At 39.9% G+C, this 72,089-nt stretch overlaps 1 protein-coding gene across 4 annotated transcripts; it reads left to right on the top strand.

Annotated features, from left to right (window-relative positions):
- Window positions 1-37,409: 37,409 nt before the first annotated feature.
- On the top strand, window positions 37,410-68,011 carry PI4K2B (phosphatidylinositol 4-kinase type 2 beta). 4 transcript variants are annotated; one of them, XR_004628924.1, is made up of 11 exons: window positions 37,410-37,893; window positions 47,078-47,214; window positions 48,854-49,054; window positions 49,698-49,829; window positions 51,452-51,605; window positions 53,179-53,240; window positions 54,834-54,933; window positions 58,567-58,700; window positions 59,266-59,325; window positions 64,831-65,114; window positions 67,369-68,011. XR_004628924.1 is itself a non-coding variant. In XM_011216673.3 (10 exons), the coding sequence occupies exons 1-10, from the start codon at window positions 37,599-37,601 to the stop codon at window positions 65,002-65,004; spliced, it is 1,449 nt and encodes a 482-aa protein (XP_011214975.2). In that variant the 5' UTR covers window positions 37,410-37,598; the 3' UTR covers window positions 65,005-67,269. The 4 variants fall into 4 exon arrangements, 2 of the variants coding, with proteins under 2 accessions (XP_011214975.2, XP_034527892.1); XR_004628923.1 differs by lacking the exon at window positions 67,369-68,011 and adding an exon at window positions 66,340-67,269; XM_011216673.3 differs by lacking the exon at window positions 67,369-68,011 and having other exon boundaries at window positions 64,831-67,269.
- Window positions 68,012-72,089: the final 4,078 nt, after the last annotated feature.

Below are 72,089 nucleotides of genomic sequence, written 5' to 3'. Positions count from 1 at the left end.
TGGACTCAACATATCCAATGTGTTTGAAGAGCCATTTTACGTTTTCAAATGTGCTAACAGGTACCATAGAATTAGGTTTATCTATGCAAGCACACGTCACTCTGCATTCAGTGTTCTATCCAAGCTCTGCCAGCTGTGAATCAGAGCAGCCAGTAGGTGGCATTCCCATTTGATATTAATACTGAATGCTCAAAAAACAAAAACAACAACAAAAAACAACCGAATGCTCACTCAGTTGGAGCTCCTTCCAACTTGAGGAAATAAGACCCCCCACAACATGCAAGCATTTCAAAATAGTTATTTATAATCAGGGTAAAATAATCACATTCCCCAAAATTTCATCTGAAATGCTTTTATAAATGTATTTATAATGACTCCTTACAGTCTGTAGTAAGTTGAATTATGACTCCTCCCCCCCCCCAAAAAAGATATGTCTGTGCCCTAATCTCTGGAATTTGTGAATATGACCTTACTTGGGAAAAGAGTCTTTGCAGACTTAATCATGTTAAGTATAACAAGACAAGATCATCACAGATTACCTGGGTACTTACCTAAACCCAATGACAAGTGTCCTTCGAAGACACAGAAAAAGAAAGACATGGGGAGAAGAGGAGACTGAGATGGAGGCAGGATCCACGAGTGCAGCCACAGGCCACAGAACACCAGCAGCCACCAGAGGCTGGAAGAGGCAAGGAAGAATTCTCCCCTAGAGCCTTCGGGGGAGGGGGAGCGCAGCTTGCCAACCCATGGTTTTGGGCCTCTGGCTTCCAGAACTGTGAGAGAAGAAATATCTGTTGTCTCAAGACACCAGGTTTGTAGGAATTTTTTAGGGTAGGCCTAAGAAACCAATATAGAGTCCCACTAAATAAAACCGAATCAAAAGCAAAGCAGATTGTTTAGTAAAATCATGAAGTTTCAAACTCAAATACTTACCCAAAATGTTCAATCTACTGAACTATAGATCTTTCTATGCAGATATCCTTGTGAACATGAATGTTCATATCATTTGTAAGACAGAGTTATATTGGAGACTTGTGTTTTGATTTCCCAAAAGATAACAAACCTGTCTCTTCTAAGATCTTAGCACTCCCATACATCATCCAGGAACCATGAGGCATTCAACTGCCCATGAAAACTTCTCCAAGTGCAGTGTTAGAAATGAGGCAAGGACCACATGCAGAGAAACATGCATTACGGCATTCTTGTCTTAATGTATTATGACCTTGCGTAGACCCTCCTTCAGATACATTCCGCAAGTATTTACGGTGCCCCTGGCAGGGTGCTGAGCACTCAGAGACCGATCAGATATAGTTCCTGTGGTTTAGCTGAGAAAAATCAAAGTCGACTGAGAGAGACGTAAGAAGTCAGATACGGAGCACAAAGAGGGGCACCCCTCAGCCAGGGGGCAGGAGGAGGAGGACATGGAACCTGGGCTGACTCTTCACAGCTTGGTTAGCCGGACTGGGGGCTGGGACACGTGGTGTATAAGGGAGCAAGAGTAAGAGCATAGAATTCTGGGAAACTGCCAGAGGGTGGGCATGTCACAGGGGTGAAGGGCCTGGGTGAGGGGTTCAAATTTCATCCTTAAAACAACTGAGCATCTTTAAAGGGTTTTGCACTGGGTTTGCACCCTTTATGGGGCGTTCTGATCAGATTGCTTTTCCTTTCCAGATTGTCCACCTGCTGGTGTTGTGGATGCTGGGTGACGGGAGGGTAGCCAGGGAAACCAGGTGAAGAGACCACGGCTGCCATCCATCCAGACTTTCAGAAAACCTAGCAACAGGGGCACCTGGGTGGCTCAGTCGTTAAGCGCCTGCCTTCAGCTCAGGGCGTGATCCCAGAGTCCTGGAATTGAGCCCCACATCGGGCTCCCTGCTCCACTGGGAGCCTGCTTCTTCCTCTCCCACTCCCCCTGCTTGTGTTCCCCTCTCTCGCTGGCTGTCTCTCTCTCTCTCTGTCAAATAAATAAATAATCTTAAAAAAAAAAGAAAAAGAAAGAAAGAAGAAAGAAAGAAAGAAAGAAAGAAAGAAAGAAAGAAAGAAAGAAAGAAAGAAAAAGAAAAGAAAACCTAGCAACAGCAGTAGGGGCACAGAGGAGGAGAAAGGCTAGAGAGGGTATGAAGGAGCTCCGTCTTAGGACTAGATAACAGGGTTGGGGGAGGGAAGGCTAGTGCTGAGAGTCACTCTGTGGAGTTTCTGAACTCCTGAGAGATTAAGTACTGTCTTTTTATTCATCTCTGTGCCGGGCCAGCCCCTGGTCCAAAAGAAGTCTTCAATGTGTTCGTGGTTGAATCAGATTTCCTAGGTTCCTGTTAGAACCTGAGGTTCCAGGGACTTTCCACCATGCTCCTGGAATACCCTTCACTTTCAAGTATATAAAGCTGTTATGAGAAATAATTTACAGCTCTCAGAGGGACCTCCTGTTTTTGTTCGTCTGCCCATTTAGCGGCTTCTTCCTGGATTAATGGCCTGGTGCATGAATCACGGTGACTGCCTGCGCAGAATTAAGTGCCAACAGGAGGGTTTGGGAGAACCATCTCTGATGCTGCCCCGGCAAAGGCCAGACACGGCTGGAGCCCCCCACTCCACCCAGGCTCCCCCAACCCTGGGGGGCTCTCACAGGCACCCATAACATGCATATCTTACCCATTCAATAGAAAGGCCCCCTGTTCGTGTCTTTCTAGCTACAGATCCCTAGAGAAATTCCCACGGCACTGCCAGTTGAAGCCTTTTTAAATCATTTTATGATTGAGTGACCGAGCAAGCAAAGCACGGTAGCCCCGAAGTGCTGGGACACAACTGGATGGCAGACTGGCTTCCCGAAGCCAGGGTGCCTCCACTGTGCTTTGACAGGCAGGCTTTTACAGCAAGAAGAGAAATAAATAGAGAAGGACTAAAAGCTATGCGGAAGAACAGAGGTCACAACAGCAGAGAGTCATTCAGGAGGGAGAGGTGACTTGGGACCTGGTTGGGCAGAGCCTTGCGGAAATACCTGGGATTAGGTCTCTAACGACAGGAGTTAGCCCAAGTTCGGGGGCAGCAGTGCTATTGGCAACTTGGGCTGCTTGATTCATTCTTGGGCCATGCCTGGCATATGCTCATCATCCCCAGCTTATGTCCCCTAAGTACCGGTAGGTCCAAAATGCTCCTTGACACACACACACACACGTTTTCAAGTACCCCTTGGAGGGCTGGACTTTCCTGGGTGTGAAGCACTGATGGGTAATGAAGGGATGTGAGAGATTGATTGAAATGAAGGAGATACAGGGGTGCCTGGGTGGCTCAGTCGGCTAAGTGTCTGCCTTTGGCTCAGGTCATGATTGGGGGGTCCTGGGATGGAGCCCTGCATCGGGCTCTCTATTCAGAGGGGAGTCTGCTTCTCCCTCTCCCTCTTTCTCTGTGCTCTCTCTGATAAATAAATAAATCTTTAAAAAAAATGAAATGGGATGTCTGAGGGGCTCATTTGTTTAGGCATCTGCCTTTGGCTCAGGTTATGATCCCAGGGTCCTGGGATCAAGTCCCACATCGGGCTCCTTGCTAAGCAGGGAACCTGCTTCTCCCTCTGCCTACTGCTCCTCCTGCTATGCTCTCTCTCTCTCTGACAAATGAATAAATAATCTTAAAAAAAGCAAAAACAAAAAGAACTGAAGGAGATCCAGAAGTGAAGGAGGGACACCTGAGCCTCATTCTGGGACCGCTGGTAGAGCACCGTGCTGTAGTAGAGAATGTGATAGGAAAACAACATTTAAAACGGGCTAAAAATGAAGTTTTTCATTAAATACTATTCACAGCATGTTCAAGGGGCCCCAAAAGATCATGTTAAACACTAATGTCAGGTCCAATTAAGAAGTCAAAGGCATGTGGTAGATGGAAGTGGGCTCTGAACTCAGACCTAACTGAATCCCAGTCTCACCACTTAGTAGCTATTTCCTTGGGCAAGTTACTCATGTTAACGCACTCCGTTTTATCATCTTCAAAATGAAGACCATGCTTTCTCAAAGGGTTGGTGGAATGTCTTCCTGCTGGAGGAGGTCATCAAGGGGACATGACCTGGTTGACCCAGGCGTGGGTGAACACGGACCATTGAGGGCTCCTCGCTCCTTCCCCTGTGCTTGGAATATATGTTCCGCCCATTGTTCTTACAGTAGGAGCCACTTCAAGAACGTAGCCTTGAGAGAGTAAGGTGTTGTTGAGACCATCGGGAATCTACATATGACTGAACCCCATTAAGGTGTCTATATAAACTCCTGAGATTCTGGTGAGCAGTGCAGATATCTCCTCATCTTACTGTTGCCCAAGACAAGTTTTATCTGTTATGTTGCTTTGCTTATTAAAACTGTCACCTACCAATCTGGAGTGGCATGCCTCTTCTTCAGCTTCTGCTTGCCCTTTGCAAATGGAGGCCAGTTTTGAATTTCACCCAGGGAACGCTTGAAGCTGCAAACCCACAACCAAGTGATCTCATACGAAATCTGATATAAAATCTGCTTGCCCTGATACCAGTGTATCAAACATTTTTTTGTAAACAAGTCCTCTAAATTTGGATTGTATGTTGTTCAAAACTAATTGGAAATCTTTTCCTCTTTTTTTGTTAATCAGGGTAATGTTTATGGTAATTGTAAGTGTCCGGTTTGATGAATGATTGTAATTTTGCACAATCATTTAACCGCTACCACAATCAAGAAAGTAGAACAATTCTCCCACCCTAAAAATTTTCCTCAGGGGCTCCTGGTGGCTCAGTTGGTTAAGTGTCTGCCTTCGGCTCGGGCCATGATCCCAGGGTCCTGGGATGGAGCCCTGCATCGGGGTCCCTGCTCAGTGAAGAGCCTGCCCCTCCCTCTCCCTCTGCCCCTCTCCCTGCTTGTGTGCTCTTTCCCTCTCTCTCTGTCAAATAAAATAAACAAAATCTTTGGGGGTGAGGGGAAGTTTCCTCAGACACTTTTGTATTCATCTATCTACCCTTACCCTGGCCCCAGGTAACCATTGATGTCCCTATCATTATAGTTTTGCATATTATAGAATTTCATAGAAACAGATTCATATAGTTTGGAATCTTTGTGTTTGACTTTACTTGGTGTAATATTTTGAGATGTATCCATGTTATTGTCTGTATTAATATTTCCTTCCGGGGTGCCCAAGTGGCTCAGTCAGTTGAGCGTCCCACTCGATTTTGTCTCAGGTCATGATCTCGGGGTCATGAGATTGAGCCCCACAATTTGGCTCCGAGCTCAGTGGGGAGTCTGCTTGAGAATCTCTCTCTCCTCTCCCTCCAGCCCCTCCCTCTGCTCTCCATCTTGCTCTCTCTCTCTCAAAAAAAAAAAAATTTCCGGGGCGCCTGGGTGGCACAGCGGTTAAGCGTCTGCCTTCGGCTCAGGGCGTGATCCCGGCGTTATGGGATCGAGCCCCACATCAGGCTCCTCCGCTGTGAGCCTGCTTCTTCCTCTCCCACTCCCCCTGCTTGTGTTCCCTCTCTGGCTGGCTGTCTCTATCTCTGTCAAATAAATAAATAAAATCTTTAAAAAAAAAATTTCCTTCCTCTTTATTGCTGTATACTTTTCCATGCTATAGATACACCACACTTCGTTTATCCATTCACCAGTGATGGACCATTGGCTTTTTTCCAGTTTGGGGCTATCATGAATAATGTTCCTACAAACATTCATGTACATGTTTTGTTAGGATGTATGTTTTCATCTCTTTTGGGCAAATAGCCGGGAGTAGAATTTCTGCTTGTATGCTTGTATAGTAATGATTCTTTAACTTTGTAAGGTAATTCCACACTGTTTGCCAAAGTGACTGTAGTCCCACCGACAATGCATAAGAGTTCCAACTGCACCATATCTTTGACAACACTTGGTAGTGTCCATCTTTTTTATTTTATTCATCCTAGGATATAGTGGTATCTCATTGTGATTTTAATGGACTTTTCTCTGATGACCAATGAAATTGCACATCTTATCATGTGCTTATGAACATTTCTGGTCAAAATATTTATCAAATCAAGTTCCAAAACTGTTATTGGAAGCATGATTTGCAAACAGGGAGCCTGGAAATTTATCCTTTCCTAAGCACAGGAGGTTGTGAACAAATGAAAACAATGAGCCTTCAACTACTGTACAATATTAATATTGAAATTCTATAATCGCATTATGAAATATCTCAACTTGTAAGATAAATCATTTGCTAAAGCACCTATTTTTAATTGGACCAATTTATGTTCTGAACTGGAATGAAATGAAATGTAGGAGACCTATAATTATGCAGCATCATAAATAGAGACAACTTCTCTGATGAGGTTTTTCTTATGAAATATTTGTTGAAGAAAGGTACTCTCAGTGAAGGCAAAAAAGGCAGCATTTGTGAAAATATTTGGGCTGAAAAATGTACACATTGCAACATGCAAAAACTTAAAATCGTGAATATCATTGCTTTCACTTCCTAGGGCTACCGTAACAAAACAGCAGCTGGGGTGGCTTAAGCAGATATTTCCTCACACTTCTGGAAGCTCTGGAAGATCAATGTGTCAACAAGTTTATTTTCTTCTGAGGCCTCTCTCCTTGGCCGCTTTCTGGCTGTGTCCTTACATGGTCTGTTCTCTGTGCTTACACACCCCTGGTGTCTCTCCGTGTGTCTAATTTCCTCTTTTTATAAGAATGCCAGTCAGAGGGGCGCCTGGGTGGCTCAGTTGGTTAAGCATCTGCCTTGGGCTCAGGTCGTGATCCCGGGATCCTGGGATCAAGTCCCGTATCAAGCTCCCTGCACCATGGGGAGCCTGCTTCTCCCTCTGCTTCTCTCTCTCTCTTCTTGTCTTTGTCTCTGTTTCTCATAAATAAATAATTACGATCTTAAGAAAAAAAAAAAAGAATGCCAATCAGATTGGATTAAAGCCCATCCTAATGACCTCGTTTTCACCTAATCACCTCTTTAAAGACCTATCTCATACAATCGCATTCGGAGGTGTTAGGACTTAGGCTTTCACAGATGAATTTTAGGGTGAAACAGGTCAGCCCATAACACTCTTCCTTTAGCAGAATCAGTTTCTGACATCCCTTTTACTTCCATGTGACACACGAGGAAACATGGCCGCTAGCATCTAGAGACGGTACTAAGTGGACCAGAAAGTAAACGCCCTCTGCCCTGCAATCTGCAGTCAGATTGTGTTATGTGCTTTTCCACGTGTCATCCTTGACCTACTAGGCTCCAAAGTCCACCTATTTGGACCAGTAATATCTACCTAACCCTTTCACATTGGCATACTTAAAAAAATTGTTTTTTTATTCTTTCTATAAAGTAATATATGATCACAGGGGAAAAAAAAGATCAAACACTGATGAAGTATAATAAGAAAAGAAAGTGTACAATAAGAAGATAAGGATCACCTGTGAAAACACACCACCCAGGGGTAGCCAGTTACCATATTAGTTGTATGTTCATCAAAATATTGTGTCTTAGCAGCACCTGAGTGGCTCAGTCGATTAAGTGTCTGACCCTTGACTTTGGCTCAGGTCATGATCTCAGGGTAATGGGATTGAGCCCCACATTGGCCTCCCCACTCATCAAGGAGTCTGCTCAAGATTCTCTCTCCCTCTCCCTCTGCCCTCCCCCCGGCTCTAAAATAAATAAATCTTTAAGAAAATATTTTATCTATGCAAATACTTGTATGCTTTTTAATATAAAAAACAGAAATCACAACAAATATAATTTTTCAGCTTTGTTTTTCCTACTTAATATTTTATGGACATGTTTCCCTTTCAGTAAATAGATATTACAGGACCTGTTAAAATTTAGGCTGGCCAACCCTGCCTCCACCCAGAGCTAAGTTTTACTTAGACTCATTGCAGTGAAGTGCAAGTTTCAGGGTCAGAAGGGACAAAGCCGTCAATGTGAAGCAGGGTCTAGGCAATAGCCATATGGTTCCAACCATCTCCCTAAGATGCAGAGATTGCCAAGGGATGTTGGGCTCCAAATCAGGGAGGCTGTCTTGTGATTTGGCACCAGACAGCAAGCAGCCTCTAGCATCCTGCAGGCTTGTGGGGACTGCCTCTCCCAGGCGGGAGTGGCCTTCGCCTCTTTTATTGACTTTCCTCCAGGCTGAAATTGTGAACCTTGTCCACTCCTGATTCCAGTTCTCTTCTCTCATTTAGGACACCAAGGGGCATCTTTCTTCCCCTAATTCTCAAACAGGCACACAAAAAGCCACTCAGCATCACCCCCCAACCTGGAGGAACTGTCAAAAAAGAATTTGCAAACATCATATATTCGCCTAGTGTTCTTTGAAGCACAAAAGTTTAAATCCTAATGGAACCCAATTAATCTGTTTCCTTTGGTTGCTATGGTACAGAAACCACTATGCTACGAAACCACTGCCCAATCCAAGGACAAGAGCATTGACCCCTACGAGTCATACATCTCAAATTCTTACATTTAGGTCTTTGGTTCATTTTGAGTTGTTTTTTGTATGTAGTAGGAGGTAGGGATCCACATGCAAAAGAACGTGGATATCCGGTCATTTCAGCACGATTTGTTGAACACTAATCTTTTCCCCACTGAATTGTTCTTGGCACCTTTGTCAAAAATTAATTGACCATAAATTGATTTATTTCTGAATTTTCAATTCTATTCTATTGATTTATATTTTATCCTATGCCAGTTCCACATAGTCTTAATTATAATAGTTTTGTAGCAATTTTTAAAATTGGAAAGAGTATGTCCTTCAAATTTGTTCTTTTTGTTTCTTAGGATTGTTTCGTATATTCTGGGTCCCTTGCATTTCTATACATATTTTCTTTTCTCTATATATTTTATTTATTTGAGAGAGAGAGAGAGTGCATGAACAGGTGAGGGGCAGAGAGAGAAGCAGACTCTCTGCTAAGCAGGGAGCCCCTTGCTCGATGTGGGGCTTGATCCTGGGAGTCCGGGATCATGACCTGAGCCGAAGGCAGATGCCCAATGGACTGAGCCACCCAAGCACCCCTCCATATGTATTTTCTACCATTAATCTGCAAAGTTCTATGTCAATAGTAACCCTTTATTAAACATATTATTTTTTCTTGTATATTTTTTTTTCTCTTAAGTAATTTTAATACTTAATCAGTTTATTAATCTTTCACTCACTGTTTTGGGATTTGGCTGTAGCTAACTTTTTGGAACATCAGTCTTTGCTCTGCTAAACCTAAGCTAGCTCTCTAATCCTCCCATCCTTGATCACTATGAAACTCAGACTCTACCTGAGTCATGGTCTTGTTAGCTTCTTGTTATGTAAATAGTGCAAAAGATAAAAATGGCCGAAAATTATTTGTCACCCCTCCCATCAAGAGATAAGGTCTACATGCCCTTCCTTTCAATTTAGGCGGGCTCTGTAACTGTTTTCATCAATAAAATGCGGCAAAGGCTCATTCTGTACCTGGGTGCAGGCATTAAAAGACTGGAAGCATTCACTTCTTGGTCCTGGAACATTCTCTGAGAGCCCTAAGCTGCCATGTTAGAGGTCTGACTGCCCTGAGACCACCATGCTCTGTGTGGGAGCACCCAACAGCAGGGGGTCCCAGCCTGGCAGTCATCTTCCAAGAAACCACACAAGTGAGTGAAGCCTTTCAAAGCAGTCGTCCACAAGCTAAAGCCACCAACGGACCCCAGTCGGCAATCATGATGTAGAGGAATCATTCAACTAAGCTCGCCTGAACTCCTAACCCACTAATCCATGACATATTATTGACTGGTCGTTGTTTTGAGTCTGGCAATAATTTGTTACACGGCGATAAATAACCAGCAGTTAGCCTGGGGAGTTAGCCACCCACGTACTTGCAAGATACATGGAGGGGAAAAAAAAGAAGCGTGTAATCCTTTAAAGAAAACATTTTCCCTTTGGAAAGAGGAGAAAAAGTAATGGTTGCAAATCAAATATGGAAGCTCTTTCAAGCTCTTGTCCTCTTTGCAGATTCTGGATGACAGATTAAGACTATCAGGAGGTGGAGAGGTATAAAAAAGATGAGGCTTTGAGGAAGTCCAATTAAGGTGGTGGCTTCCTCCCTTCCTTTGGTTAATCTCCCTGAATACTCCTCCCCCCTATATAATCTAGGAAGAAGATTCTTTTTAGTCCCCATATTTCTCGGATGGAAGAGATCCTAGGAGGAGTAGACTTGGGCTAAATTCTAAAGTGCACCTTGTTTGCTTTCAATGCAGAATCTACTCTAAAACTGCTTTGACTGTTGGTGGAAATATAAAGATGCAACTGCTGTGCAAGGCAGTATGGCAGGTCCTCAAGAAATCAAGCATGGAAGTATCGTATGATGCAGCAATTCTACTTCTGAGGGTATATACCAAAGAACCGAAGGCAGGGTCTCAAAGAGCTGTTTGTATGCCCATGCTCATAGCCATATTCTTCACAACAGTCAAAAGGTGGGACCCAGGTGTCCACTGATGGATGAATGGATACACAAAACGTGTTTTATACACACGATGGGAAATTACTCCACCTTAAAAGGGAAGGAGATTCTAACACATGCTACCACATGGACGAGCCTTAAGGCATTGAAGCTAAGTGAAATGAGCCAGCCACAGAAAGACAAATGCCACTTAATTCCACTTATACGAGGTAGGTAGAGTATCAAATTAATAAACATGGAGAGTTAAGTGGTGGTTGCCAGGGCATTGTTTAATGGGTACAAAGATTCAGTTTTGCATGAAGGAAAAGTTCTGGAGATGGGTTACACAACAATGTGAATGTGTTTAACACTACTGAACTGAACACTTAAAAGTGGTTAAAATGGCAAATTTTATGGGGCACCTGGGTGGCTCAGTCTGTTAAGCGTCCGGCTCTGGATTTCAGCTCAGTTCATGATCTCAGGGTCATGAAATGGAGCCCCACATCGGGCTCTGCACTGAGCATGGAGCCTGCTTGGGATTCTATCTCCCTCCCCCCAACACACATGTTCTCTAAGAAAAAAAAAAAAAGCAAGGTTTGTGATATGTGTATTTGCCCACAATTAAAAAAAAAACAACTGTTCCAGATGTTTTTCTGGGTGGAGGTTGGGGGCTCTGGATTTTGGAAAAACAGCTGCTCTGCTGGGAATGCTAAATCGTCAGTAATTCCAAAGATCAACTGTCTTCATTGTGCAAAGAACTTAAAAGGGATTTGTTATTTATAGAACTATGTTCCAAAATTGTATATTTTCAGTTTCCAAGATTTAAAGAACGGACATTAGTAGGAAGCTTTCTTGTAATTTAAATCTGATCTATGTATATGCTTATGTTTCAAGAAAGTGTTTATGTTACACTACTAATTTGCAGGAGCTAATATTGAGTGTGGCCTTGTGCCACACTACGTCTGTTAGGATGGGTTAGGTTACACTGTGACTACAACCAATCCCCAAATAAGTGCAATTTTATTTAAAATTAACTGGAGTTTATTTCTCTCTCATGCTACACAGGTTGGCTAGGGACTCTGTTCCAGCATATCATCATCTTTATCCTAAGAGCCAGGCTGATAGAGCTGCCAATATCCAGAACACTGCCGGTGCCCTCTAAAGAAAAAACAAAATTGTACACCCAGAGTTAACCAAACTGAAAAACTGGAGGGCACAATCGCAAGATCGCCCTCACTTCTGACACCAACTGCAAGTTCAGAGGTTCCCCCAAATATCTTCAGGTTCACTAATTCACTACAAGGATTCAGAGAACTCACTGAAAGCTTTTATGCTCACAGTTACAGTTTGTTATGGAGGAGAGGACACTGATCAAAATCGGCTAAAGGAAGAGACACATAGGACAGAATCTGGGAAGTGTCCAGACACAAAACTATGCAGTCCTCAGGATGCATTACCCTCCCAGCATTGATGTGTGATGATACACACAGAATACTACCGATCAAGGCAGCTCACCTGAACTGCCATGTCCAGAGTTGTTACCGAGGTTAGAGAAGCATGGTTAATTGAATGATTTAACGATTGATTGAATCATTGACCCTGAATCACATGGTTGGTCTTTCTGGTCCGGCCAACCTCTGCCCTCACCGAAGACACTCCTATCAGGTAGGACATTCAGCACCTCCTCGAAGCTGAGGGCAAAGGCCAGTCCTGTCTTTGGGCAAGGCCGAATTCTGTGCTACATGGCATATGTCAAAACACACACTGGCCTTTAAAGCTTCCACTTAGGAGGAACACGTGGAACTTCCTCTCACATTTTTTTTTCTTGCTAAATCAAGTCCCAAGGTCAAGCCCCACAACTTCAAAGGGGGTGGGGAGATACAGTCTTCCCCCAGATGACTAGATATAGGTGATTGGAGGTCTAGTCTATCATGTAAGTATTTTTATGTGTATTATTCACTTAATTATCTCAACAATTCCTATTATTATCTCCATTTTTTCAAATAAAGAAACTGAGCCATGGTGAGGTTAAGTGACATGCCCCAAGTCACACAGCCAGTAAGGCCAGGGCTAGAAATGCCTGGTTTTAAGCCCAGGCACTCCAGTTCCATAGATCATGCTCTTTAAGACAACTAAGAAAAAAGTCATATTGCCTCTCCATATTCTTCTCTGCATTCAAATAATACTTGACAAATATTTCTGCCATGCCAGGCACTGGACTATGGTGTGCTGGAAATACAATGGTGAAGGAGACATAAGGCACTTGCCCCAATACAGCTGAAGTTTCTCTCACTTTCTTCTTGGACAAAGGGATTTGTGATGAAAAGCAGGAGCTGGAATAACCGGGTCCCTTTCCCCACACCCACAATCACCATTATGACAACTGCATCCCACTCATTATCCCCAAGTAGGACTGAATCTTGCCCACCCACTTCTTGAGACTTTGGAGGACCAAAGAGAGAGGTAAGGGGAAAATTAAGATGAAGAGGAATGAAATGAAATAAAAGTAAAAAAACACAATAGGATAAGTCTTTGCCACTTCTCCTCGCTTCAAAATAGTTAACAGGCACTGCCCAATTTGTTTTCCCACCTGCTCTGGTGCTCTCTGGCTCAGCACCAGCCCTATTCTTTTTTTTTTTTTTTTAAGATTTTATTTATTTATTTATTTGACAGAGATAGAGACAGCCAGCGAGAGAGGAAACACAAGCAGGGGGAGTAGGAGAGGAAGAAGCAGGCTCCCAGCAGAGGAGCCTGATGCAGGGCTCGATCCCAGGACCCTGGGATCACGCCCTGAGCCGAAGGCAGACGCTTAACGACTGAGCCACCCAGGCGCCCCAGCACCAGCCCTATTCTTACCCCTCATCCTCGAGAGCGGATACCTTTTCCCGGAACTATTGTGGGAAGAATATGTTTTAGTTTTTGTTTTTTTTCTTCTGGATTTGTTGAGAAGACAAAATATTGGCAGCTGTCCTGCCACCACTAGAGATCAGCCTTTCTGAGAATGGACATAGCAGGGGAAAGCAGACGAGAGGTAAGAAAGGCAAACCCATCATTTGACGACATTCGAGCCCCTGGATCCAGCCACATCTGGAAGTTTAGTTTGGCCTAAACTTTCAGTTATGTCAGCCAATCAATTTTCTTTAGGGCTAAGAAGTTGAGTTGAATTTCTGATATTGAACTCAAAGAGTCTTAATACACCCATCTATTTCCCCACTTTTAAAGTTCCAACGCCAAAAAAAAGTCATCATACATCCTACAGAGGGAAGGAGAAAAGTTCGTAGAAATCAGAATAAGCCAGGACACCTGGGTGGCTCAGTCGGTTAAGCGTCTGCCCTCAGCTCAGGTCATGATCTCGGGGTCCTGGGATCGAGTCCCACACAGGGCTCCCTGCTCAGTGGAGAGGCTGCTCCTCCCTCCCCTTCCCAGCTCGGCTCTCTTGCTATCTCTGTTGCTACCTCTGTCTCTCTCAAATAACTAAATGAAATCTTTAAAAAAAATTTAAGAAATGAGAATAAACCTGAGGAAGGCAAATGAGGCTCATGGAGGATGATACCAATTTCCTAGGCACCAACTGCTGCCGAAATTATCATCCCATCTACCCATACTCACAGCCTGCAATTTTTAGAAAAGCATGAATAGTGACAGGAGGAGGAATTGGCCACCAGGAGCATGGACAGATACCAGCATACTGAGTATCTTATCTCTCTACTAAAAAGATTTAGTACTAGAAAGCTGAAGTGAAGTCTCATATCCTTAAAATTCATTACAGCCATAAAAAGCACCACCATATTTTCATGAGCTATTAAAACAAACAGTTAAAAATAAAGCCTAAAAAGAAAAAAAAATAAAGCCCATTTGGTATCCAATAGCCTTCACACGATCATATTTTTTCATGTATTTGTGAAGCAAAAAAAATTGGCTAACTGCAATACATCTCCTTGTAACTGATTCAGCTTTCCACATTCTCTTTTGCATCCTAAAATAATAAGCTACAATTTCCCTAGCCATATAATTTCTAAATTACATAGACTTATATCACCACATGAAATACATTCTCTTCCTTTCTGCTCTTCACCTCTCACAACTGATCTTTCATTTTAACAATTCTTGATGAAATCCCCATAAACATAGAGTGACATGGGCATGGGCATGGGCATAAGAACAGTATAAAGGGAGAGTATTAACATTTATTTGGCGCCTATTATTTGCCCATCACATCACATGTTCTTTTATTTCACTTAATACTGGCCCTGACCTTTAAAGCAGGTGCTATTGCCCCACATTTTTCTGATGGGCAAGCCTCAAAGTGGGGAAGTCACTGACCCAAGTCTGAACAGCTGTACCGTAGCTACAGAAGACATTGTGGATTGCTCACCAACAACTATTTCCCTTTTTTTTTTTTTGCATGTTGAACATGCTTCTTCCTCATTTAAAAGTTGAAAATTCTGAATATACTTTATTTCAGACTTTTTTGCTCTAGGGCATGGGTATATGACAATCGAGCCAACAGGACCTGAAGGAGAGTCTGCTGGGGGTTTGGAGGAAAGTTTTCTCCCTGATTAAAAAATATAATTCACAGGGGTACCTAGGTTGTTCAGTTGGTTAAGCACCTGCCTTTGGCTTAGGTCACAATATTGGGGTCCTGGGATCAAGCCCTGTGTTGGGCTCCCTGCTCAGTGGGGAGGCTCTTTCTCTCTCTCCCTCTGCCCCTACCCCCCACTTGTGCGTGCACTCTCTCTCTCTTTCAAATAAATAAATAAAATATTTTTAAAAAATGAAATAAAATTCACAAAAATAAAAAATAATAAATGAATAAAATGAAATAAAATTCATATGCACAAAAAGGACCTTTCTTCTCCCTACTTGTTTGTCCATGAGATCTTGTAATGATGTGATACCTGGAGCTGCAGCAGCCTTCTTGAGACTGAGGGTATAAACCTGAAGTTGAATATTCTAAAACCCTCTAAAGATGATGAAAGAGAAGGCTGGTTTTTAATGACACCTTCGAAGCTCTTATTTAACTAGCCCTGGCCCCCCTCTACCTTAGGACTTGGAACAGTGCCTGATGCCTATTAGGCACTTAACAAACATCTATTGAATGAATAAATGAACGGTTTTAACTTTTCAGAATTTGTCTTCAAAGAAGATAAAAGAAATATCTACCCAAACTAAATCTCACCTACCATGTGACTCAGCAACTCTAGGTATATATCCAAAAGGAATGAGTGTTATGTGTCTATAATAGACATGTGGAAAAATGTTTATAACACCTTCAAACTGGAAACAATTCAAATGTCATCCATAGGAGAATGGATAAATAAATGTTGGAATATTCATGCTTTGGGATACTATGCAACGATATAAAAGAACAAACTATTAATACTCACAATAGCATGGATGAATTTCACAGACATAATATTGAGCAAAAGCCACTGTACACATGAGAGTATATACTACATGATTCCATTAAATAAAGTTCAAGGACAGAAAAAATGAATCCACGGTGCTAGAAGTCAGTGGTTACCTGTGGGAGGTGGGGGTGGTTATTGAGGGGTACAGGGCATGAAAGAATCTCCTATGGTGATGGAAATGTTCTACATCTTGATCTGAATTGTGATTACATAGGTTTATGCACACGTAAAACATCGTCAAGCTGTCCATTTCACAGGTGTGCACCTTACTGTGTATGTTATGCCTCAATTTTCCTAGGGCCAAAGAAAGTTTTGCTTTTCTTTTATTTATTTTTTAAAAGATTTTATTTATTTATTTGACAGAGAGGCAGACAGCGAGAGAGGCAACGCAAGCAGGGGGAGTGGGAGAGGAAGAAGCAGGCTCCCAGCGGAGGAGTCTGATGTGGGACTCGATCCCAGGACTCGGGGATCACGCCCTGGGCTGAAGGCAGACGCATAATGACTGAGCCACCCAGGCACCCCTGCTTTTCTTTTAAAGGAGGTATAGGAAACATTTTTTTAAAAGATTTTATTTATTTATTTCAGACAGAGAGAGAGAGCCCACAAGAGGGGGAGAGGGGCAGAGAGAGAAGCAGGCTCCTGGCTGAGCAGGGAGCCCAATGCGGGGGCTCTATCCCAGGACCCTGGGGTCATGACCTGAGCTGAACGCAGATGCTTAACTGACTGAGCCACCCAGGTGCCCCTAGGAAACATTTTTTGACTCAGTATTTATTTAGGGAAGGAATTACTTTAAGTGCCTTACAAAATAACCTTCATAGTAACACTACCAGGTAGGCATTGCTATTTGTATACTACAGATGCAGATATGAGACTCAGAGAGATTAAATTACTTTCCAAGGTCACACAGCTAATCAATGTCAAAGCTGGTATTTGAATACGAGTTTATCTGATCCCAAAGCCCATGATCCTTTCTCTGTGTTACTATAAAATGTGCAGGCACCTGCATAGCCAACTTTCCAAGGTCATGGAAAGAATCATCACTGTGACCCAGGAATACTCTTCCAGAATGTGGATTTTCCTGTAGAAATTGCCTAAATAGAAGAGAAGAGGCTTTATGTACAAAGATAGTCATTGTAGAATTTATAATAGTGAAAAACTGGAAACAACCTACTTATTCAACAACATATAATTAAGCAAATGATAATACATATATTCAGTAGAATATTATGTTACCGTTAGAAATTAAGCTCAAGAAGGCTTATGATGTAATTTTCAATGGGGTGAAATGGAATAGAAATTGAATTTGCTTTAAGAATACAACCATGAAAAGCAAAATTTTTTTAACTTATGCCTATAGAAAGAAAAAGCCCAAAAGTGTTTGCATTTAAAGAACATTAACCATGTCTGCCTCTGAAGAATGTGCTTTGGCAAGGGGGTTGTAGGAGTTGGGGTGGGTGGGGGTTTAGGGAGAGTACGGGGACTTTTTTTTTTTTTTTGCTTTATAAATTCTGCATTTGATTTTTCACAATGAATATACATAATTTTATGATAAAATTGTAGCTCATTAAAAACAGGTGGAAGGAAATTTGTAAAACATTAACAATGGTTGTCTTTGGATAATGGGATTTGAGAGATTTTTTAATGCCTTTTTTCCCTTTTTATACTTTGTAAAACTCCTATGACGAGCGTATGTTTCCTTGTATCTGAAAAAGAATAAATTTATTTCAATGAGATGAGTGCAGTTGAGAGCACTCTGTAATCTGTGGAGCAATTAAATTAGAGGTGACGTTATAACTACTATAAAGCATATTAAATGCTGGCAATGCCATTTGTAAGAGCAGAGGGCAGGTCCTCTCTCCTACTGCCTGAGCCCTCAAGCTTTGCCACAGGGGCCACCTTCATTCGGAAGGTGGAGGGAGGCTGAGCAAACCACCACCCGCCCACTCAGGAGTCATTCTGGCAAAACTGCCAGCGTTAGCTTAGAAGAACATTCCCTGGGGCTGTGCTTCCCTGACCAGGCTGCACATTAGAATCACCTAAAGGTGATTTTTAGTTGTTTTAAATGTCCTATCCCCAGGGGCTGCAATTCAATTGCTTGGGGTGAGAGACCCAGGTACGGGTATTTTTAAAAATTATTTTTATTATTATTTTTTAAGATTTTATTTATTTGAGGGAGAGCGAGAGAGGGAGAGCACAAGAGGGGGGGTCAGAGGGAGAAGCAGACTCCCTGCTGAGCAGGGAGCCCAATATGGGACTTGATCCTGGGACTCCAGGATCATGACCTGAGCCAAAGGCAGTCGCTTAACCAACTGAGCCACCCAGGCGCCCCAGGTATGGGTATTTTCGAGATGTATTCCAGTTAAAACTAAAAAGCAGAACGTAGTGTGATGCCTTCCAGAAATGCTGCGGATACATTTTCTACCCAAGTGCAGGAAAGAGTTCTAAAACTCCTCTGGGAATGTTTACCTCTCTAACCAAAAAACCAGGAAAACGTTGCTTTCTTCAAACCAACCTGAGTTTGATTTTTTAAAAAGTAAGAATTTTAATCCCCACTATTACATTGACGGTTTAGAAAGGGCACTCAAAGAGTTAAGCTCATTCGATGATCTCGTTGAATTACCATAATGATAAGCTATAAACTGCCACCAGGTGTAAGGGCTGGAGGCCTCGCCTACAATTCTGGGAGGTCAAAGAGGCAGAAGACATTATTCACATTTTGCCCAGAAGGGAATTGAGCAGGAGGTGTTTAGAAATTTCCCAAGCTCTAATAACAGATTTGGACCCAAGTACTCCTTCCTCCAACTACGACATGCTGGTTTTGAGATTTGGCTTATAGCTTTGAACTGCCAATGGTATTACACTGGAACAAAAGATTGGAAGAAGCCTTGCCTGCCTCCTTTCTCACGGCATCCCTGGAACATAGAAAGCAAAGTGAATGTATTGTGTGACCGCATTGTTCATGGCATTGTGACACCCAATAGCACTGCTGAGAACAGGGCCTGGACACAAGAGAAAGTGCATATTGAATGAAAGAATAAATGACTCTATCTTCCAAGATAACACTACGCCCATTTGTTTTAGTCCTTTCAGAATGCTATTGCAAAATTCCGTGGAACGAGTGGTTTGTAAACAGGAAGCATCTATTCCTCACAGTTCTGGAGGCTGGGAAGTCCAAGATCAAGGCTCTGGCAGATTCAGCGTCTGCCGAAGGCTCACTTCCTGGTTCATAGATGGCTGTCTTCTCCATGTATCTTCACATGGCAGAAGGGGTGACAGAGCTCTCTGGGGTCTCATACATGAGGGCACTAATCCCATTTATGAGGGCTCTACCCCCATGACCTAATCACTTCCCAAAGGCCCCACCTCCTAATACCATCACATTGGTAGTCAGGATTTAACATACGTACTTTGGAGGCATGCAGACATTCAGTCTACTGCACCATTTTACAGAGGAGGTAACTTGAGACTCCAAGAGGAAAGGTAGCATGCCTGAGGTAGCAGGACTTGTAAGAAACAGACATAGAAGAAAAGAGAACTAAGGACAGCCAACCTTGTACTCTTTATTTTTTCTTTAAGATTCTATATATTTACTTGTCAGAGAGAGAGAGCACAAGCAGGGGGAGGGGCAGGCAGAGGGAGAAGTAGACTCCCCACTGAGCAGGGAGCCCAACGCAGGACTCCATTCCAGGACCCTGGGATCATGACCTGGGCCGAAAGCAGACCCTTAACTGACTGAGCCACGCAGGTGTCCCCCAACCTTGTACTTTTACCCACTATACTCAATTACCAACTGGTTGTAGTTTTTAAACACCAAGCCCTAAGGATCACAGTGTCAAAGATAATTTAGTGGCAACTCTACTCCAGATATTATACACGATATTATAATAGGAGGAATATTAAATAGGAGTTGGCAGCAGTGATTTGCTATTATAGTGTTTTATTGAAAACAATTCATTTTACTTAAGATTTACTTCCAGAATCCTTAGTCTGACTAATGACAATCTTCTGAAATGATTAAAAAAAAAAAAGATTTTGCTTCCTGAAAAATCCACATAATATAATATGTGACAAATCACCAGAGTCATATATTTATATCCACAATTACTAGATACAAATAAAAGAGAGCTGGAGAAAGGATTTCATATATGCTTTTAATCAGGAAAAGAAAAGACCTCTCTAATCAATGTCTTGCAAAACCATTAGCCAAAATCCTAAACCGAAGCTCAAATAATTGAAAAATGAAATGATCCATCTACTCATGACAAGGAGATTGAAGTCTTATAAAAAAAGTTAAATGCATATATGGATGAAAAGGACTGACACTGCCATTTGGTAACTGGCTAAATAACAGTCATAAACAAATGGAAGAAATAACTAAGTTGAGAGCAGAAGTCAGAATTTTCCCCGTCATTGACAAGGGGCCACAACACATTCATCCAGAATTTTGATTCAGAATAGAATTGACAAAGGCATTATAATTCATCCATCCATCGTCTATCTGTCCATCCATCTAATCATCCATCCAATAGGTTTAACCACATCAAGTTGCCATTATTTGATCATTTTTTTTTACTTAAAAAAGAGACTACTTCATGTGGTCCAATATAAAATATTCAGTTAATATTTGTTGAATATACTACTATATTCAATGCACTATGCAAGGTTGGGGGAGTAACGGTTGAATGAGAAATACACTCCATCTCTGCAAAACCCCAGTGAGAGAAATACACACCAACTACTATTTAAAAGAGAGTTACGAACGTACAAAGTACTATGAGATTATATTGATGTATATGCATAGGAAGAACATATAGCAAAGTGTCAGTAGGGACATGGGTGGTGGGAGTTTATAAAATCATTTTCCCATTTCCTTATTTCTTTTTTTTTAAAAAGATTTTATTTATTTATTCGACAGAGATAGAGACAGCCAGTGAGAGAGGGAACACAAACAGGGGGAGTGGGAGAGGAAGAAGCAGGCTCATAGCAGAGGAGCCTTGTGGGGCTCGATCCCATAACGCTGGGATCACGCCCTGAGCCGAAGGCAGACGCTTAACCTCTGTGCCACCCAGGCGTCCCCCCATTTCCTTATTTCTATTTTAAAACTTTTTATTCAATGAACATACATTATTTTGTAATTAAAAGTTCTTGAAAATGTACCATGACGGTTGCAGAATTGATGGCTATTAGTAAATACGTAAAAACTAAAGGATTTAAAAGTTAAAATAGATGAGGCAACCTAAGTAAAACAAACGAATGAGAGACTGAATATACAAACAGACGATGGCCAGACCATGTATAAAAACAGACTCTGACCCACAACCTGCAGCAACAGCCTGGGAAACCAACTTATTATCCATAGTAACTACCCCAGGAAGCCAACCTCTATCTGCAAGCCAGACCACTATTTCTATCCACTGGCCATTAAGCTAGACAGTAATCTCTGTAGCAATTGACCCAAAATAACCAGGACTTGATTATTAGGTGAACTTCCCTAATTTTTTAACTTTGGACCAGTGAAAGACAGCCCAATACCCATGTCCCTAACCAATCATATAGAATGCCCCCTTCTAGGCAGCCCACCTCTGGCTTCCCCATGCCAACAGCCTCCAACCAGGACATACCTGAAGCCTTCCCTTTGTTTCACTATAAAACTTTCCTGCTCCTCTGCCCGCCTTTCAGTCTCTGCCAAAACGCAAGTGATGGTGGCTGACTCCTTTGCTATGGCAAGCTCTAAATAAAGACAACTTGCCTGTTCTCATTTGGATCATCTTCATTTATTCTGCAGAAGAGAAAGAAAAATAAACTCAGGAACGAGCTTAGCACAGAATGCAGATAACAAAGGTAACAAAGGCACATGCATTTATGAGAAATGAGCATTACAGTAACTCTCCATACCCCACTAACCACAGGGAGTAGCTGGGTTCTGATTAAGCCCCAAGAAGATGGAGTTATTTCACTTTTTTGTATTTCCTTCTTCATACCCTCTTCCAGCATGGTTTACCCCCAACCCCTTAACCTGGAAAGGAAAATCCCAAGCCACAAAATGCCTCTGCTACTGTTTGATCTTTGAAGGCTGATTCAGAATTAGAAAGACCTAGGTACCAAATTTAATCACTGAAATTCGACTCCATGAGGGAAGGGAGCATGTCTGTTCAGCTCAGTTGAATGATTGAAGTAAACACATGGGTGCATCCAGAACATAAGCACCACATGGAACCTGCAAGAAGACAACTCACATGACGAGCTCATCTCAAAAACCTATCTTACTTTCCTGAAGTCCCCAGACCAAGGCATGCTCAGAGAAAACCAATGACCCAACACACCAAATGTGGCCCAAACAGACTAGCCACACGGGAGCCAAAGATTGGGGTCATCACTCCCTAGTCATTTGTCCTATGATGCTCAGTGCTTAGTTGGATACAGCTGCATTTCTAAACTCTATCGTTCTCTCATGCTCACTGGGTAGTAAACATGAATCGCTATTAATAATAATTTTCCACTGCACGTCCAGAATAATCCATCCAGAGAAAATTGGAACTTCTTCTTTGCTGAGGTCCAGTCCCATCAATTTGATGCTCATTTTATAGAAAGGCCATTGAGCAAAATTAATGTACCCAAACAAATAGAGTTTGTCCTTGTAACTGATTCAGAGTATGACAGGAAACAAAAGGGCTGCCTTAATGGCCTCCTCGGGGAAATTTATTTTCAGAACATTGAGTTATTTTCTTCTACTCTACCAGATTACATTAAAATCTTTATAAAAAAAAAGGAAGAAAAATAAAACGTAGTTGTCTGTTTTCATAGAAATCACTTTGAGATCTAGCTTCATTTAAATTCACTTGTTATTGTCCAAGTCAAATAATGTTATAATCTCAGGATTATTTTGCTTCTTTCCATTTTCCATTTTTTTCCCATTTTCTTCACACTGCCCCCAGCGTGTTTTACTCCCAGACTCTTAACCTGAAAAGGAAAATCTAAAGCCACCATGTGCCAGAAATGAGGACACCTGAGCCTATTTAAAATACTACCATACCTTGCCATGAGATAATACTTTGACCATTATCCAAAAACGCTGGTCATCTTTTTTCTGCTATATTGAAAAGGTCAGTGAAGGTACCTGCCTGACTCTCAGTCACTGGAAAAGAAAAAAAGATGCCCCTTGCAGTCTCTGGAATGTTCTATGCCCCATGATCTGCCTGCCTCCAGACCTCCTCCATCACAACTGACTGGACCTACAAGCAGCCCATTCATGGGCTAACCTTTGAAGTGATGAGGCATGAAAAACTCTATCCAAACAGGAAAGATAGTAACAAAAGAAGCCAACCAGAGTGCCCTGTTGGAAATTAGATTAGAAAATATGAAGAGAGAGTCAGATGGGTGGCAGGAAGAGATTCTGAAAATTTGCAAGGAGAAGGCAAGAGTGAGCCCATAGTCTTCACAAGCAGTGACCACAATATCTGGAAAGCATGACCAGATGAGGAGTCAGCAGGTAGCAAGAAAAGGACAGATGAGATGGGGCAGTGCTGAATCAGCAGGATGGCAGGCAATTGGTGACCCCTTGCTGTTGGGGGGAGGGGGGAGCTAGGGCGCAGAGAAAGAAGCTACTTCCTGGCCAGGTTTCCCTCAAGATCGGCTGGACAGTAATTTCTGTGACATGAGCTTCCAATCATCATGTGTACGCTTAAAAAAACCCCCACAAAACCCTATTGCAGAAACCTGAGTGTGCATCACTTTTTTAATACAAAAGAGCCGGACATACACACTCCTCTGAAAACTAACCTTTGTCACATCTGTTCGACCTTAACCTCCCTGCGCAAAGAGGAGGAGCAAAGGGGAGAGGAGCCTGAAGTTATAGCCATGAGGTCTAATCAAGCTCTGCTACTGATTTGTGGGGTAATCATGAGTAAGGTATTTTTCATCTGTAAACCTATTATTTCAGCAATTAAATGGAGTTGGACCAGATGTGTTCCCTTGGTAGCTATTTCCTGAGCGCCAGCTATGTGGCAAGTTCTGTACTAGCTGATGGGGCAAGACAGTGAACTAACCACAGTTTTTGCTCTTTAGGTTTACGTTCTAGTTGGTAAACGGGTAAACAGGTTATTTCAAAATTGGGTGATGTTAGCACTAGGTAGAGAGTTCATTTGGAGCACCTAATCTGGTTGGGGAAGGAGGTCCACAGAGAAGTCTTCCTGGGGAAATTGAGACCTGGAAGAGGGTGTGGGTGTGTTCTGGCTGGACAGAAGAGGAATAGTCTATATGATGGTTAGTTTTATGTGTCAACCTGGTTAGACTGTAGTGTCCAGTTATTTAATCAAACACTAGTCTAGGTGTGGCCATAAAGGTATTTTGGAGATATGGATCACATCTATAATCAGTTCATTTTAAGTGAAAAAGATTACTCTCCATAATGTGGGTGGGTCTCATCCAATCAGTTGAAAGGCCTAAGAGCAAACACTGAAGTCTCCCAGAAAAGAAATTCAAGACTACAGCATCATCAACTGCTATCTGAGTTTCCAGCCTGCCGGTCTGACCTATAAATTTTGAACTTGCCAGCCCCCACAATCACATGAGCCAGTTCTTCAAAATAAATCTTTTTTTTTTAATTTTAATGTTTTTTTTATTATATTATGTTAGTCAGTACATCCCTGGTTTCTGATGTAAAGTTCGATGATTCATTAGTTGTGTATAACACCCACTGCACCATGCAATACGTGCCCTCCTTACTACCCATCACCAGTCTATCCCCATTCCCCCATCCCCCTCCCCTCTGAAGCCCTCAGTTTGTTTCTCATAGTCCATAGTCTCTCATGCTTCATTCCCCCTTCTGATTACCCCCCTTTCTTTATTCCTTTCTTCCCCTACCGATCATCCTAGTTCTTATGTTCCATAGATGAGAGAAATCATATGGTAATTGTCTTTCTCTGCTTGACTTATTTCACTTAGCATTACCTCCTCCAGTGCCGTCCATGTTGCAGCAAATGTTGAGAACTCGTTCTTTCTGATAGCTGAGTAATATTCCATTGTATACATGGACCACATCTTCTTAATCCCGTCATCTGTTGAAGGGCATCTGGGTTCCTTCCACGATTTAGCTATTGTGGACAATGCTTCTATGAACATTGGGGTGCATATGGCCCTTCTCTTCGCTACGTAAGAACTCCCTTCTGACAAGACAGTCCTGGAAGGTGCTCACCGGCCTGCACTTGACCCTTTCGCACGAATTCAGGTAAAGCAGCTCTCCTCTCCCAGACAGGCAGCAGGCCTTTCCCTCACCTGGCAGCGCTAGCTGTTAGGAGGACCTCTCATCCCTTCTGCGTCCCTGAAACATGCACGCTTGAGTCCTAGCTCTGCTCTCTGCAGCCGCTCAAAATGATTCTCACCCTATCTTTTTTCCACAGGGCAGTGCCCACCATAAGGACCGAGGCCCATGGAATGCCCCCAGAGTTATCTTCGGAAGCTCACACGACTGTGTAACCTCACTCCTTTAAAGAGGTTGATGGGAATAAGTTCAGAAACCCATGATGGAGCCTTATCTCCCACAGTCTCCTCCTCAGTCCCTGCCCTTCACGCAGACCCACCCTGGGGGCCCTGCCATTTCCCATCTCAGGGCCTTCTTGCCAAGTGAATTCTTCCAGTAGCAACATAAATGTTATTTCCCACAGGAGGTCTTCCCCAAGCTCCCCTGTCCCTCAACCTCAGAGGGTTCTCCTATTTTCAAAATAAATCTTTTATATCCCATTTGTTCTGTTCTTTGGAGAACCCTGACTGATACAGTCCATGTGCAGGCACAGGCACAACCCCTGAGAGAGGAAGCCAGAAGGATGGGTTACAGAAAGTGGGGAGGGAAGTGTCCAGAGCTTGCAAACCTTTGTAAATCCAAATAAGGTTTTTGGATTTCCGTGGATTACATTCTAAGTATCAGGTGAAACCACTAAAACTTTATGCAGAGGAGGGACATAATTACAATGCAAGTTGAGACGATAACTCTGGCAGCTCTACAGAAGAGAGACATGGGGTAGAAGGCCTGGCTGACAGCTCCTGTGCCTGGTATCTTTTACTCCCTTACCTCCTGCCGGCAGAATTATAATTTAATCTGGTGTCCATCTCTTCAAGGTGATTCAGCAAAGTGGGATTATACTCCCAACTCCAAGGATAAATGATGATTGTCCAAGTCAGTACAATGGTCTCATTCTCCTTGTCAGTGATTGGTTCACTGTAGGCATGTGAACCAGTTCTTGGCAATGAGCTTTGAGGGGAGGGCTATCGTGGGAGAATTATGGGAAAGGTATTTTCAGTTGTAGGGATGCACTAGGGGACAGTCTCTTCCTGCTTCTGGATATGGCCATGTCTGGGTATGAATCTGCTTACAACACTGCATAGCCATGTTCAACCATAGGGTGGCAGGCTGAGAGTAAAGCCAACATACTAAGCATGAGCTAAAATGATAAAGAACCTGGGTCTCTGGTGACAGTGATGAGCCCCTGAGTCCACCTGCTCCCCAGACTTGCCCACTTGCTGGTCTTCCTCCTTTGCAAGATAATGAATTTCTTTTAAACCAGTTTGCTTTGAGATTTCTGTTTCGCTTTCCATGACAACTATTTTGGGGGCTAGAGTAGAAATAAGAGTCTAGTCAAGAGACTATTGGAGTGGTCAAGACAGAGATGATGATGGTTTGGATGGGGCTAAGAGTGATGAAGGGAAAGAGAAGTTGATGACTTAGCTATTTCGGAAGTAGAATCAACAGGGTGAAGGGTGGGTGGATGGAAGGATGGATAGATTAAATCATTAGGAAAGTGCCATCCATGGCACTAAGAAAATGACTGTCTAAGGCCATTTGGGCTGCTATAACAGAAATATCATATGCTGGATGGCTTATAAACAATAGAAATTTATTTCTCGCACTTCAGGAGGCTGGGAAGTCCAATTAGTGGCACCAGAAGATTTGGGGTGTGGTGAAAGCCCACTTCCGGATTCACAGGCAGCCATCTTTTTGCTGTGTCCTCATGTGGTGAAAGGGGACACTGGAGCTCTCAGAGATATTTTTTTTTTATAAGGATACTAAATCCTTTAATGAGAGCTCCACCCTCATGACCTAATTACCTCTCAAATGCCGCACCTCCAAATACCATCACATTAGGAATTAGATACCACCGTATGAATTTTGGCAAAACACATTCAGCCTTTGCTAATTTCTTAATAGCTTAATATGTCGTTAGAAAATTTCTTGTGGGCCACAATGATTGCAGTTGTACTTCTGAGGTTCTTTTGCATCTAATTCATTGGCCAACAACACTAACTCTGTGATCAAAGTTAAAAATAGTATTGGATAGGATGGTGATGGGTGTTGAGGAGGGCACGTATTGCATGGTGCACTGGGTATTATATGCAAGTGATGAATCATGGAACTTTACATCAAAAACTGGGGTTGTACTGTATGGTGACTAACATAATATAATTAAAAAATTATTATAAAAAATTTTATTATAAAAAAATAAAAATAAAAATAGTATCAGCATGTAAGTTTCTTTGTCAATCTATGTCAGCGTCCAGAAGTCTAACTGGGAGCAGAAATGACTGTGCAGCCGCTCTTAAGTGCTTCCTCAGAGCCAGGAGAGACCATTTCCAAACAGCCAGAGCTTTCTCGAACAAATAAACTTATCCTTTATTCTAAGCCCAGCTTAATGAGAAAGCCTAGCAGAGGAGCAGCTTCTAGAAGGGGGTGACTGGAGGTCATTTAGCATAGGTGGGGCATCTTCATGGATGGCTTGGACAGGTGTGGATATGTCTATGAGCATGTACATCTTATCCCCTCCTTAGCCTTTGATTGCACCTGGATCCTGGCAGGTGGGCCTGTCACACACTCAGTGAGGAGGGGACCATGTGAGGAAGCTCAGAGTGCCTTCGAGATGTCCCTCAAAATGAATGGAACCACATTCAGCTTGTGATGTTTCACAGACAGATTTTCTGGCAGGTTTCCTTCGACAAAGAGTTTTCATTGCAAAGTTTAGAACCATGGTCTTTTCATCCAGGGAAAAAAGCATAAATCTGGTCACACGCAGGAAGCAGTTTTGGTTTTGCTCACTCTGTTTGTGGTTACTTTTTAGGTTGGTTAACGTTTTCCTTTTTTGTAAAGCTGTACTAATACACATACCAAGGCTTTGATCGGGGAAGCTTCCATCTGATAATAACAGGTGCAAGTTCTGTGACGGCATTTTATAGTGGATTGTATAGCTCCCCTTTATTCTCCCCCCAAAATTATATCCACTCATAAGGTCACCTTATGTGGAAATAGGGTCTTTGCAGATATGATTAGTTAAGATAAGGTCATACAGGATTAGGCAAGGCCCTAAATCTAATAACTGGTGTTCTTATAAGAAGAGGAGAAGACACACAGAGATAAACTGAGAGAAGGTTGTGTGACTTTGGAGCTTCCTACTGGAAGCTGGAAGAGGCAATGAAGAGCCTTTGGAGGGAGCGTGGCCCTCCCGACACCTTGATTTCCAGGTTCTGGCCCCCACTGTTGGAGAACAAATTTCTGTTGTTTAAACCACCCAGTTTGGGATAATTTATTAGGATAGCCCCATGAAATGAAAACAGGCTTCAAAGGCTCAGCCGCAGACTCTCTGGAGGCCCACACCTGTCACCTGTTTCTTTCTCTCTGTTTGGGACTTAAGGATTTGACCTATTTTCCTTTTCTTTCAGCACCTGCTATCACCCACTCACCTGCTCTCGCCCAAGCCCAGCAGCGGGTGGTACCCAGTTTCCCCAGCTCCCCATTTTCCTGTTGACAAGTTCATGGCCCTCTCCTTGTTTTCAGTGCTTTATTGTTCTTTACTACAGACAAACAGGCAACCACAGAAATAAGAATCCTGGGAAAATGACAACGTTTATAAAACTTGTTAAACCACAGTCTTGCTCTCTAATTCCTGGATTTATCTAGCACCTGCAAATTCAGCTGGCACTTGGGGATCTTAGCTTCCTATCTGTTAAAAAGAAAAACAAAATCTGAGTTGTCTACATCTCTATACAGTTATAAAATATTTTACATTTTTCTTAATATAAGCTGCACAAACTGGAAATATCAGTGCATTTTAATGAAGTATATGCATTTTTAACCACCACCACAGCCCTGCATCCCACGAACCCAACCCCATCCCTATCCCAAACCAGGATTTTGGAAAAGCAAATCTGACACTCTTTTCTTAACTCCCTTCTGAGTTAGGCCCTGAGGAACTAGGCTCGTGTCCTTTTAGTTCAATCTGGAGCATGGGGCTGACCAACCCCCTCCCTCTTTTCTTGCTGAGATGTAACCTTCCCTTCAGGAGCTCCTCTTCTCATTTGGCAGTTGCTGTCATTACTGAAAAGGTCATGATGGCCCTTGGCTGACATTTGAGAAAGTGGATTTTGGAAGAGTTCCCACCATTCCTGGTAAGTGTGAGTCACTGTACCCAAACTACTTGTGGAAACAATAAGGGTTATGCTGAACACTTGCTTTGCTTCTAGGGATCTGGAATTTTGAGAGATGCTAGGCAGAGAGTGCCTATATGACCAGCCCCCATAAAAACCCTGGCTCTGAGCCTCTAATGAGGTTTCCTCATGGACAATATTTCACAAATGTTGTCATGACTTACAGTTTGGAGGAGGTATGAGTGTCCTGTGTGATTCCACTGGGAGAGTGCCTGGTTTCCTCTGCACTTCGTCCCATGTACCTTTTTCCTTTCTTGATTCTGCTTTGTATCCTTTTGTTATAATAAGTCACGATGAGTGTGATTATATACTGAGCCCTGTGAGTCCTCCTAGTGCATCATCAAACGGGGGGTGCCCTTGGGAACCTTCAACATGAATTATCTTGGTGATATTTGGATAGCAGATATCAATGCCACCAAAGAGGAGTTGGGGGTGATGGCTTCTACTACAAAATTCATTTACAGAATCCTTTTAAATATCATTTTACTTATTCATTCATTTGTTCATTAATTTATAAAACTTTTGTCAGGTACACACTATGTTCTAGTCACTTTCCTACTGGGAACTGGAGGAAGACAGAGAGAACTATGGAGAAGAGAACAACATATCTCTCTTTGCAAGGGGCTCCCATCTTCATGGCACCTTCAAATAAGGAAATAATCAAACTTCAATGGGAGAGGGCTCCCCATCAGAGGTCAGAGCAAGGGTTTGGGAAGAATACAAGGCAGAGACATCATGATCTCTGTTTAGGAAACTGGGGACAGTATTCCAAAGGAATTGACAATAAACTAGGATTTAGATGCCAGGTAGCTGTAGATCAAGTGAAGAAGAGGGTAAGGATATCCTGACAGCAAGTATAGACACAGGGACATGAAAAAACTGATTCTAGAAAGAGGGAGAAGTTCAAGATAGCTGTAGTTAGGATGAGGTAAAACATAAGGCTTATGTCAGAGGTTAGAGCCCAGACTTTGGGAGGAATTACATGTCATAGTAAATTGTTAGGTTTGTTTTTGTGTTTGTGTTTTGACGAGCAATGGGATAGCATTAGAAATTACTGACAATGATCAGAATTGTGATTCCGAAAGAACTTTCCACTGGTATCCTGAGTGAAGAGAGGTTGCATAACAGAGTGGCTTAAGAAGATGAAGCCAGACCACCTGTATTTGGTGTTAAGTCTGCCACTTAGGTCTGGGTGATCTGGGACAGATTACCTAACCTTCGTATGCCTTAGTTTTTCCATGGGTAGAGAGGGGATAATAAGAACCTCTGCCTCTCTAAGTTGCTGTGAGGGTGAATATGCTAATAAACTCAAAGTACATGGCACAGCAGCTGACTTTCAGTGAACTCTAGCCTTCGTTAATACTGCATTAAAGCAGCATTTTATTTGTACATAAGTTTTTGAGAACAGATTCTGCTTAAAGCAAGATCCAATATTAGTATAAGATAAATTTTGGAAATGACAGGGAACTGGGAGTTAAGTTTTTCTTAAATATATCTGTATTCAGTTCACAACATACACGTGTAAATATTGAAGTGGAGCAGAATACAGATTGAAGGGCTCATCTAGAAGATCTCTGTGTTTTCTCAACGTAATAATAGATTGAAGCAAAAGTCCACTGCAGCTAGATCAACAAAGCCAAAACCAGATTATCAACCCAGTGGCTATCATCAGATTTACTCAAACAGTAGTGTTCTCTGTTTTCTGTATTTACTGATTGCATAGCAGTTGAACCACAACCTTCAATATCATACCTAATGAAAACTTTCACCTTAGTCAAATACTTCTTGTTTTTTCTCATTGCTATAAAAACTTTGTAATGCGCTAAAATCGTTTTGAATGTAATTTTTTGGTTAAAAAAATTCAAGTAGTATGAAAATGTATACAGAAGTAGAAGCTCCAGAATTTCTTCTTTTTTGTTTTTCTCAGAATTTCGATATAGAAGGAATTTAGTGTATTTGGAACACTCTTTCCGCTAGCCTAATAGCTATCACTCAATTCCATCAAGATTCTGCTGGAGTGTTTGACTATTGTACTTGTTTCTTGCTGCCGTTGGCATTCCTTGGTTCCCCTGGTTTGTGGCCACATCACTCCAATCTGTGCCTCTGTTTCCATGCATCTTTTCTCTCAAGCCTTCCTCTGCCTTTCTTTAATAATACGCTTGTCATTGGATTTAAAGCCAACCAAGATAATCTAGGATGATCTCAACCCAAGATTCTTAACTTAATCACATTTGCAAAAACCTTTTTTCCAAATAAAATAATATTCACAGGTTTCAGGGATTTGACGTGGACATATCTTTTGGGGGAAACCATTCAACCCACTTCAACTACCTTATGTAAGACAGCATCTACCCATTCACACCACCATCATTCTATATTCCCCATACTGCATAGTCCATTTTCATAGCCTATGCTATCATTTTATATGCTAAATCTTCTTCATTACTTGCTATTGTGTATCTCCCCCAGGAGAATGGAAGCTTCTTGAGAATAGGGATGGGTTCATTCTTCTCACTCCAGTGCTAGAATAGCACCTTCACACAGTAGGGGAATACGCTTTTGTTGAATGAATGAAGGAAGGAAGGAAGACACGAGGACATTTTTAATCTGTGTCTGCTTAGTAAGTATGGCTTTCTACTTAGATTGGAGGAAAGAGGGTTGCTGATGGAGCTGGACCAGTACCAACAAGCCACCCATGGTCCTGCCACTTGTTTAGAGAGAAAAGCAGATTTCCTTTCCACCCCAATCTCTAATCTCACATTCCCTTTCCAGAGGCAACCATGGTTATCACTTTTCTGTGTATATTTCCAAAAACATTCAATGCATGTATATGTACCTAAGATTAATCTTCAACAGTATTTTAGAGTTATGTATTCTGTTCACTTATTAGAAGAATCAAACTTTTGTTTAACCCTTTAAGCTATCCTTCACATACCTTTAAGCAAAAGTTGAGAGGGCTATGGATTCACTGAATTTCCAATTCAATCCAAGCTCTATTCAGACCCACAAAGCCCAGCTTCATAAATGCCCTAAATCTCTAATCTCACCCTTTGTTATTCTCCACCCTGGGTTCTAGCCAGAGAGCGGAGCTGTGGTCAGGACCTTCAGCAAAAGGTGAAAATCTTGGCATGAGATTTGTATTGAAAGGCAACACAATGAAGCCCTTGACTACCTTTTGAACCCAGTGTCTTGCTTCTCTCTCTCACGGGCCCCATTGCTCTTTCCCCCATTCTTTTCATAAACAGCTGTTTCTCAGCCCGCAAATCTCCTCCTAAATGTCATCTGCCCTTGGGGCACCTGGGTGCCTCAATCAGTTGGGCATCTGGCTTCAGCTCAGGTCGTGATCCCAGGGTCCTGGGATGGAGCCCCACGTGGAGCCCCGCATCAGGATCTAGTTTCAGTGGAGAGTCTGCTTCTCCCTCTTCCCCTCTCTCTCTTCCCCTCTCCCTCACTCATGCTCTCTCTCTCTCTCAAATAAATAAATAAATAAATAGATAAAATCTTTAAAAAAAATGCAAACCAATACAACTAAATGTCATCTGCCCTGAGGGCCTTCCCTGTCATCTATTTGCCCAGCAAAAGGCAAGAGGTGGATTGCTGAAAGAAATGTCAGAAATTTCAGGTGAGAAACTCCAGCCAAGTCTCTCCCCTCCTCCCGGATTCTCTTTCTTAAACACCTTTCCTGATCTTTGCCCCATGGCACTTAGCATACTGTATTGTAATCACCTCTTTATTTGTCTGTAAGTTCCACGTCCTCATAATCTCCGTGAGGGGAAGAACCTTGAGCCCTTTGCAGAGTTCTGTGTGTTGTTCTACAAATTATAGAATCTGAGGGAGTTGTGGAATCCCCCTGAATTAGTAGACAAGTTGGTCGTAAATGCAAGTGGCCTGGGGGCCCCCCAAAATGTGGCTGGCATCTGAAGTGAGGGCAGTTTTATGGGAGACTGCCCCCATATCCTGTGGAATCTGTGCTAACTCTGGATGGTTAGTGCAAGAATTGAACTGTAGTACACCAGCTGGTGTAGGAATATCTATCCTGAATCATCCAAAGGCTCCTTGCTTCAGGGTGTAAAAAACCTGAGGCTCCCAACAAAGATTAGATTTAAAATACAGGTTTTGGAAAATCTCCTTATACAGAGGCCCCATAAGATAGCAGCAGTGCTTCCTGCATTTTCTTATTAAAGGAGCATTATTGTAAAGGTGATTGTGACATTAGACATGGTGCATTTAGGCCTGTGTTGGGATGTTCTGAACATATAGATATTGTAGAATGAGACTGTGACAAGTTTCATTTAAAGATCTTGCCTCTTCTAGACCCTGACTACTATAAAAAAATGCACTCCCCTAAGGGAATATTCCATGGAAACAAAGTAAGTATCTGTGAGACATACTGAAGGTAGCAGAGCCTTCAAAACTGAGATGTTGACACAGGGATGTATTTTACCATATTCACGTGAATTTTTAAAAGCCTGCTTTGACTGATTGATTTGATAATGCAGCCTGGCTTTACCTATTAACTTTTAAGTTAGATGTTTTACACATATTGAATGAGTCAAACCTTTAGTTCCAAGGTTTTGATAAGATAAAAGCATTTTAGCAAATAATATCATATTGGCAAAAGTTCTATAAAAATGTTAATATTTTTATTTTCCTAATTCTGAGTTAAAAAATAAGGTGCCTTGGGGCGCCTGGGTGGCTCAGTCGTTAAGCATCTGCCTTTGGCTCAGGGCATGATCCCAGCGTTCTGGGATCAAGCCCTGCATCGGGCTCCTTTGCTGGGAGGCTGCTTCTCCCTCTCCCACTCCCCCTGCTTGTGTTCCGTCTCTCGCTGGCTGTCTCTCTGTCAGATAAATAAATAAAATCTTTAAAAAAAAAATAAGGTGCTTTGAAGTGAAAGAGTTACAGTGCAATTATTAATAATTGGATACATCTTTAAAAGCCTTTTTAATATACTTTCCAGAAATTGAGAAAGTGAAAAACTCAGAGGAGAACCTAAATGAGGTACCTGATGATTGATCATAAAAATAATTTTTGGTAATAAGATAAAATACTCTGAGATTTTTAGCACATGTCTTAAAAGGAAGATCAAAGATTTGAGTGACATTGCTATTATAAAATGTTTCCCATATTCACCTATTTATTTGAACAGATTTTCTCAGCATTTATGTCTATAAAACTAAAACTACAAATAGAACTGATGCTGAATCCTGCCTTATCAAGCCATAAATAACAGTCCAGTGTTAACATGTAAACTACCGACAAAAATATAGTACCATTTACCTCATTAAAGGATACATTTCCAATAAAATATGTCAAAAGGAGGTTATATCGGACTAAACTCTTTATGGATAAAAACTAAACTTTAGGGAAAATATAAAAACAATTATTTGAAGATATTGGAAAGCAACCAAAAGCAGGCAGGCAGTAATTGAAAGAATGGCACTCTTCAAAAAATTGAAATACAACAAGTATGATTTATGCTTATACATCTTCTCATGGGGAGCGGATTACTCAGTCTGTACTGTGAAAGGCACCAGGAAGTCAGTCAGAAAGCCACAGCCCTAATGGCTTAAGGATGGAGTCTGGGGATACCAGAACAACTAGAAATTAAGGAGGGAAATCCTGAAAAGGAACGAGTAACAGAGGAGAGAGCTCCAAAATCTGGACGTACACCTTAACCAAATCCTTGGTTGACTTCTGAACTCAGTGCATGAGGGAGACTCCAAGGAGCCCAGCAAAAAGCAACATCAGGATTGCTGAAAGAAATGATGGAAAATTTCAGGTGAAATTTGAGTCTAGACTACTTAACTACACACTAGACTATATCAACACTTGTCAGAGGAAGATAATTGAATCTAGAGGCTCTACAATATATCATCCACAAAATCCAATATACAATTTAAAAAATAACAAATATGTAAAGAAATGAGAAAATCTGACCCATAGTCAAGAAAAAAGTAATCAATAAAAATTGACTCTAAGATAATTCAGATGTAAGAATTAGCAAAGATTTTCAAACACTTTACATATATTCAAGGACTTAAAAATATATATAGTCATAATGAATTAACAGATGGAAAATGTTAACAGATATATAGAAACTCTTTAAAAAGAGCTGAATGGAAATTCTAGAACTGAAAAGTACAAAATTTGAAATACACCCACTGGTGTGGTTTAACAGTCAGTTAGAAGTGGCTGAAGGGTTGGCAAAATTTAAAAGCAGATTAAGAGAAATTATATAATCTGAAAAACAGAGATAAACCTATTTAAAAAAAATTAACAGAGCCCTACTGACCCTTAGGACAATATTAAGGAGTCTAACATATATATATTAGGAATCCCAGAATGGGACAGGCAAAGGTTTGAAAAAATAATGGCTGAACTTTTTCCAAATTTGTTGGAATACATACATTTACAGATCCAAGAAACGCAAGCAAAACTCAAACAGGATATATATAAAGAAATTTATATCAAGAGCATCATGGTCAAGCTATTGAGAGAGCAACGACAAAGAAAAAATCTTAAAGGCAACTAGAGAAAACGACATAGTGCAAACAGGGTGGGTGGGTGGAGGGACATAATTCAGAAATAATTAAGGGTAGAGGACAATGAAATTACATTTTTAGAATTGAACTTGGAGGGGGACAACATAATCCAGAATTCTATACCTAGAGAAATTATATTTTTAAAAATAATGGTGAAATAAAGATAATTTCAGATAGATGAAAACTTAGAATTTATCACCAGCAGATCTATATTACAAGAAATGCTTTAAAAAAATTCTTCAGAAGGAAGGGAAATTATACTAGTTGGAAATGCAGATCTTCAGAAAGGAATGAAGAGCATTGGGGGGAAAAGAGCACTGGAAATGGTAAATATGTGGGTAAATATAAAACACTATACATTGTTTTCTTAATTTCTTTATAAGACATGGAATTGTTCAAGACAAAAATTATTCACTATATTTAAACATATGTGGGTCTAATATATATGACAATAATAACAAAGGATGGGGGATAAATAGAACAACACTTTTGCAAGGTTCTTACATTTCACATCAGGTACTACAATATAAAGTCTATGTACGCTGAGATAACTTAAGGATGTATACAGTAAGTGCTAGAATAAGCACTCAAAATTAATGCAAAGAGGTGTAGCAGAAGGTCAATAGAGGATTTAAGATGAAATATGAAGAAATATTGATTAACCCAAAGGAAAGCGAGAAAGGAGAAACAGAACAAAAAAAGGATGAAACAAATAGAATATGATTGCAAATGACAGTAAATCTAAATCCAACCACATTAATACTACATTAAATGTAAGTAGACTAAAAACTCCAATTGGTAGGCAGAAATTATCTGACTAGGTTATGAAACGTAAATAAATTTTGAAAAAGGCTGAAATCTTGGTGTATCTTCTCTGGCCACAACAGAATTAAATTAGAAATAACTATTAATTTCTAGAAAAGCCCCTACGTATTTGGAAATTACACACACACTTCAAAGAAGTGAGTCTAAGAAGAAATCATAAGGGAAATAAAAATCTATTTTGAAATGATGAGAATGAAAACACAGCATAGCAAAAATTGTGAATGCAGATACAGCAGTGCATAGAGGGAAAGGCATAGCTTTACTTATATTTTTTGAAAATAGAAAGGTCCAGAATCAATAATACACTCTTCTACTCTAAGCAGCTAGCAAAAGAAGAGGAAATCAAATGTAGCAAGAAGGAAATAATAAAGCTCAAAAGTCAATGAACTAGTAAACAGAAAATCAATGGAACCAAAAGACAGCTTTTTGAAAAGATTTTTTTAAATGATAAACTTCTTGCTAAATTAGTGGGGAAAAAGAAGAGACAAAATACAAACAACCAATGTCCAGAATGTCTGGACAAAAGACAAGGTCACTACGCTCACGTGCTTGTAGTGGGGGTAAAAAATGTTAGTCACAGAAATAAATGTGTAGGTATGGATTATGGTACACTCTATGAAAGAATTCTGCAGTGGAGGAGAGGCTGATTTAGGTTGGAGGAGATAAATTAATGCCCACCTCGGCGCTCCTCGACGACATCCACCCCACCTCGCGTCTTCCCGCTCCAGCAGCTGCAGGTGACGGCCCCGCCCCGCGCCCCGCCCACCACCGCCCCCCCCCTTCCGCGCAGGCGCAGGGTTGGCGCGAGGTGGGGCGCGGCTGGCGGCTGCGCGGGGACAACCGCCCGGCTGGCGTGGAGCGGGCGGTACGCCTGTGAGGTGTCCTCGACCCGACCCAGCCGCTGCGGTCCCCCGCGATGCCGAGGTCAGAGCCGGGCAGCTCGCCTCTCTGAGCCGGTCTCAACGCGGAAGGCACGGAGGGAGGCCATGGCAGAGTGCTCTGAGCCCGGGCGGCTGGCGTCGGCGGACGGCGGCGGGAGCCTGGAAGAGGAGGACGACGAGGAGCGGGAGCCGCTGCTGCCTCGGATCGCTTGGGCCCAGCCACCTAAGGGCGCCCCGGGGAGCGCCGTCAGACTCGTGGAGGCTGCGGGCGAGGAGGGCGCGGCTTCCCCTCGCGAGGCTGGAGACAAGGAACTGCTGCTCCCGTCCTGGGACGCACCCAGCCGCCCCTCCCGGAGCGTGAGTTCCCGGAGCTCGCCCTCCGGCCTGACCCGGAATGCAGGTGCGACCCGGCCCTTACCACCACCCCGCAGCCCTCCCCCCGCGCGCGTTGGGGTCGCTGCCCAGCCGCTCCCGGGGTCCCATCTCTGTCCCACACCAGCATTTGCCTGGTAGGAAAAGCAGTTAGCCAGGCAAGCCTGCCATCCGGAGCACGGACCGGGGGGTCAGCCGCAGGTCGAACCTTGGACACCTTGCCTTTCTCTCTGTTCCCCCGTTTCTTCACACCTTTTCCAGGGAGCATAGGCCACCTCACCTAAAGCCTGTGGTTGTCAGGAAACTCTGATCCTTCGGGCCTCCCCTAAGAGTAAGACTAAACTTTTGAAATCAGACACTGAGAAAAACTTAGCACGGTAAAATGACGTAAGTTGTTTGCTCAAGTTTGGACTTGAGGTTTGGAGTAAGAACCCTGAGCAATCAAGAAAGTTCCCCGAGTTGTGAATTTGCAAGGCAGATGGATGACAGCAGAGAAGAGATGCGCAGCAAGAATATCTAGGTGCCACTGGGACACGTTTCAAAACTTTTGCTGGTTGATGTTGTTATTGTGACGTTAGCCAGAGGGGGCAGAGGCAGTTGAATTTCTCTAGCTGCTATCTCTGTTGCAAAGTTTTCTTTTTTTTTTTTTAATTTAATTTTATTATATTATGTTAATCACCATACAGTACTGTATGGTGATTAACAAAGTTTTCTTTCTTGAGTCATTTCTATTCTTATACTTGAAGAGGTGAAGGGCAGCACTTTTTCACTATGAAGTGGACCGGTAGCCTCAGGTGGAAAAGAGGGTAATTGATCTGATGTTGAAAACTAGTAAGAAGTGTAGGCAAACTCTTGCAAGCATGGATAATTGGTTGATAAAGTAAGTTTTTTGGCAAGTTGAGTTGAGTAAGGCTACTTTGATAGTAAAATAGGGTATACTTGTATGAATTGTAACTGGCGATGAGAGGGCCTAGTTTGTAAAATTATGATAACATCTATTTGTTGGTGGTTGGTATGGTTTAAGTGAGATTGTGTGTGCACTGTGCCTGTAGTAGAACTACGTATGTGATGGCTTAAAGAAAAGCTACAGAAAATGTAGTTTTAATTGATACTGCTTAGTTTCCCTGGAGTTTTTAGATTTTACATGTCCTGCTACCAGTACACTAATGGAGCGCCTACGATTTAAGGAATTTGGGATAGAGTAGGTTATTCAAGTTGTAGTTGAACTTATATTCAAACATCCTCTCAGGCAGGTAAATCAGAGAGGCCCAAGAGAACCAAACTTTCCCCTTCAAGTGTTTCATGAATAAAGCTTTAGCAAACTGATCTGACATGCAGCTCTGCTGCCATTATGTTAGCTAACAGGTGCATTGACCATACATTGAACAGAACAAACATGATGATCACAAATGGACCCACATTCACCTAACTACGTAATTTGTTTCTATATTACCTAAAATCCCTTCTGTAAAGTATCTAAGATCTGTGTGGCTAGCTTGCTTTTTTCTACCCTACAGTTACCTGTATAGCTAGATTCTAAAAGAGCCTAAGACCTTGAGTGTGTTTATTCTGTGAAAGTAACGTTTTGGGGAAAAAAAAAAATTAAGGCTAGAAAAAGTAACAGTGGGGGCGCCTGGGTGGCACAGCGGTTAAGCGTCTGCCTTCGGCTCAGGGCGTGATCCCGGCGTTATGGGATCGAGCCCCACGTCAGGCTCCTCCGATATGAGCCTGTTTCTTCCTCTCCCACTCCCTGCTTGTGTTCCCTCTCTCGCTGGCTGTCTCTATCTCTGTCGAATAAATAAATAAATAAAAAAAAAAAGAAAGAAAAAGTAACAGTGGGATAGAATATAGTACTCAGAATACAAATGGGTTACTAAAGAGAATTCCTCCCTTTTTAAATGGTAATAATTTATATCACAGTTTACAGTTTACTAAGATCTCTTTTTGTATAGTTCATTAATTCTCAAACAGCACAAGTTCTTATTCACCCTCACTGTGTTGTGAGAATTGAAAATGAATAAAGCTGTAATGACTAGTAGGTCATAGAACTTCAGTGGTAGGCCAAAGTCAAGTATACAGGAAGTGGTAAAGCTAGAACTGAGCCTAATTCTTCTTTGTATGTCCTGCACTTTTTCCATTTTGCTGTAGATACCAAGTATTATAAAATAGCTGTTACTTGTGGTTATAAATGGAGGTCTTATTTTTAATGGATTTAAAAATAGTTTTGAATTGTAAAAAGTATTTTAAAAACTTCAAACCAGTCTCCTAAAAAGTTTATGATTAGTATAACTAGATTAAGTTATTTTCTAATGTGTCCATTAACTTCCTTTGCCCTTTACCACCCAATTTCCATGAAGCCACCTCTCTAGTTCTAAGAAATCCTACCTTTAGGTTGATATTAACATCATTTATCTTATGCCTAATGCATATGCATTTATGCTTAACTATTTTGTTTATGTAAATAGGAGCTTTACGTACTTTAGCCAGTGGAAGAATGTCTGCAACCTTTACTTGAGCAAGACACTGACAAAGTCTAGAACCAGCATAAGCATGGTGTTGTTGGGTCAGTGTCAAAGTAGAAAGATAGTGGCATCCCTTGTTCTAGTTGTCATTTTAATCAGTGAGTTGGAGAATAATAAAGATGATAATAGTTAATAACTAGGTAACAGTATGTTAGGGCATAGTTCTATGCACTTCACTTACATTAATCCATAACTAACCCCATGAAGTGACTACTATTTGTTATTCTCATTTTAAGGAAGCACAGAGAGATGAAGTGACTTCTCAGGGTCCCAGTTAATACAAACCAGCAGCGCTTAATGGTTTTGTGGAGAGCCTACAATTAGAGAATGGTGTTAGAGCACAAAGAACTACCAAAATAAAAGGAAGTGTGTATTTATAAGCCTTTTAATGATTCATGGTGCCTTATAAATGTATGAACAAAATGACATCATTTAAAAGGAAGAAAGATATGAGTGAGAAATAAGATGATGAAATAAATAAGATAGAGGCTGGAATAAGAGTACACAAAATGCACATGAGACGCTTGGTGCAGGCAGCCCACAAATCTGATCGTTAAAGTTCCTGAGAAGCCAACTTGAGAGGAGCACAATCAATGTGCCCATAAAGTTAAACTAGTTATTTGAATCAAAACAGACAAAGGAAAACCTTTGATGTATCTTTTGGAGAAGAGACTATATGATGAATAGTATCTTTGTAATAAAAGTGATGAGTTTCATAGGAGTAGATCTTATAACTTCCCTGAAGCCCATTTTAATAGAAGGACATTCTAATGGGTGGTGCTATCAGTATTGCTGGATCCGTATTCTAGACACTGATAAGCTGGCTGAATTTAGAGGAAGATGTTAGAAGAGTAGATGCCCTGTGTGTCTTGACAGTCTCCATAACAGAGCTTTTGAAAGGTAGTGAGTGAGCAGCCACTTTGCCCTGTCAAGAGATGATTCTTCAGTCAGTAATGAGAAGACACCATTTTTTGTTTTCCATTTATTGCCAAGATACATCAGTCTCAAATGCTTGAGTGCCTGCTGGATGCCCATGGAAATTGAGGCCTTGGGGACACAATGGTGACCAGATATCAGATGCATGTTCAGTCACTAGCCTTGTCCCCACATAGCTTTATAAAGCCTAATGGTGGAAATGGTCAATTAAAACAGTTCCAACAGCTGGTATATTGGGATGGGGAAAACTGAGGGTTCCCACTGAACTGTGCCCTGGATTTAGGGGCCAGGGAACACTTAGCAGAGGAACTATCTAATTTGAGACCTGAAAAAATGATTGGCCCTAGAACTCGCAAGGGCAGAGTTTAGATCACCAAACTAGTGAGCTAACTACTTTTCTTCTTAGAAAATATTCTGGTCAGTGGGTAAGATAGAATCCCAACCCCTCAAGTGAGGAGGGGCTCATTTTGGTTTATTTCTTGAAATGAGAACTTGATAATTACCACATGGACTTACATAAAAGGTTTATAAAGTGGATTCTCTTCCTCTGTTTTCAATTCTGGTTACTAAAGGACCAGTGATAACCCGTAAGTGTGGTCAAGGGGATAGTCTGTTAATAAATAATTGTGAGATTTATCAAGGGCCTACTATGTACCAGGCACTGTTTTTTAGCACTTGGAATATACCAGGGAGCAAAACAAAGATCTCTGTCCTTCTGGAACTTAGATGGTTGTGTTATAGTGTTATAAGTGATAAGATGGAGTTGAAGGCTTAATAAGAATTAGTGCTGCGGGGGGGCCCCTGGGTAGCGCAGTTGTTGAGCGTCTGCCTTTGGCTCAGGGCGTGATCCTGGCATTCCGGGATCGAGTCCCACATCGGGCTCCTCCGCTGGGAGCCTGCTTCTTCCTCTCCCACTCCCCCTGCTGTGTTCCCTCTCTCACTGGCTGTCTCTCTGTCACATAAATAAATAAAATCTTTAAAAAAAAAAAAAAGAATTAGTGCTGGGAAGGAAGTTTGGAATATACATGGGGAATAGCATAGGCAAATGTTGAGAGGATGTGCTTCATATCTTATGAAAAGTGAGGAGCTCAAATAGGACTGGAACTTGACTAGAAGATCACCACATCTTAGAGGAGACTGAAAGGGAGTACACAGAGGTAGAAGTGAGATTTTCCTCAGAAAATTCTTTGGTACACAAACAAATCAAAACCCTATAGTTTATTCCTTAAGAGAGGTAACAGTAATTTTACCTGAAAAAAATTTTATTTTAATTAAAGAAAATGCAGCTAACCATGCCCTTCTACTATTAAAAATCAGAACAAACAATGACTACAAACCTTCAACCCAAATCTCCATAACACATCCAGCTTGAGGCAGCATAACTTTTGGAGGTATCCTCTAAGTTAAACTAATTGCCGGATGTACATTTAAGTAAAATGAGGAAATCTTTAAGATGTAATTGTGAGTTATGAGTTAAAGAAAAATTATCTCCTAAAAAAATAATTTATTTGATTTTAGAACAGTTGATATGTGGTCATTTTTTTCTGCCTGGTAATTAGATGGTAGGACCAGTTGTCTTTTAAGTGTCATGCTAACTAGTGATGGTAAATCCAGGCTATCTTCAAAGAATGCCCACTTTCATGTGGGGAGATTATCTCATTTATCCAAAAGATGTGCTCAGTAAAGGATAAATTAAAGAGAAAGGGGTTAAGAACATCCTGGCTGATTTTATAGGAATGGTTCTGCCTGATCTGATTTTGGTTGAAGGTGAATTATTAAGTGTTCAATGGATGAGCATGGGCTCCATGAAAGCCACAAAAGTAGGTTCTATGATGAACTCATAAAGTTTAGCCCATAAAACAATTTGATAACATTGAATAGTAATAATGTCCAAGTCTGCACATAGTTTCCACAAGAACTGCTCAGGTATGGCATGGAGAGACCAAGAGTGGTCTGAGAGTTTAGCCAGTTAAATATGAATTAGTAGTTTGACCAAATTCCTAAACAATTAATGTAATGCTAGAATGCTTCTCATTTTGGTATACTGCCAAACACTGACAGATGTCTGTTTTCTGCAATGGATTGCTCAATCCTGGAGACAATATTTTAGTGGGGCACATTGAAAACCTGAGGCATGAAACAAGAGGGCAACTCACATGCTGAAAAGCCTGAAAACACTTCCATATGGAAGGAGGTGGAGAATAGAAGAGACTTAGGGGAACATGCAATGATCTTCAGCTATTTGAAGGACTATCCCTGGGAAGAAAGGAGTAAGTGGATTTTTGTTTTGCTCCAGATAGCAGGTCTAGGACATTGGGTAAAACTACAGGATACTTACTTCAAGAAAAAGAAGTTTATATTTGTTTCCAAACAAAAGGAGCAGGAAAAAAGTAGTGATGTCTCGTTGAAAGTGTTGAAATATTTGCCCAAAGACCCCCTCCTACTGATGTATTATGAAAAGTATACTAGTGCTAGGAGCAGGGTTGATAAAAATAACTTTTCACGTTCTTTCTTATTAAGAGTCTTGGCCTAGAAGAAATATCATTTAACTAATGATAATTACTGGCATATTCTAGCACATAAATAATACTTTGTTTATTCAGTTAAATATGCATTAAGTATCCACTAAATGCTGATCCCTCATCCAGGTGCCAGGAATATACAGTGAATAAAGAAAGATAAAGTAAGTTAAATATGCTCATTTGCCCTTTTTGTAGTATTTTTCTTAGCACATACTTTTAAAAATAAATAACAGTTTTATTTCTGCCAAAATTAAGGCAAATTTTAAATTAAGGTAAATTTATGTTTTGAATTTTCATAATGTTGAATGCATGTAATAGCATTTAAATACCTTCCAAAGTAAAATATGAGTAATTTGTTCCTTGTCTATCACTTTAAATGATTAATTGTTAATTCATTCTGCAAGTGTGTATTGAATGCCTGTTATGTTCCAGGAACTATAAAAGTTCTGGGCATACAGCAATGAAAGAAATCGTCTTCTTATAGCTCACAAAATAAATAAATTATATATTAGGTGATAAGTGCTGACAAGTGTAGTGCTAAACAGGAAAATAAAGTGGAAGTTAGGGAGGATTGTATAGGGCCTTGGGGCCATTATAAGGACTGGACTTTTAGTGAGATGGGAAATCATTGGGCTGTTTTATATAAAAGAGTGACAGGATCTGACATTGGAGGGTTTTTTTTTTTTTAAGATTTTATTTATTTGAGAGAGAGAGCGCGAGCACGAGGCGGGGGGGAGTGGGGGGAACAGAGGGAGAGGAAGAAGGAGACTCCCCACTGAGCAGGGAGCCCAACTGGGGCCTGATCCCAGGACCCTGAGACCATGACCTGAGCCAGAGGCAGGCACTTAACTGAGCCACCCAGGTGCCCCAGATCGGACATGTTTTAGAAAGATTACTGCTATAGCTTCTCTGTCAAGTATAGAGAAGGCATGGGTGAAAGACAGAGAGTGGTTAGGAGACTTATAGTAACCCAGGTGAGAGTTGATAGTCACCTGAATCACGTTGAGGGAATGGAGATGGTTGGATTCTGGGTGTTTATGTAAGGTAGAGCCATACAACCTGATGATGGTGTGGATGTTGGAGGTGAGAGTATAAGCTCATGGATGCTTTCCAGGTTTTTGGCCTGAACAGCTGAAAGATTTGTAATTGCCAGCACCTGAAATAGGGACACCTGGGAGGAAAGCAGTGAGGAGGGGTGGCAAAGATAAGAATTGAGTTTTGGGGAGTGAAGTTTGAGCTGTCCGTTAAACATCCAAGTAGAGATGTTGAGTATAGTAGTTTGGAGTTCAGGGCAGAAGTCGAGGCTTGAAATACAAATTTGGGAGTCATCAGTGTTGATAAAGAAGAGAAGAGAACCATGAACTGAATCTGAGGCATTGCAAAGTCAACCTGTCAGATAAAAATGAGCCAGCAAAGAGACTGATAAAGAGGAGCCAATGAAGTGGGGAAACCTGGAGAAGGGGGATCCTGGAAGCCAAGTGAAGGAGGAGGGGGTGATCAACAGGGTCAAATGTTGGAGTTGGGCAAGGAAGATAAGTTCTGAGGTTAGATTTAGCAATATGGACAACTACGTATCCCAGTAAAATTTTTATCAGTGGGGTGGTTGGGACAGAAGCCTGATTTAAATGGTTTCAAGAGAAAATCAGGGAAGAAAAATTGGAAGTGGTAAATATAAATAACTATAGAGGCCTTCTGCTGTACAGGGGATCAAAGAAATGAGGGAACATCTAGGAGTATTGTGGGAGTTAGATTTAGGATGAGAAAAATTACAGCATGCATGCTTTGTATGGTGATGGGAATAATCCAATAAGGAGGGAAATATTGATGCAGGGAAGAATTGCTGAAGAAATGTCCTAGAATCATCTGGAAGAGATAGGGCCTGGTACACAAAGTGGATGAGCTGATCTTGGAGCTTAGACGGTTCATCTGTAGTAATAGGGGGAAGGCAGAGGATGTCGTGGGCAGATTCAGTGCAGAGTGCTGATTGTTTTTTCTGATTGCATCTCTTTGCTTAAGGCTCATCTGAGAGAGAGGAGGTGTTGGAAGTTTGAGAAGGGGGGAGGGTGTGAGAGTTGCCCAGAAGAACAGGAGAGACTGTGCACCGGGACTTGTACTGGTTCAGGCTGCTAGAACAAAATACCATAGACTGAGTGGTTTAAACAACAGACATGTACTTCTAACAGTTCTGGAGACTGGAAAGTCCAAGATGAGAGTGCTGGCATGATCAGGGTTGTCTTCCTGGCTTGCAGATGGCCACCCTCTCACTTTGTCCTCGTGTGACACAGGGAGAGAGAGCGTGCTCTCGGCACTAATCCTGTCGTGGAGGCCCTACCCTCGTGACCTCATCTAAACATAATTATTTCCCAAAGACTCTGTCTCCCAATACAATTCCTTTGGGAGTTAGGGCTTCAACATATTTTGGGAGGACAGTCAGTCCATAACAGGAATGTAGTATGCTTCCCAGGCATCATGAAGGGCCCACCCGAGGTTTCTGGTGATGAATTTAAATTAAATTGAACTATCAGGCACTGTGTTTGTGTATGTTTTTCTAGTTGAGTTTAGCTGTCCGGGCCTAGGTATATTCAGCAGACAGTCGAGTTTAACCAGGACTGGGATTTTTCCAGGTGACCATGATGAGGGGAGGGAGGAAAGGAAGAGTGATTATGTGACGACTGACCATAATTTAAGCTGGCCAAGGACGGACATAAGGACACAAAGATCACTGACAACATGGTAGATCAGTGCTTTGTAGGCCCTAGGGGAATGGAAGAATTTTTGGACTCAGGGTACCAGAGGAAATGAACTAGGAAGATAGAAGGTACTTGAAATTGAAAGGTATGGAGAGGTTGCAGGTATTGGTAATGACAGATCTGAGGTATGACTGTGTAATTGGAAGTTGAGATAGGCTGGAGAACAAAATCACCGAAAGAAAGGAATTCAGAGTAATGTGAAGTATTAGTGTGGTTATTTCAACAAATAGGGATTTTGTTTTTCATGTGTCATTACTTGAAGTTTAAAGAGAAGTGGAGTTATGGGGAGAAAAAGGAAGGATCCAAGCAGCCCATACAATGCTTGATTACATTTTTTTTCCATACCTTAATGTCCTAATGCTAATAACCTAACCCAATATTATAGGTCCCTGTCATGAGCACTCTCATAGCTGACCTTTCTTTTTTTTCATGTTCTATATTAACATTGATTTTTTTTAATGCAATAATTGTTGGTTCTTCAGCATTGAATACATTCTTGGATGATCCTGAATTTGCTGATATTGTGTTGAAAGCAGAGCAAGCAATAGAATTTGGAGTTTTTCCAGAAAGAATCTCTCAAGGTTCAAGTGGAAGTTACTTTGTGAAGGATCCTAAGAGGGTGAGAATTTCACAGATCTAATGTACATAACAGAAATTTTGGAAAACACTAATTTAAGTGTGAAATCATTGTGAGGTTCTGAAGATATTTTCCTAATAAATTTGATTGCACCCTTTTCAAAAATAGAGGTCAGGGTTTTTTTGTTGTTTTTAACTAAAGCATTCTACTATTTAGAAATAGAGCTCTTCATTTTAAGTCATAGTTTGCTGTCCTACTATTGTAATACTTGGTTTCAAGCATTTATGGAATACTCCTATTCAGCAAAAGATTTGAGTTTATATTCATAAGTCCTTACTTTACAGTAACTGTATTAACCAAGCAAAATAGAAATTTAAACTTTCATAATGTATTTAATGTCATTTCCAGATCTTTTTCAAAGGCTTATTTTGCCCTAGAAGTATTTTTTCCAGGATTATGCCAGAGGAGCCTGGGCAATCTGAAGATTGAAGGCATTGGAATGTGACATAGTGAAATGAACCAAAGTATAATTCTAGGGCAGAAAAGAGAAGTTGATATGGGACTTTGTTCCACTTAGTCTAGAATTTTTCAGAAATCTATATTATTATCTCTAAAAGCTTTCTGAATAATACATAGCCAGCAGTTCTTTTTTCAGGAGTAAAAAAGATTATGATTTCATCCTGATATTTTTTTGCAAGGATAGAAGTTGTATTTTAAAACATAGCCTTTTTTGAGTTTTTAAGTATATATGTAGGTAATGTCAATCTATCAGCCTATATTCCAAGTTTGATTTTGTAATTTGTTCTTGTTGACTTTTTTACTAGTGACTTAGACTTTATTGCATTATAAAGCAATTATATACTTAAAATTATAGTAAGATTTTTATTGCTTGTCTACGGATAATTCACCCTCTAAATTTAATATGAATATATTTTATCAGACCAGTAATAAAGATTACAGCCTTTAGACATCCCTGAGCAATTTTTTTTAAGAGGAGAGAAATTATTTAAAATTGATTCTTAAAAAAAAAAAGAAAAATATTAGCATAGGAGACTCTCACAGCATAGATGTTCACATATAACTATCATTACCTTTGTAGTTTAGAGACTACTTTTTGTCATTGGATTTGTTAGTTCATTTAACAAATGCTTGAATGCCTACTGTGTACCAGGCACTGTTCTGAGTACTTGGGATGCAGCCCCAACAAGCAAAGTCTCTGCCCTTTAGAATGTACATCTAATGAGAAAATAAATGATAAACATATAATTTTAATATTTAAAAGATACTGAATGATAACATCATTTGACCTGGAGCAGTGGTTTTCAAACACTGTAAAATCAGTGGAACCCTTTGGTAACTTGGAAGTCCAGTAATAAAACAGATGAAGTCAGAGTTGATCTAGTTAAGTGACATGGGGTCTTAAGAGCCCTACCCTCATCTCCACTCTCACCTTCCCTAGAGTTTCTCAGAGCACAATTTGAAAGCTACTAGCCCAAAGGATTATTGATTTCAGATTGTCGAATGAGAATGAATATAAAAATATAATTTAAACTGAACCTCTTAATATGTAAGGGTAATGCTCAAATGTGGAGGGAAGAAATACAAAAAGATTTCTCAAAATGCATTTTATGGATTATTGTCTATATTAAAAGTCTAACAAAATTTCTACTTTTTTATCTAGAAAATTATTGGTGTGTTTAAACCCAAATCTGAAGAGCCTTATGGTCAACTGAATCCGAAATGGACCAAATATGTTCATAAGGTCTGCTGCCCTTGCTGCTTTGGTAGAGGATGCCTGCTTCCTAATCAGGGATACCTTTCCGAAGCTGGGGCCTCCCTGGTGGATGAAAAGCTTCATCTGGGCATTGTACCTAAAACAAAGGTAAGGGAGAAATTGCTTTGAATCATGTACTTCTAATTTATAGTGTAGGTCTCTATGAACACTTTAGTAATATTTCTAATGATAGAGCCTAAAGTCGAGCCCTTGTTTTGGTAATCCAGAGTCATGAGTAACTAATAAATTGACTCTAGTGGAGATCCACGAAGTGCCTAAGGGGAATATCCCTTGCTCATACAAGCTTAGATGGTGCTGACAAGAGGAAAAAAGAACTAACATTTAGAAAGCAGAAAAATACCAAGTTCCAGAAATTCTCTTGAAGGTAGAGATAACTAATGCGCTCAAAAGACTGCTATTTTTTTTCTTTTTAGCCTTTATAAATTTTTACTTGAAGACTTCCTCAGAATATNACCAACTTGCATTCCCACCTCGTTCCTAATTCTACATCTCCGGATGATTACTTCTTACTTCCACTGGCCAGTTTTAGGCTGTCCCTCCCAGAAATATATGCCATTTAGCTGACTTTGCAAAATCCCTAAGCCTTTCTTTTTTAGGTTCTCTGAGGCATTTAGTATGGGGTTAAACTCTGCTAATTTACAATTTTAGAGTACATTTCATGTAGTATAGGAGTCGAAATACTATAATGCAAATTCTAATAACCATTTTTCTAAAACTTTTACGTTTCTAGGTGGTTTGGCTTGTCAGTGAGACATTTAACTACAGTGCAATTGACCGTGCAAAATCTAGAGGCAAAAAGTATGCTTTAGAGAAAGTGCCAAAAGTAGGTAGAAAATTCCATCGGATAGGACTCCCTCCAAAGGTAAATTACTGTGCTAAGTTTTATTTGGGGGGCAATTCAGCAGGTATTACCTGGGCACTGTGTGCTGTAGTCTGCGGATATAATAGTAAAGAAAACAGGTTTTTCATCCTCAAAGAGCTTATAGTGAACAAGCCATCTCAGTGCAAAAATGATAAAGCTGTTAGGATAGTTAAAATGCAGGAAGGTTGGAGAAGATCGGGGAGGGGTGTCTAACTCAGTTTGGACGGCCAGGGAGTGTTTCCAAGAGGAGTTTGCACCTACAGCTTTATAAAGTAAAGCCTAAATGCTCAGGTCAAGAACCAGACCTGGGTTTCCTTCCCAAACTGTCCATGGTTAGCTCTGAGACCTTGGGCAAGTCCCCTACTCTCTAAGCCCTGGACTCTATAAAACGGGCGTGAGAAAAACTACTTCCTGGGGCTCTGAGATTAAATAAAGAAATTCATGTCAAGTACTTGGTATGGTGCCCAGCACACAGTGTAGTAAGTGGTAGTAACTATGTGTACTGGCTACATACTAGGTTTTGTTTTTCCTTACCACTTTTAAATAAACCTCAGGAATGATTAGCAGCTACTAGCTAAGCAAGATTGGGGAGGGTTAATGGGAAAGCATTCTAGAAAAATTTAGGCTTTTTTAAAAAAATATATTTGTGGTTTTGTTTTGTGGTTGCAGTGCCTTTGTCTAGATAAAAGAATTTAAATAAAAATTCATAGTTAAATTGTTTTTAAAATTGTACTCCAGGTAAGCAGGAAGTTTGAAAATTTTTGCAAGGCCTGTTATTCCTTGGATATGCTGAAATTACGTGTGACTAAAGAAGGATATTATTTCCATACTTATGACTACTAGGACTTAATTATAAGTGCTTTAAAGAAAACCTTTTAGAAATAGTTAAAATTTCATGCCAACAACAAGAACATAGTGTTAGGATAAGAAATAGATTTTCTTTATGGTAGTTTGTATTTATGAGACCAACTAGGTGACATGTATGTCCTGTGCTGTAAATACATGTAGTAATTTTAGTGACAGAAACGCATCTTAAAATGGGCATATTTTCAAGGAAAGGATTTTCTTAAAAACTACTATAGAGTTTATGATCGATTGATTAGTTCTTTAAAATTTATGACAGGATCTGTAATCTGCAAAGTCAAAGAATGCATTCTTTTTAAAAATAAAGCTATATTCTGTATTTTATGTTGTAAGAAAAATCCTGAAGTATTTTTTCAGTAAGATAAAATTGCACTGTTATTAAATGGCCAGGGTAGGTGTAATATTTGGCTTCTATAATTGAATTCATTTTGATGAATATTTTTAGAAAACAACATTCTGAGTTGAGATTATCACCTTGAGAGGCATTTTATTTTTTAATTATCCTGAAATAGTCTCTGTGCTCCTCAAAAGCCTAGGGTTGAGCATTTTTAATTTGCTATGTATTCTTTATGTGATTATTTAAAATTAGTGTATAAAAATAGTTTTGATAAATGTGGCTTATCTAAATTAGTGTTAACTCTTTTGTTTTTCTTACCATGTTTATGTAACATATTTTATGATGGTACTGCTGAGAAATTGAAAAAGTTATCCTTTTGTTCTTGTACTTTCTTTTCTAACTGTAGTTCTTAAAATTATAGATTGGTTCCTTTCAGTTATTTGTTGAAGGTTACAAGGAGGCTGAATATTGGCTTAGGAAATTTGAAGCTGACCCTTTGCCTGAGAATATTAGAAAAGAATTTCAGTCACAATTTGAAAGATTAGTTATTTTGGATTACATCATCAGAAATACAGGTATTGAAGTTCTCTTATTTGTTCACTCAGATCTCGTTAGCTTGTAAATTGTATTCAACTCTTTTTTTTTTTAAAGATTTTATTTACTTATTTGAGAGAGAGAGAGCATACACAGGGGAAGGGGCAGACGGAGAGGGAGAAGCAGACTCCCTGCTGAGCAGGGAGCCTGATGCAGGGCTGGATCCCAGGACACTTGAGATCATGACCTGAGCCAAAGGCAGCTGCCCAACCGACTGAGCCACCCAGGTGCTCCTGTATTCAACTCCTGATGCAGAGCAGAAGACTTGAGGCCACTTTTTCTCTACCTGCCTTGGAAAACAGAGATGTTACTGCATCTCTGTAGTACTGACTCCTCTGGGAAAGTTAATCCTGTACTGGAGATCCTAACTCCTAGCAGGCTCCTGCCCAGGTGATAGAGGTCAGTTCCTATCCCTACTAGGGAATCTGGGCAGTAGGACAAAGCCAGAAATATTATCTGTGTAATATGAATAATTAAAATTCAATTGTGTAAATTACTTTAGATGCTTATTTTGACATTAGGTAACTGTTAGTATGGTCTACAAGTACATTAAACTCTTAATTTTTTCTGTTCTAGAAGGGAGTGATGATGTAGATAATATGAAACAGTGGTTCCCAAGTGGGGTTCCCTGGACCACGTGGGTCAGCATTATATGGGGACTTGTTACACATGCATCTTCTCAGAGGAGTGCGCCCCAGCCCTACTGAAGCAGAAACTCTGCAAGTGGCGGCCACCAGTCTGTTTTAACTTGTCCTCCAGATAATTCTCATGCACTCTGAAGTTTGAGAACCTCTGGTTCAAAATGTTTGCTCGTTTATATTGGTTTCTGAAAAAGCATTATTATACTTTTCCAGCATTACCTTCTTAATTAATATGGTCCTGGATTAATATTAAAATTGATACAGAGACTAGAATACTTCTATGTAGACATTAGGTGAGAATCTCCCCAGAAATTTGCCTGGCAATGGAGGTAGATGTTTTTTTCTTCCTAAGGTGAAGAGAAGTTATCCTTGATTTTAACAACCTTGATTTAATAGTTCTTTTTTTTTAAATATTTATTTATTTGAGAGAAAGCAAGAGATGGAGTGGGGGGGGGCAGCCACCGAGCAGAGGGGAGGAGCAAATGGAGAGGGAGAAGCAGGCTCTCCAGTGAGCTGAGAGCCTGATGTGGGGCTCGATCCCAGGACCCCGAGATCACAACCTGAGCAGAAGGCAGACACTCAACCAAATGAGCCACCCAGGCGCCCTGACTTAATAGTTCTTGATAATAATTACACATACCTCACAGAGTGGTTATAAGGATTAAATGAATTAGTACATGTTAAGTACTTACAACAATGCCTGGCACAGAGTAAACTCTCAGAAAGTGTTAGCTAACATTTGTTAAGTATTTTTTCATTTGTATGTGTTAAATTGGAGCTCTTAATATCTAAACATATGCCACAGATAACCTATCAAGGTCTTGAAAATTAAAAGGTGAATAGATTATTCCCTTTGACATTAAGCTATGATATGCATAAAAAATGAAGTAACAGATTTGTTTTGTCTTGAAAGACAGGGGAAATGATAATTGGTTAATCAAATATGAAAAACAGAAACAGGGAAAGGAAATTAAGGTAAGGAAATTTCAAAATCATACACATACACACACAACCAGTTTCTGTAAAAGATTCCTTAAATTTCTGTTATTCTTCATTTCTTCATTTCCTTCACTTAGATCCTTGGTTTTATCTCCTTTTTCCGTTTTTTTCGTCTTTTTTTCTATCCTTCCTCTGTTTACATTGCATTTTTTAATTCTATTTTTCTAAATCTCTATGTAGCTTTTCTTTTCTTTTTTTATGTTGTATTAGAATGGAAGAATGGTACCAGCTTGGTACTTCTTTTAGAACTTGGGCAATTTTCTGTAGAACCACCAGATTTACCTTTGTGTAATAAAGGCTTCTGGTATTTTTGGTCAGCATGTTTACATTTTAGTAATTCACTTCTTTCTGAGTCTTACGACTACTCAATAATGTGGATGAATCTCAAAATCCTGCTGCGTGAAAGAAGCTACACACAAAGGGAACACACTGTCTGATTCCACTTACATGAAAATCTAGAAAATGCAAACTAATCCCTGGCGACAGAAAGCAGACCATGGTTGCCTGCAGGTGGGGCAGAGGGAGGGAGGGACTGCAAAGGACACGAGGAAACTTTTGGGGAAGGTTTCACATCTGCAAATGCTTATCATGTGTAATTTGTTGTATGTAAATTATACCTCAGTAAAGTTGTAAATAGAAAAAAAGAAAAAGAAATGGCAATTGTAGCAGAAGTGGGTTTAAAATACATAAATGTACACATTCATAATAGTTTCTAGATATATTTTATTGCTGTATCTTAAGCAGTTAGATTTTACTGAAAACTTCATTCTTTTAAGTATTTTGTGCATTTTCATTGGGGTAAGATATATGATATAAACTAAAAGAAATAAACCAGACGTATATCAAACAGACCTTCATGCTAATACTTTTGATTTTAAAGTTATCTTTTTCACCTTTTGTTTTTACATAGGCCACTTAGTAATGGCAGCCATCTATCTTTACATTAATAAGTACTCCTTACCGTGAAAACCCTCTTGCTCTCAAGGTCTTCGTTTCTGCTATGGGGGAATGTAGAAGTTAGGAATGGCCTGCATTCTGTAATGAAGAATGTCTTGAGATTCCTTCTACTGGACCTTATTATATTTGGTCTTTGGGTAATTTTATTTAGAAATATTTTGTATTTGGACTAAGTATTTCTAGGGGACCCTAGGAAAGACTGAATTTTTAATAAGGTAGCTTTGTTAAGTTCTCTTAAAAATAACAGTATTTTGCAAATGTCATACATTTAAGCAGTGCATCTAGTAATAAAATACCTGGAACAATGTATTTTTAAGTCTTAACAGTTTCAGGTCCTCTTCCCCAAAGAGGAAAAAAAATGAAACCATTACTATCCAAATTTACAATAAATTAAAAAAACAGTGATTATTAAATTCTTATTGATTTATAAGATGGTTTCTTCCCTTTGAGGGTAAGAATTTGCATTTTCTGGCAACTTATTTTTTATTTTTATAGGCTCATGAAATAAAATGTCTTTAAACCTCAGTAATTTTTTAAAACTAATTTAATACTTGATCTTTTGGAAATAGTCATACAAATTTTTTATAAGTAGACTATTTTTTTCTTCTTTAGGAAACACAATGGATTGATGATAAAGAATCACTTATTAAAATAGCTGCAATTGATAATGGTCTGGCATTTCCTTTTAAGCATCCTGATGAATGGAGAACATGTGAGTATTTAGAACCACCTATAGATTCTATAATTGCCCTTTTCCAGAATAGGAAGGGAACAAAACTTACAGATAGCAAAAAAGGAGACGAAAACCTGGGCGAAGGATACCATTGATTAGGGCTCTGGTGTAGAGGCTGGGGATGTGGAGATGTGTACCGCATGGGCCTTGCCGTGTATTGTTTGCTTAGCTTTGAATGACTGGGTCTGGTTTTGGTTTTTTGGCTTGTGTTAGTCTTGTAGAATAAGTTTTTAAATGTTCACAACATGAGAATCATCTATTTTAATATTTGGGTAGAATTTAACTTTAACGCTTTGGGTAGTATTCACTTACAGAACAGTTTAGTCCTACCTCCCCCCTTCCAAGTGAGTAGTAATTTATCTACCTCACCAGTGTCCTCTGTGGTTAATGGTCTGGTTTGCTGCATCTTCTTGTGCTAGTTTTAGACATTTTTATTTTGCTTAAAATTGTTCATGACATCTTGAGATCTAGATTTATGGGTACAAATTTTTTTTATAGAATTCTCATAATTTAAAAAAATACTCTCTATGCCTATTAAGTATTTAGGGGTGAAAGGAAATAATATCATCTCATTTGCCTTAAAATATTTAGGGGAAGGGAAAATAGGGATAGGTGAAACACATTTTGTAAAATTGGGAATAATTAGATTATTCAAAATATAGGAGTTCGTTTTACTAGTTTTTAAATTTTTTTATATGTTTGAAATATATGTAATATATTTTTAAAATAATCTCTGTATCGGGGCAGGGGGTGGCTCAGTTGATTGATCTCAGCTCAGGTTTTGATCTTAGGGTCCTGAGTTTGAGCCTCCCATTGGTCTCCACCCTGAGCGTGGAGCTTGCTTTAAAATAAATAAAAAATAATCTCTATATCTGTGACTATGCCTTTTTAAATTCCTCCTGTTTATTAGTGGGCTTTTTTTTTTTAATCATTAGACTTGCCACAGACTTGTCTGTTGTAAAGCATTGGCCTTTTTACATTTATTTATTTTCTGCTTTTTTTTAAAGATAATTAGCCTTGTGTAGATCAGGTGTTCAGTTTGTTTATTTGCTTTTTCTCTTTCATTGATTTGTGTTTTCCATCATTATTCTTTCCTTCTATTGTGTTCATCCTATTTTGCTTGCTTTTTAATTTTCCTCTAGGTATCCCTTCGGCTAAGCCATAGGTTAGGTAGGGGCTGCTCTGTTGTTCTGCTCTGAATGTTCATACTAGCGGATTTACCCTTTGACGGGAGTAACCTAAGAAAATTTTATTTGGTTTTAAATTTTCTATGTCAGTTGATTTAAAAAAAAAGAACTGCCCATTGTCATTTTCAAATTTTATTGCTTTATGATCTGTGAATGTGGCTGCATGAATTCTGTTTGAAATTTGTTAAGTAATTCCTTATAATCTTGTAGATGGCCAGTTAGAAGGTACTTGAAAAGAATGCATTTGGACACAGTTTTGCATCTGTCCATTAATTAAAGTTAGTCGTTAGTCAAATCATAATATTTTTTTGATCTGTTAATTTTTGAGAGTTAAAGTTGAAGTTCACTGTGATTGATTCTGGCAATTTCTTATTGCATTTCTATACCTTTTTGGCTCCGTATTTCACATATATAAAGGCTCAGCATTTTATCTTGCTGATGGCTTGTTCTTTTATTAGTGTGAAATATATTCCACTTTATCCCTCTCAGTGTTTTTTACTTTTCTTATTTTATCTGTTGTAACTTTGCTACACCTCATTTCTTTTTATTAGCATTTACCTGGCATTATTCTATACTTTTATTTTTTACTTCCATCATTTTGTTTAAAGTGTATGACTTAGAGACAACACTTAACTGGATATCTTTTTACTCAATCTGAGATTCCTTTAATAGGTACACTGAAGTCTAGTTAAAGTCTTAGTAAATTACTGATGTGTTTGAACTTTTCCTGCCATCTCATTTTTTTTTCTATGGACCATAAATTCCAGTTGTTTTTTTTCCTTTCCTATCTTTCATTGAACTGACTTAAGATGTCTTTGTTTCACTGGTTTTTTTCCTCTAATAGTTTGGAATTGATATGCAAATTGTGTTTTAAAAATGTTAAGTTTAAGGTGCCTACAATACATCCGGAAAATTTTGCCAAATATGCAGATGAGGATTAAGGATCTGGAACTTGAAAGAGGAATTGATATTGAGGATATTGTTTTGAAGCTGTCACATGGTAGTGGAAGCCGTGGTGGTGGTTACTGCCCAGGGAGGTGACGGTGAGCAAATAACGTCACTAGGACAGTGTGAGGTACACAGATACTCAGTAGGTGTTTCATGAACATTTAGCAAATGAGGGAGAGAATGGTGGCATTGAACACAAGAGGAAAAGCCAGCAAACAAGAAGCGGCTTAAAAGATGGAAGGTACACTTTGAGAGAGTAGTATTTCCAAAACCACACAGGAGAGAATTGTACAGAGGGGATGGTCAAGAACAGTGCCGCTTGCTACGGAGACATGAAGTAGCATGAGAACAAACGGGCCTTTGGAGAGACTCTTATGAGATGACTGGTAGTCTTAGGGGAGAGAGGTTTTTTGTTTATTTGTTTTGTTGTTTATTTAGGGAAAGAGTACACTTGAGCCGGGGAGGGGCTGGGGGAGAGGGAGAAAGACTCTCCAGCAGACTCTGCTCTGACTGCAGAGCCTGATGGAGGGCTCGATCCCACAACCCTGAGATTGTGACCTGCGTCGAAATCGAGAGTCAGACGCTCAACCAACTAAGCCACCTAGGTGCCCCTAGGTGAGTTTGAATGGTGATAACAGAAATTGAGGGATAGGGATTGGAAGTAAAGGCACGCATGGAATAAGGGCTTTGATGTGATTGGTTAGGGAAGAGTGAGAAGGAAATTGGATATAACTTCAGGGACATGTGGGCCAGAGGAAAGGCTTTCTTTGGAATGGACAGTGTACTTCCACAGTGTACAAGGAGATAGTAAAAGAGAAGTAAGAAGGAGTGACTCTAGATACAGATTTTTTTCCTTAGGGCTTTCTAAGTGGTAGGAGCCATCAAAGCTGAAAGTTGTCATCGGATGAGCCCACAGTGGTTTTGTGGGTGATTGTACTGTTTCAAGCCTTACACCTTCTTACAGGTTATCTGAATATGCACCCTCTCTAGAAGATTACGAATCTTTCTGATCCTAGTACTGCATAGATTTAATGGTCTTCTTAGGAGAGAACTAGAATTAGCCTGGATTAATGGATCTTTGATCCCTTAAAGCCACTTACCTGTTTACCTACTAATGATTTAAAATTTTGGAACATCATATGTTTACACCCACACACGAGTAGTGGTCAATTCCTGATGATTTGTGACTAAGAGGGCAGGGAAGCACGTCAGCCATGGTATTTGATCTGGAGCTGTGAACAAATTATAGTTGTCCCGTAATTTCCAAACTCAGGAACCAGAGATTCAGATATACTTTTTGATGTAGGGCTGTTTGAGGTAGACTCATAATCAAGATTCTTACTCTTTACTATTTAAAACTAAGGAACCTAATTAGTTGCAGTAATACCTTCCTGTGCTTTTACCATCTACACTTGACCAACCAAACTTGGAATCAGGATGATCATTCCCTGATAACTTTTCCTCTCTCTCTTGTTAGATCCATTTCACTGGGCTTGGCTTCCTCAAGCAAAAGTTCCTTTTTCTGAAGAAATAAGAAACTTAATTCTACCATATATTTCTGACATGAACTTTGTGCAAGATTTATGTGAAGATCTTCATGAACTTTTTAAGGTAAATAAATTTTTAGTTAATTATTGTGGAAAATGAAATAAATCTTAGAGGAGATTTTTTTAATAGAGCTAATCTGCGGTCTGCTGCTTCTGGTATCACTACTTGCAGTAGAACCTGACTGAAACAGGAATTAGCAGTTTTACTTTACAGGAGCATAAATTTGTGAAGTTACACTGATTCTGAGTGTCTCTGAATTGAGACTATATTAAAACTTGACAAGTTGTTTTCTTCGAAAGTTGAATTTTTACAGAAGTACTCTGTAATTTATAATAAATGCTTGGTGAGCTGCTATGATTCAATCCTCTCAAAAAAGCCTAAACCATTGGCTAGAAGGTCATTTTAAATCCTTTTGGAACCAGTTGGAGTATTAATAAACTATTCTTGTCAGTCTAGAGGCATCCAGTCAAGTAAAAATACTCTTTAAACATTACTTTATTTATTAGGAAGGCTTTGAAATGGCTTTACATGCTAAGCTGAAGGATTCATTTGCTTTCAAATATGTGTTTCAAATATCTTGATTTTTGGAATTGTAATAATGTGGGGGTTTTTTTCCATTCCATGAAAGACCGACAGAAGATTTAACAAAGCCACTTTTGAAAGTCAGATGTCTGTGATGAGGGGTCAGGTAAGTTAACCTTTTTAGGATCTTGTTCATTAAGAAAAAAATTCTCTCTTCGAAACAGTTGTTAACTCTTTTCTCCATGGTGACCCAGAGATGCAGTTCTTTTATGCTGAACCAAAGTAGCTCATATGATTAAAAATGAAGTGGATTTCAATAGACACTTTCCTCTTGTTCTAAATTAGATATTTTTGACCTTTTTGTATATTGCTTTTTAGCCAGTTTCCCCCTCCTGTGAATTCTTTGTCCTCATTTTGATAACTGTTTTCCTGAGTGTTACCGTATTTTTCCTCCTGAAATCTACTTGCTTGGATGTTTCAATACCAAGTTCTGTTGCCTGTTGATTGTTTTTCTCATGGTATGTATTTGGCCTTTTCTGGAGCAGTCAGTGAATCACCATGTCACCAAAGTTGAGCACTGATAGAGGCATAAAAGTACTAATCGTTACTCAGTCCTGTCACTCCTTCTTATCTCCTTTATCTGGAGATACAGGGTATTAGGTCTGCTGCTGTGGACCTGCAGGCTGGTTGAGCTACAGATAATGTCTGGTCCTTCCACTCTGTTAGTAGCATTTAGGTTCCAAAAGGAAGACTCGACATGAAATAAATTATTGTAAATAATTTTATAAATATTGTACACAGATGAATTATTGTAAACATTGTCTTTTAGTGACTTACTAATTAACTTTTTCTTCCTAAAGTACGCATTTAATTTAAGGTAGCTATTTGTGGCATACCTGGGGCAAAGAAGTCTAGTTTTTGTACTGATTTTTACATTATATGACTTTGACAAATATAAATAATTAAATTAGATAATCATTCATTCACCAAATATTTGTTGGATGGAGGAAGGTAGGTGGGAGATGGGCGCAAAGGAGCGCAGTTGTTGTGATGAGCACTGGGTGTTGTCTGTCAGTGATGAATCACTAAACTCTACTCCTGAAACTAATATTGCACTACATGTTAACTAACTAGAATTTAAATAAAAACTTGAAACATAAAAAAAATATAAATAAATAAAACAATTTGAAAGCTCTTATTGACCCTGATCATGACCTACTGTATTTAAAGTTAACATTCAGCATCTTTAACTTTAATAAAGAGTACCAGTCCCAGATTAAAAAAATAAATAAATGCCTTCACACACGTTCTTAGTTCCAGTCCACATCTTTATGAGAAGAATTAGAACATGTCACTGATTATGTGTGTAAAGCTAAAAACTTGCCATAAACTAGGGCAAAAGGTTTGGTTGTACCAAAGCACAAATCAGAAGGGTTTAAGGAAAATTATAAACAATAGAAATAAAATAAGTATTTTGACTTAGTTAAGGAACTGGCTGAATAATGATTTTGTTGCTTGGAACAGAAGTTGCTGTTATTCGTTTTTGTTTGTTAGGTTTCTGTTTCCAAACACTGACTCACTTTAGGACATTAAATACTATCTAACTTTTCAGACAATGTTTTTTTTAAAAAACAGCTAAAACCAAAAAGCTATATATATAGGTCAGGGTACCGCCATCAACCCTCAGTTTCTTCTCTGTCGTTAAGAGTCTCAGATCATTCATTTTGTGTTCTGTCTGTGCCTGTCAGGAGCACTGGACCTCAGAACATATTTATGTGAAATATATTTTACATGTGGCCTGAAAAAATGGTAGAAATAATAAATAAAGCTGCCCCATGAATACACAGTGAACTTCTCTTCAGTGGCTTTTAAACCAGAAGCTCATCTGCAGGTTCAGTAATAATTGATGTTGAAGAAAATAAAGCTAACACTTCAGTGCCTCCTGAGTACTTTACCCTTTACTAGATAGTGTGATGTTCGGTATCACATATCCTTACAGCAGCTCTCCGTAGCTCTGTGCATTTTATGTGGAGGAAACTTGGCTCAAAGGGGTTAAGTAACATGTTGAATCTGTGAAATAAGCGGCTCTTCGTCTGGCACCTCAGCTACATTTAGGCATCGCCTCTGCCTGAGACCCTTCTCATCTCTTCTCTGGATTTAATGATCTTGTAAGTGGTATCCTGACCTCTTCTCCTCTCTCTCTCACATTAAACGAGAGTCATCTCTCTAAAAGCACATCGGATCATGTCTCCTGCGACTCACGACTCCCACGACTCCTGGGTGGGTGGAGGCTCCAGTGCCGACCTGGAGCACAGGCCACAGGACCTTTTGCACCTTCCTCCATCCGTCCCATGCACCTGCCTTAGCTCTCGGCAGCGGCCTCCCCTAAGCCTGGCCACTCTGAACCATTCTTCCCTCCCGTTTCCCATTTCCCAGCGGCGCCCTCCTGTGCCTTGTCACCACTCCTCAGTTGCCTTTTCCTTTTCCTCTGGAGGACAGTTTTCCTTCAGGCTCCAGCGCTGTGTTCCTAGGCTCGGAGTCCTGTTTTCTGCAGCACTCCCTGGAAATACACTGGTGTTGCATTTGACTCAAAAATTAGACATTAAAACAGCATGTTGGGCATTTTGCTATTGCTTACGATAGCTTAAAACCAACCAGAGAGTAGGTGTGGTTCTAGATAGTGCAGGAGTTCTTATGCCCACGGAAATTTGAGAACCGGTGGGCTAGTCTAAATGAGAGCATAGTCTATATGTGGAAGTCTGTGAGTTTATGCCATCTGCCTTTGGCCTAACCATCACATCCCTGCCCAGTTCTCAGATCAATGGAGACGAAAGTGTCCTTGCCTGCAGTGCTTCGCCTATTTCTAAAAATAGTCTTCTCTGATTTAAACATATAATAATAGATTTGTTTGTTCTTTCAGAAATGGAAAAAATGGGTGCTCTGTGGGGGAGGGGATCAGATTTTAAGCATAGGTCCACCGTTGTTAAAGCATTCATCACTTTTTATTCCAGTTATTTGTTCATATGGCTGTTTGTTTCTAGAACGTGTGTACTTTAAGGGCTCTCATGGATTTTTTTCTCCTATTCAGTCTTCTCTCCGCCCCAACACAGTGCATGCTCCATAGATGTTTCTTTAATAAATAAATGCAAGATCATCAAGTGTCGTCTCAACTTTCAAAGAAACATTGATATTTAGGATAGTTTTAGGATTAATTTTTGCTATTATATGTTTAAAAATGGTTAAGCTTATAGAATGACTTTCTTTTTTTTTTTTAATGATTTTTTATTGTATTATGTTAGTCACCATACAGTACATCCCCGGCTTCTGATGTAAAGCTCAATGATTCATTAGTTGCGTGTAACACCCAGTGCACCATGCAATACGTGCCCTCCTTACTACCCATCTCCGGTCTATCCCATTCCCCCACCCCCTTCCCCTCTGAGGCCCCCAGTTTGTTTCTCATACTATGGACTATGAGAAATATAGAATGACTTTCATTTTCTTTATACCATTCTGTTTTCCATATTCTCTACAACAATCATGGCTTTAGAGTCAGGAAAATATTAGATATTACTTAAATTAGTGTGTTTAGACTACCATTTTTAGAATAGAATTTTTAAAGAGGAAATAACCAGAACATTTCATTCCTCAGCCATGCTGGTGCCCACATTTATTTTCATGATAAAAACGATGCTTATAAATGTGAATTTCATGAATTCTTTGTGTCTTGTTATCCAAGTATAGCCAGCCTAGAAGATTTTAAGGGAAGAACTTAAAAAGGATCCTAAAACATAAATACAATGAGTAACTACTGTAGCTAGTAAAGATTTATTTCCCTGAGGTATTAAATACTTCAGATTTTCTAGGATCTAAACCCTCCAGTTTTATACTATTCAAAGTATTTGAATTTTATNTATTAGTATGGCTTTATGTTGAAACCTTTATGCTATCATTATTAAATAATCTTTACAAGAACCACTAAAATGCATACTGTCTATTAGATATTTTCCAATACCTGAAGGNAAAAAAAAAAGGATCCTAAAACATAAATACAATGAGTAACTACTGTAGCTAGTAAAGATTTATTTCCCTGAGGTATTAAATACTTCAGATTTTCTAGGATCTAAACCCTCCAGTTTTATACTATTCAAAGTATTTGAATTTTATTTATTAGTATGGCTTTATGTTGAAACCTTTATGCTATCATTATTAAATAATCTTTACAAGAACCACTAAAATGCATACTGTCTATTAGATATTTTCCAATACCTGAAGGAGACATCTTTGTTTCTAAAGTACATAACAAAGGGAGTTTTTTACCTGATATGCAGGAAAAAAAGAAAATGAATTATTAAAATCTTATTTTATCTGAAGAGAGTAGAATAGGCTGTAAGCTATGCATTGAGTTTCATAACCTTATTTATATGCTCAAGTAGCAATTCTGAGAGTATGTTTAAACGTGGAATGTAATATATTTTACTCGTCCTAGCATTTTTTTTATTTAAGAGTAAACTCTTAAATAAAACTTTATTTTAAATAGCTACCTTTCCTAAATCTTTAACCCCCTTGCCTTGCATCATGCTCTCCCATTGCACTTTTACCCTGTAATACCTGATATAATCTACTGATTCATGCTTGACTCCTCCGCCTGCTAAGATGTAAGCTCTACGGAAGCAGGGTTTTTGTTTTGTTTTGTTTGTTTTTTACTGTTGTAGCCCCAGTGCTTAGAGCCTAGCACGTAGTAGGCATGCAATAATTTTTTGTTGTTGTTGAATGAGTGGATAAGGCAAGTATTGAATTAAAAGCAGACTATTTTTTAAGTTTTTAAAAATTCCAGTTAACATACAGTGTAATATTAGTGTCAGGTGTACAGTTGAGTGGTTCACCACTTCCATACATCACCCAGTGCTCATCACAAGTGCCCTCCTGCATCCCATCACTATTTCCCTCATCCCCCCACCCACTGCCCCTCTGGTAACCACCGTTTGTTCTCTACAGTTAAGAGTCTGTTTCTTGGTTTGCCTCTATCTTTTTTTTCCCCATCATCATTTGTTTTGTTTCTTAAATTACATATATGAGTGAAATCATATGGTATTTGTCTTTCTCTGACTTATTTCACTTAGCATAATACTCTCTAGCTCCATCCATGTCATTGCAAATGGCAAGATTTCATTTTCTCTTATGGCTGAGTAATATTCCATTGTGTATATATTCCACATCTTCTTTACCCATTCATCAGTGATGGCCTCTTGGGCTCCTTCCATGCACTGTTGGTGGGAATGCAAACTGGTGCAGCCACTCTGGAAAACAGTGTGGAGGTTTCTCAAAAAGTTAAAAATAGAACTACCCTGTGACCCAGCAATTGCACTACTATAGGTATTTACTCAAAGAATACAAAAATATTGATTTGAAGGGTTACATGCACCCTGATGTTTATAGCAGCACTATCAACAACAGCCAAATTATGGAAAGAGCAGACAATTTAGACCAGTCTTTGTTTAGCTTTGGTGTCAAATGGAGAATATGGAACCATTCACTTTATTTGGTCTGTTGGGCATAAATGGATGAAATAAAAATTGTATTTATGAATGAGTGGTTAAAGTAATGTCAGTGAGCTGAACGAAGGTCTTTATCTTATTTGAACTAGTGACAATATCTCTTCTTTCCACAGATCTTAAATCTTACTCAGGCACTGAAAGACGGGAAGAGTCCCGTCCAGCTGGTACAAATGCCCTGTGTGATTGTGGAGCGCAGTCAAGGAAGAAATCAGGGTCGGATTGTCCATCTGAGCAGTGCATTCACCCAGACTGTCCACTGCAGGAAGCCATTCTTTTCCTCCTGGTAGCAGATGTAAGAGTAAAAGAAACAAACCGTTTGGCATTATTATGTTGTTAAAACAATACAGTAATGCAAATCTGCTGTTAAGAGCTCCCATTGCCAAAATCTCAAAATAATGTAAGTCTTTAAAAGGTTATCTTTTGAATGTAATCAAAAGTTTACAGGGGTTTTTTGTCCAAATATTAAATTTCTATTTCAGGGAAAAAGTGATGTATCTCCTATATTGTATTTTTGTAGGAAAATTGTATTTTATGTTGTTGATGTTAGTTTAAAAGGTAATTTCATGGTTTACACATTCTGAAATGACTGTAATTACTTTAGAATTCCAAGTAGAAAAATAAGGTTGGTTGTTGACTTTTAGTAACTTTTTATATTCTTTTTAAATATTGAGAAGGATGTTCATGTTCACTCCTCTTACATTATAAAAGGCCTTTGAGGGTGAAGCTGCTCTTGTGAACTTTAATAAGTGGTTAATAGAAAAACAGGTAAGAATAGAGCAATGTTGCCTTAATTGAAAAAGCTGCTATTTTAAAACTTGAATAAGTGCCCCTAAAGTGACCATTGTTAGGGACCAGGAAGTTATATTTTGGTTGAGTAAAAGGTGACTGTTTTATTTTCTGTACTTCAGAATATTTTTGGTCAATTATTTTGTTACAGTAAGGAAACAAATCGAAAGATATTCCCCCTTTTTAAAAAAAAAAATGGAAGCTCTGAACTGGGACTGGAGGGGACTAAATGAAATTGAGGCAGATCTCCAATATTTTGAAATTCCAAAATAGCATTAAAAGTCCCTTTTGTTTCTTACATGGGATCAATTACTTAATCAATTAGTACTTTAGAGTACTGATCTTACTCAGTTTAGTAGTTCAGTTAGTAATAACTTCACTGAAAAGTAAACCATACCTCAAAGTGTATATTGGATTGCATTTTGGGGTCCTAGCGCATAAGTCCTTAAAAATAACAGTCATATTGTAGGGTACTTGAAATTACCAGTGTTAATATAATGAACAGTCGACTTTAGAATATCAGTTCTAACTAACGGGGAACATGACAGAGATAACCATAAAGTCATTTATATTTGATTTTGAAAATCAGTATGTCAGACATCCTAGGACTTCGTAGCACCTTTAACTCAGCAAGTGATTGAAATGGAGATGAGCGCAGTATGAACATGTGATTATAAGGAATCAGAAGCTTCATTCTTTTCTTCAGGCCCCAAACAAGTAACATCACCACTCAAACTAAACTGGCAGTTTGTAGTCTGGGCCTTTTGGTTTTTTAGCTTTCTGTCTTGTAATTTTTTTTTAATTAAGTATTTTTGTGTAAAAAATATTTCATGAAGGTTAAATTAGGACGGAAGACAGGTCTGCAGCTCCCCCTTCCTTCACCTCTTTCTCCTGGTCTCCATGGATACAGCGAGTGAGAACACGGTTGCCTCAGTACAACCCCACTGGACGCCTGTGTTCTCCTGCCTCCCCTGGCCTTCCGCCGCCTTTGTGCTGAGAGCGTGGGGAATGGACTGGAGATTCAAAACTCAACCACCATCTTTAGGCAAATACTAGTAATTAAAATGTGCCTTTTGAAGCTGTGTTCTTAAAGAAATAAGTTGTTATGATGTGGGTACTGCTTTCATAAAACAGTTTTTTTTTAATTTTTGAGAATTGCTATATTAATTTTTATAATGGAAAACTTAGTAAATTCCTACTGTTTTATATCCTGAAGTTAAAAATAGTGTGGAACTATTTTTTAAATGGCCTGACCAGGCTAGAAGAGTAAAATTGAAATATTTAAGATATGATCATAAGTCAGAGTACATTAGTTGTATTTTGTAAATTTTCATGAACTTGGTTCTTATTTAAATATTGTGTTAATTTTTTCAATGAGTATATTTATAGTGTCAAACTTGGTAGACTAAAGGTGATAAAAATCATTGTCTTAAGGTCATGGTTCTCCTGAAGTATGTATATTGAATATTTAGAATGTTTGTGAACACATTATGTTTATAAATGATGCCAAATTACCATTTCCCTCATCTATTAGTGGTATAGTTTAATTCTTTAAAATTCCAAAAGCCATATTTAACTCCCTTTATAATTGAAGAAATTTTACTTTTGTTTAATTATATGCTTTCTTATTCTCCCCCAAATTTGTCAGCAATTGGAGGCTGTGGAAAACCTGTGGAAGGTTTTTTACAGACTTGAAAAGAGTTTGAGTCACAATTTTTTTTTATTTGAAGTTCCGTACTGATGGAATTAAAGCCTTATTAAAAACATAGCGAGTGTTCTTTAATCACATGGCATCTGAAATCCTTTTACAGACACATGAAGAGTTAGGCAGGATCTTACGTTTGATATTCTGTCTTTTCTCCCAGAGTTGCTTGGGCAACCGTACAGAGTTGTGGCAGAGATTCTTAATGTCGCCCTACCTCTGCCAGCCTCTGTCGTGGGTCGTCTGGGGCCACGAGACTGAGTGCTGGCCAGTGAGATGTGGGGATGAGCGATCGATGTGACTTCCGGCCCTCGCGGTAAAACTCACTGCCTTCACAAGCAGTGGTTGTGATTGACCATTCTCTTCTCTTCCTGTTGGCATCTATACCAAGAATTTGCAGAATGGAAGCAGCTGGGGCCCGTCGGGCACGGCCAGGGGAACTGCTGGGAGAGCGCCCTGAGGGGCCTGTGCCGCGAGCAAGAAGTACGTGCTTGTGTTGAGTCACGAAGTCTGTAATTTATGTGTTACTGTAGAGTAGTCTGCCCTATCTGGGCATTACAATATAAATAGAAAAATACAAATCATTTTAAAATAAAAAATCAGTTTTAGGAGGCACGATGGTAGCAGCAGTGGGTGGTTTTTTAATCTCCCTGAACCCCCAGGTGCTGTCCATAGCAAAAGAAAAAAACACCATCTCTGCGGAAATTAGGTGGTAGAGTAACCCTGTGAATCCCAGAATCCGAGCAATTTGGGCTGAAACCATCAATAGCAGTAAGATCACATGGGAACAACAGTTTCGGAGGAGCAAGCAGGAGCAAAAGAAGGGTCCGGAGTCCAGTTCCTTGCTCAGCGGGGAGCCGGCTCCCTCTGCCGCTCCCCCTGCTTGTGGTCTCTCTCTCTCTGACAAAATCTTAAAAAAAAAAAAAAAAAAAAAAGGGGAAGAAAGAAAGCAAAATCGGGCCTGTGGTGTGGCTGCAAAACCACAGTGGAAATAGGGCTGTTGAGCGTTCAATTGGCAGCCAGTGAGAGCCCACAGAAAGGTCTAGGGCTGCTAGGGCAGCCTGGTCTGCAGAGTTCTCAGAAGTAGCCCGAGAGAGCACATGGGCCCGCCCTGAGGGAAATGATTGAGTGTAGAGCACACATTGGCAAAGGAGGGACTGGGCAGGGGCGGGTGCGGGAGAGAGGGTTCGGACGCTGATGGAAGAGGGGACCCAATGAGACCGAATATGGGAAGTACTAACGGGGTACACAGAAAACCATGTTCTCTAACACAGCGTAGTAACTGCAGCAGAGAGAATCCTCACACCACAAAATTAGGAAACTGTCCTGGCCCACCTCACCTCTTACACAGGAATCTTCTAAAAATACAGGGAAATCCTTCTCACTTAAACACAACCACATCTTGCACTATGCTCTAAGAGAAGGATAACGACCTGGGGCGCCTGGGTGGCACAGCGGTTAAGCGTCTGCCTTCGGCTCAGGGCGTGATCCCGGCGTTATGGGATCGAGCCCCACGTCAGGCTCCTCCGCTATGAGCCTGCTTCTTCCTCTCCCACTCCCCCTGCCTGTGTTCCCTCTCTCGCTGGCTGTCTCTATCTCTGTCAAATAAATAAATAAAATCTTTAAAAAAAAAAAAAAGAGAAGGATAACGACCTATATAACATACCCACAGAAAGGGAAGATACCCAAACACATTCGCAAAGCAGAGAAAAACTGTGATCTAATATTTTTTAAAATTATGAAGAAATTCAAAGAATGATAGAAGCTTAAGAAAGAAGACTAGAACATCAATATTGGAAAAGCTCAGATTAGATAGGCCAGCAACAGGAGGAAATAAAATGAGAGCTGACAGAGCTCAGAGCAAATATGAGAGTTAAAAATACACTTCAGAAATAAACTGGAAGGAATGCAAGAACAAATAGACAACATATCCACAAAAACCCCACAGCAAACATCACACTGTTGGAAAGTCTCAAGGATCTGTATTAGTTTTCTATTGCCGCTCTAATAAATTACCACAAACTTCAGGGACTCAAAAACAGTACAGATTGGGTTACCTTACAGGTCTACAGGTTAGAAGTCTGATACAGGTTTCACTGGCTAAAATCATGGTGTGAGCAGGACTGCTTTCCTTTCTGGAAGCTCTAGGGGAGAATCTGTTTGCCTACCATTGCCAGTTTCTAGAGGCCTCTCACATTCCTTGACTGGCAGCACTCTTCCATCTGCAAAGCCAGCAACAATAGGTTGAATTCTTTACTCATGACATAGTCTGACACTGACTTCTGCAATCCCTCTTCTATTTTTAAGGACCCTCGTGATTACATTGGGGCCACCCAGATGACCTAGGTTTCCTCCCTACTTTAAGGCCTGCTGATACGCAAACTTAATTCCTTCTGCAACTTTAACCCCCCTTGGCCATCTAACATGTTTGTAAGTTCTGGAGAGCAGGACATGGGCATTTTGGGGGGCTATTATTCTGCCTTCTGTACGTTCCCTCGGAGATCAGTTACATGACTAGGATGACTGCTTTCGCTGTTCTTACTCAGTATTGTACTGGAGAGCCTGTAACCAGCGCGGTCAAGGAAGGAAAGAGGCAAAAGGTATAAGGATAAGAAAGTAAAAAATGAAACTCATTATTCACTGATGACATTATGCATGTAGAAAATTCAATAGCATCTACAGATAACTATTAGAATTAATAAGTGAATTCTGCAAGATTTACTTGCCAGCAACATAGTTAAAAAAAGAAAACATAAAAAGGTACCATTTACAGCAGCGGCAAGAGATCAGATTCCTAGGAATAAGTCCAACCAAAGACGTGTAAGATCTCTACACCAAACTATAGGAAAGTATTGAGAAAAATTAATGATTTAAATAAATGGTGGGCTATACACATGATTAGGTATTGATAATATTAAGAGGTCAGTGCTCCCAAATTTACAGATTCAACATAAGCACAATCAAAATCTCATCTGAAATCTTTGTAAAACTTGACAAGCTAATTCGAAGATGTATGTAGAAATGTTTTGGCCCAAACTATTGGACAAATAGAACAAAAGAGGATTTATACTACCTGATCTCAAAACTTAGAAAGGTACAGCACTCAAGACAGTGATAATCGGTGTAGAGATAGACCTAGAGATCAATGTAGCAGAACAGAGAATCCAGAAATAAGCCCTACACGTACGGTAAGCTGATTTGCAACCAAAGTGCCAAGTCATTTCAAAGAACAAGATAGTCTTTTCAACAAATGGCACCGTAGTTACTAGACACACAAAGTGGACCTTCACCTTCTTCCCATATGTAGACCTAAATACAAGAGCTAAAGATGTGTAGAGGAAAACAGGAGAGAACCCTAGTGACCTTGCATTTGTAGAAGACTTCTTAGGGCAGAAATGGCATAAGCCATAAAAGAAAAAATTGGGAAATTGGTCTTCATCACAAACTTGTACACTCTGTAAAACATAGTTAAGAAAATGAAATTTCTGCCACAAACTGGGAGAAAATATTTGAAAAATGTCTGATAAAGGAACTGTATCCAGAATTCCAGAATGCATAAAGAGATTATACAACTCAAGAAGTAAAGTTAGCCAATTAAGAAATGAACAAAAGATTTAAGCAGACACTTCACCAAAGAAGATATGTCAACGGCCAATGAGCACATGAAAAGGCGCTCTAGCATTATCATCAGGGTAATGCAAATAAAAACCATAAGTAAAGTTAAACATCTACTTATCATGCCACCTGGCCTTTATCCTTACTACGGAAACGGAAACAGACAGCCACATAGAAAGGTTAATAGCAGCCTTTTTTGTGATACCCCAAACTGGAAATAAATTCACCAAAAGGTGAATGGGTAGGCAAAAGATATGTCCATACAACAAAAAGGAACGGACTTTTGGTACACATAGCACTGTGGATAAGTTTCAAAATCATTATGCTATCTGAAAGAAGCTAGAAAGAGAGCATACCATAAGATTCCATTTATATAAAACTTTCTAAAATGAAAATTAGTCTATTGTTAAAACAGTCCAGAGGTTGCTTGGGGGTGGAGGCAGAGGGAGGGACGGATTGCATGGATGCACGAGAAACGGGGATGATGAAAATACACTGCATATTGATCACAGTTCTGATTTCACAGGTTAATTCTCTCATCAAAGACCGTCAAATTGCACCGCTCATTGTATGTAAATTATTCTGCATAAAACAATGAACAATGAATTACAATTTCAGACCTATCAGATTTGGGAAAAATTAAAAGCCTAACAATTGGCACAATCATTTGGGAGAGCAGGATCTAGCAAACTTGAAGATGCAAGGACTCCGGTGGGGCATGCATACAAGGAGACGTAGACAAGGTTGATCAGGGCTGTAGTGTTTAGAACACTGAAAACCTGGCATCATCCCAAGTGTGTCAGCAGGAAAATGGGTGAGTAAATTGTGGCACACCCATGCCATGGAAAACTTTAAAAATCGTTCGGTTGTAACGACACATATCAACATGCACACATAAACCTCAAGACAATGTGGAAGGTCTGTACATGTATCATTTATAGAAATACAAAGCAGTACTGTGTGTTGCTCTTTGACACGTGGGTACATATAAGCACATAAAAGCGTGGCCAGGAATGGCCTCCTTCTCCAACTTCAGAATAGTTGTAAGAGGTAGGAGGGTCTGGAAGCAGATCTAAAAGGCACCAAGCTCACGAGAAGGATTAAACTTCTTAATGATCTGAAGCAAACACACACTGTCCGCTTTTGTTAAAATTTGAGTGGTGGGGGAATTTTTTTTAAAATATTATTCTCTGTTACTCTCCATATGCTTCAATTATTTCCTTTTTTTAAATCGGCTTTTATACAGGAGCACATTGATAGGAACGCTCT

This window comes from Ailuropoda melanoleuca, chromosome 11 (assembly GCF_002007445.2).
Source record: "Ailuropoda melanoleuca isolate Jingjing chromosome 11, ASM200744v2, whole genome shotgun sequence".
In the NCBI taxonomy this organism is placed as follows: Eukaryota; Metazoa; Chordata; class Mammalia; order Carnivora; family Ursidae; genus Ailuropoda; species Ailuropoda melanoleuca.
The sequence above is the reverse complement of the archived record's forward strand: the minus strand, read 5'-3'. Positions and strand labels throughout refer to the sequence as shown.

Bases quoted from the DNA above. Each gene is read 5' to 3' on its own strand.
- PI4K2B (XM_011216673.3), top strand. From the start codon at position 37,599: ATGGCAGAGTGCTCTGAGCCCGGGCGGCTGGCGTCGGCGGACGGCGGC. The intron at 37,894-47,077 runs GTGCGACCCGGC...TTGGTTCTTCAG, and splicing joins CGGCCTGACCCGGAATGCAG to CATTGAATACATTCTTGGAT. The intron at 51,606-53,178 runs GTATTGAAGTTC...TTGTCTTGAAAG, and splicing joins TTACATCATCAGAAATACAG to ACAGGGGAAATGATAATTGG.